Source organism: Dasypus novemcinctus, chromosome X (genome assembly GCF_030445035.2).
Source record: "Dasypus novemcinctus isolate mDasNov1 chromosome X, mDasNov1.1.hap2, whole genome shotgun sequence".
NCBI lineage: Eukaryota > Metazoa > Chordata > Mammalia > Cingulata > Dasypodidae > Dasypus > Dasypus novemcinctus.
In genome coordinates this window covers 175810121-175882209 of record NC_080704.1, presented here as the reverse complement: position 1 = coordinate 175882209, position 72089 = coordinate 175810121, and the positions used below count along the sequence as shown (strand labels likewise).

The 72089-nt window shown below is 43.5% G+C and overlaps 1 protein-coding gene and 1 long non-coding RNA gene across 2 annotated transcripts; one reads left to right on the top strand and one right to left on the bottom strand.

Moving 5' to 3' along the window:
- Positions 1-12477: 12477 nt before the first annotated feature.
- Positions 12478-13037, bottom strand: LOC101429862 (uncharacterized). The gene is made up of 2 exons (XR_009184380.1): positions 12960-13037; positions 12478-12778 (listed from the first exon to the last, which is right to left on the bottom strand). It is a non-coding gene; the product is annotated as an uncharacterized lncRNA (long non-coding RNA).
- Positions 13038-13413: 376 nt separating this feature from the next.
- Positions 13414-68414, top strand: LOC101425159 (lysine-rich coiled-coil protein 1-like). The gene is made up of 3 exons (XM_058291153.1): positions 13414-13632; positions 45325-45400; positions 67143-68414. The coding sequence occupies exons 1-3, from the start codon at positions 13414-13416 to the stop codon at positions 68186-68188; spliced, it is 1341 nt and encodes a 446-aa protein (XP_058147136.1). The 3' UTR covers positions 68189-68414.
- The last annotated feature ends 3675 nt before the right edge of the window (positions 68415-72089 follow it).

Genomic DNA, 72089 nt, shown 5'->3' with positions numbered 1-72089 from the left:
CTGGCCCCACAGGAGATGCTGAAGAATGTTCTATAGGTTCAAAGGAAAGGACAAGAGACAATAGATGAAAGCCACATGAAGCAATAAAGAAATCTCAAAAAGGAAATGACTTGGGGAAATATAAATGAAAATACCATTGTGTCTTGGGTTTGTAGATCCACTTTTTACTTCCTACAGGATCTAAAAGGCAAATGAATAAAATGTCAAGATAAATCAGAAAGTTTAGATTCATAATGTATAAACATGTGAATTATGACAAAAACTACATGAAGCTGGGGGACTGAGGGGAATAGGAATATAGTTTGTGTATACTGTTGAAGTTTAGTTGTCATCAGAGCAAATGAGAGTGTTATAACCCCACGGTAACCACAAAGAAAATGTCAGAGAATATGCAAACTCACTTGGCAGTTTGAAATTATTTTAGGAATCCCAAGAAGAGAAAGATGATGGTTTTGAACTAATTTATAAAAATAAATCCCTTTCATAAAAGCCAGCACATTTCTGTTACTTCACATCAGTAGCCCTTTAGCAAACTAAAACTTTCCTAGAGACAGAAAGTACAGAAAGTACAGTACAGATTGCCAGGGGCAGGGAATCGAGAATATAATGAAAAAATGGTTGTGGTCTCTCTGTTTGAGGAAATAGGAAATGCTTGGTAATGGAAGGTTTTATGAAAACATTGTGATTTGAATTAATATCACTGAATTGCATACCTCATACCAGTTGAGTTGGGAAAGTTTCTGTTTTATATATGTTGCCATGATTTTAAGAAAGGAACAACTAAAGAGAAAATGACAATTAAGGGTCATATGTGATCAGGGACAGGATCTAATCAAGGAGGATAAAAGGCTCAAATGTCATTACTGAGACATGAAAAATGGAATATGGATTGTAAGCATTAAATCAATGTTAAAGTGCTTGAACTTGAGAACTTCATTTAGGGTCGTTACGTAAGTGAATATCCTTCTTAGGAAATGCACATGACTATATTAAATGCTCAAGGATCACAGTGTAAACAACCTACACTCACCTGGTCAGAAGATCGATTGATAAACAGATTAAGATAGAAGGATTGATGGATGGATAAATAGATAGAATGAGGAAAATGTTCATCTTGGTAGGTCTGGGATTCTGGGGTAGGAAATGTTACGTTGCAGTTTTTTTATTTGGAGTCTGTCATGAAAGTCTGAATGTACTTCAAAATAAAATTTTAAGAAAAAATTCAGGATGTAGGCTGTTCCAGGGATGGTTTCATGTCTCAATAAAAAGCATTAACAATCCAGGGAGGAGAAAGTCAATAATGAAAAGAACTATTTTAATATGACCCATATACAGCCATGATTTGGACTGAATGTTTGCTCTTAACCATCCTCACGTGGCAACATCTGCCTACTGATTGCTCCCTACAGTTTTAGCAGATGAATTTGTGTAGGAAATAAAATAAAATAAAATTCCAAGTGCTTCTTCCTGCATAAGAAATTAGGAGAAAGAATGCGAAGAGAGCTCACTTACCACTTGCCATTTAGGGAGCCTAATTGAATTCATTCTTGCATTGGGATAATGTCCCTCCCCCAACTTCCCTCTGCTTCTTCAGCATTGTCTTTGCAGGTTCCCAGGAAGAGTTGGAGCCTGCATCTGTGCCACATGTCTGCAGGTATGTTGGGTTGTCCAAGAGCAGTGCGTGGCTCCACATGTCTATAATAGCAACACCCTGACTTTAGAATGCCCACTCCTGAGGGCACACACTCCTCTCCTTCAGATAGATGAGCTAAAATGGAATTAATCCTGAGAGTCTCAGAATAAAGTGATCCAGAAGTTCAAGTGACCATCCAGTACATTAACTTTTATTTCAGTAACCACCCTGAAGAACATCACGGTGATCTTGACCCCATACATTTTCTTTTAAATGTTACATTCAAAAAAGATTAGGTCTCCATATACAGCCCACCCCACCCCTCCCACATCAACAACCTCTTCTACCATCGCGGCACATCCACTGCAGCTGGCGAATACATTCTGGAGCACCGCAGCAGCACATGGACAGTGGTCCACATTGTAGTCCACGCTCTCCCCCAGTCCACCCAGTGGGCCACGGCAGGACACGCAACAGCCAGCATCCATCCCAGCAGCACCACCCAGGAAAGCTCCCAAACCTGAAAATGCCCCCACACCGTATCTCTTCTTCCATCTCCCTACTATCATCAGGCACCGCGGCCACCCTCTCCCTATCACTATAACAATTTCTTCCCTTACTATTCACAATTGTTCCCCTGCAGAACACCAGAAAGTCCACTCTAATCCAAACTCTGTTCCTCCATCCTGTGGACCCTGGGATGGTTATGTCCAGTCCCTCTTTACAATAAGCGCGGCCTTAGATTCCCCATGCATGATGGATGCAATTCTGCTTGCAGTTGTGGGCACTCTTGGCTCCCTGGTGTGGTGGTTGACCCTCTTCACCTGCCTGTTACCTAGCTGGGGTAAGTCCAAAAACCAGAGGGTAGGAGTTGCAAGTCTGCTGAGGCCCAGGGCCTGGCCATCACATGGCCCAAGACTGGTTTTTGATCAATATTTTTCTTAGTCATTTTGCTTCTTCCTATGTGAATTGCCTTTTAATGTTTGTTCATTTTGCTTTTATGTTTCAATGAGTAGGAATTTTTTCACCCACTTAGATAAAGTTTATGAATTGGAACCATAGTATTATTTTGTTTTTCAGATAGAAAATGTTCTTCCCAATTGAACTTTGCTTCATTTTTATCCAGAGAATCTATTAGATTTCCTTTGTGAGCTCTTGCCTTGCTTCAGGAGTTTCATTCTGCCTTGAAAAAGCTTTTTGGGGAAATGCCATATTGCTTTCCACAGTGGCCGCACCATTTTACATTCCCAGCAACAACATACCAGAGTTCTAATTCCTATGCATCCCCTCCAACACTTCTCATTTTTTTTTTAATGATAGCCATCTTTGTGGGTATGAAATGTTATCCCATTGTCATCTTTTTTCACATTCCCCTAATGGATAATGATGCTGAACATCTTTTCATATTGATCACTTGGTTAATATTTTCCTATTGACCCCTTTCGAAAAATGTTTATTCAAGTTCTTTGTTTTTTTTTTTTTTTTTTTTAACTTGAGTCAATAACCATGTATTACTTCTGGGCTAGGTTGGTATGATCACAGATTTGTTTGTTCACTACTCTCTTGTCAACTGGTGAATTGACGGGAGGCTGGTGTATCTAGGATGGATTCACTCACATTTCTGGTGACTGATTCTTTTTTTTTTTTAGATTTATTTCATTTCTTTCTCTCCCATTCCCCCACCCCCACCCCCCGCCCCAGTTGTCTTTTCTCTGTGTCCATTTGCTGTGTGTTCTTTTTCTCCGCTTCTGCTGTGGTCAGCGAGACGGGAATCTGTGTCTCTTTTTGTTGCGTCATCTTGTTGTGTCAGCTCTCCGTGTGTGCGGCGCCATTCCTGGGCAGGCTGCACTTTCCTTTGCGCTGGTCAGCTCTCCTTACGGGGCACATTCCTTGCGCGTGGGACTCCCTATGGGGGGACACCCGTGCTTGTTACGGCACTCCTTGCATGCATCAGCACTACGCACGGGCCAGCTCTGGTGACTGACTATTGTTTGCAGCAACGAAGGTGACTAGGACATATTATCTGGCAGCCTACCCTGTCTTGTTCACTTGGGTGTGCAGGGTTTGGTTTGTAAATTGCATTTTCTTGAGTCAGTACTTGTCCAGTTACTGCAACCTTTTCATTGTTTTCCAGAGCCCTGAGGAAGATGACTGCCAATGTTTTCTAGTCGTTCAAAGTTTCTGTGGGAGAATGAACCCTGGATCATCTAAAGTCACCATTTTTAATAGGGTTGTTTCTTTTTCTCTTTGCATTGTCAACCTTCTATATCTATTCTGGATATTAAGCCCTTATCTATAAATCGACTGTAAATTTTTCTCCCATTTACAGGTTATATTTTCTCTTTCATGATAATGTCCTTCAATGCACAAAAGTTTTGACTTTTGATGAAATTAATTTATCTATTATTTCTTTTGCTGTTTGTGCTTTTCTTGTAATATTGAATAATTCCTTGCCAAATCAGAAGCATGAAGATTTTTTCCTGTATTATCGTCTAAGCATTGAGGGGTTTAGCTCTTATATTTAGGCCCTTGGAAGTGATGGCCCAAGCATTACAGACCTTCAATGAGGAGGATCAGACCTGGGAAATTCCAGACAAAGGTTTTTTAAAAATAGTTAAGTATGCTGAAAGAGCTAAAGGAAAATAGGAAAAATAACTAGAGGAAATCAGGAAAGTGATAGATGAAGACAAAGAGAAAATCAATAGACAGAAATTATGAAAAGGAACCAAACATAATTGAAGACCATAGCAACAGAGATGAGAAAGTTCCCAGAGGGGTTCAACGGCACAGTGGAGCTGGCAAGTACACATGTGTTTATAAATGTTATATCTTCTTACGGTATTGGACATTTTTTCAATAATTAATATCTTGTAACAATTTCAACTGAAAGTCTATTTCATCTGCTAATATAGTCACCTCAGTTCTCTTTTGGTTCCTATTCAGTAGAATATTTTCCATCTTTCAATTTCAAACTACTTTTTCTTTGCCTCTAAAAGGAATCTCTTATAAACAGCATATAGTGGTATCTTACTTAATCCATTCTGCCAATCTCTGCTTTTTTCTGGGAATTTTCATCTCTTTATTTTAAGGTAATTGCCAATAAAGCAAGACATACTTCTGTCATTTTGTGAATTATTGAAAGTCTTAAATATTTTTGTTCCTCTTTTCCTTCCTGACTGTTTGCATTTTGTTCAGACAATCTTTTGTAAGGAGCCCTTTGAATAGCTTCTCATTTCCCCTTGTGTAGACTTTTAATTTCTTAGTGGTTACCATGGGTATCACTTTTAATATCCTAAATCTATAACCATTTAGTTTGCATTGATGCCAACTTAGGATTTTTCTTTCCATTATTTTCCAGTCCATTCTCTTACAAACACTCTGCCCTGGGATTAAATAGAATTTGTTCAAGCCTTGAATGTGCTTACTAGTGTTGTATGAAAGTTAATTTCCCAGATTCGATCACTAAATCATGATAACGCAAGATGTTAGAAATAGGTGAAAGTGGGTGAGGATTATATGGGCTCTCTCTTTCTATCTATCCTACTTAACTGTAAGTACAAATTCATTTTGAAACTTAAAAGTTAAACAGAAAATTTCCAGAAGAAGAGACACAGAAGGGCAGCGGCTGTGGCCGGTTGGGGAAGGTCAGTGGGCTTGGAGCACAAGGTCGCTGCAGGGAGGGCGGGGCGTGAGAAGTCAGCAGGCCTGGGGACAAGTTCCTGGGCCAGAGCAGAGGGGAGGAGAGCACAGAAGGGGCAGAGCTGGGGCAGAGGAGCGCCCCTCTGACAGGACTCACCTTGTAAAAATTTACTCCTTTCAAAGAACCAAATTTGGCTTAGTTTTCTTTATTATTCTATTCCCCTTCAAAAGCAAGAAATGACAGAACTTAAAGGACAATTAGATAAATTCCTAGTGGAGTTGTTAGCATACATCTCTTAGTAACTGAGAAAACAAGCATACAGAAACATCAGCAGGGATACAGAAGAGTTGACCAAATCAATAAAAATGCTTACCCAAACATATTCTGTACCCAACAACGTACAATATAGTCTTTTAAAATGCACATGGAGGGAAAAAGACTTTGGCCCAGTGGTTAGGGCGTCCGTCTACCATATGGGAGGTCCGCGGTTCAAACCCCGGGCCTCCTTGACCCGTGTGGAGCTGGCCCATGCGCAGCGCTGATGCACGCAAGGAGTGCCCTGCCACGCAAGGGTGTCCCCCGCGTGGGGGAGCCCCACGTGCAAGGAGTGCGCCCGTGAGGAGAGCCGCCCAGCGTGAAAAGAAAGAGCAGCCTGCCCAGGAATGGCGCCGCCCACACTTCCCGTGCCGCTGACGACAACAGAAGCGGACAAAGACACAGGACGCAGCAAATAGACACAGAGAACAGACAACCAGGGGAGGGGGGGAAATTAAATAAATAAATAAATCTTTAAAAAAAAATGCACATGGAAACTTAGAAAAATTAACCATGTGCTAAGACCTAAAGCAAATGGCAAAGTAATGAAATCTTACAGAATATGTTCTCTGACCAGTGTACAAAGAGGCCACAAAGAAAAGGAGTAAACAGAAAACTTCAAAATATCCAAAAATGAAGAATGTACTTCGAAATGACCCATAGGCAAAGAGGAAATCACAGTGGAAATTAGAATATACTTTGACCTAAATGATTATGAAAATGTTATATCTCAAAACTTGTAGTGGCTAATAGCAGCTAAAGCTGCACATAGAGGGCCATTTAGACTTACTTTTATATATTAGTAATGAAGGAAGGCTGCAGAGCAATGATCCCCTCATCTGAAGGAGGAAACATCACACATGAAAAATAGAACAGCGTATGACTCCCGCGGAAGGGCAAAAAGAGAGAAATAGACGGGAGGGAATAATAAAGACAAGTGTAGACTCCTTTGTTGGGAGCACTTCTTAGCAGCGGTAGCCTTCCCTGCCACACAATCCATTTGGCCAGAACCTAATCCCATGAACACATGAAGCTGCAGAAAATGTGCAGTTATGTATTCCTAACATGCAGGCATACTATTGTTCTGGAAAGGGAGAGCCAGTACTGGTGACGATTAAGTCTCTACCACAGATGTGTTAACTAGAGACACCTATTAGACACCCACGTGGAGAGGCTGAGAGTGAAGATAAAAGTCAGCAGCTTAGGGAGTGGTTTAGGCTGCAGGTGTGGATGTGGAAGTCAGGAAACCACGACACAAGGCAAGACCATGGGGGAGCACACGGAAAGACGGGAAAGGGGCCAACACTCAGAGGCTTCATGTAAATTCCCAGCATAATCATGAGGTTAATGGGAATTTGGGTTTTTAAATCCCTGTACAAAACTGCCCCTCAACGTGGTTGTTCCTATTGAAAACAGAGTATATGAAACTATTTCCCATCACCCTTTCAATAGCAGAAAATTTTTTGTTGTTAATGATTTATTTTACTTATTTCTTTCGCCTAATCCCCACTCGTTTTTACTCTCACTGTCTGCTGGTTGTGTGCTCATCTTCTTTTTCTTTGTTTTTTTCAATTGAAGTCTATCATTCATACCTGAACACACATAAAGAATAAGTGTATAGTAAAGATTGCGAATGTACAAAATAAACACACATAACATCACATAGGGGTCTCATTCATCACCCCCCACCAACTGTTTGCACTGGTGTGAAATATTTTTTGCAAACTAGGCGGAGCATTGTCAAACTATAACCACCAACTATATTCCTTATCTTACATTTGGTGTATTTTCCCCCCAATCCATAGTATTTTTATTAAATGTATGTTTGTAACATATTGTGAATTTGCAAAACAATCATGCAGATGTGTAGATTTCCCATACAACTCCACACCCTGGTTGAATATTTGTTACAGATTATGAGATAAAATCCTCAGACTATTACCACCAATCATGGTCCATAGCGTACATTTGGCAAAGGTTTTCAATATACCCCCATTATAAATACAGTATAGCTTGGCATTATTGCAAGAATATTATAGTATTGCTGCTAACCACAGTGTATATGTCACACCAGTTGTAGTTTTCCCATGTTTCTCCATATTCCCATCGCTATCGGGAGCACCAAAGGAAAACGGATGCAGTTGCTGGGGGAAATGCACTGGCCGAAGGGGCGGCTGGACAGGCAACCAAGGGGGTCCCCGAGCTGCAGCCCCACCACTGGTGCCTCACCTGTCCCTTTTTAAACAACGCATGGAAAGGCTGAACTGCACCCCGGGGAAGCAGGAGTGGGCAAGGAAGGGGAGGGACACCAGACCCCAGAAGGGGCTGGCTCCTCGCAGATGGCAGGGTGTGCATGCCAGAGGGGGCCGTGTACACCCAATACCATCAGCTCGCCCACCTGTGAAAAACTGCTGTAAGGCCCTGCTCAGAAAACATTGCTGCATTTGCCTGACGACCTCGCTCTGCACCACTGTTGGCAGCCAGGGCCAACCTGCGCTGAACGCGACCCCTCCCAGGACCCCCAGGCCCCGGCCGGCTTCCAACACGCAGGAGGTGCCCCTTTAAGAATTTAACAATGGACTCTGCCAAGGTGAAGCCAGGTCAAAGGCATAGGTGCTTGTTAGGAATAATGTGCACCTCCTCGGGCTGGGTCAAGGCCTTTCCCACCCACACTGAGAAACAAGGAAAGTACTAAAGCTTCGCTCTGACAGATAATTCCCCAGGCACGGGATGCCTTTATCCATAAGCAGCAGCAATGGCCCAGCTTTCCTGCCAGCCATTGTCCAAGAGCTAGCAAAATGTTAGGGATGAAGTAAGACCTCGACACAGCATACAGGCCCCAAAGCTCAGGGAAAGTAAAATGCAGAAATCAAACCGTCAAAGCAGCCCTAACCAAGGTCTGTAAAAATAAAAACCTGCCCTCCTCTGAGTAAATCTACTCCATTAGCCCTCCCTAAAGTCAGGTTGCACCCCAGGCACTTCACCTTTTGAAGTTGTGTTTAAAATGCACCCCCAATTATTCAACCTTCAAGGGAAGTCTCAGGTTCCTAGGAAAACCTGGCCAGGATTCTCTCCTCCAGCAGTTAAAACACCCTATAGCCCAAGTCCACAAAACTGTCCTGTCTCAGGATCCCATGCCATTAGGAAGCCTCATTTGGGTAAAAAAATAACCTGAAAAGAGCGCCTGGCCCTTGGATTCATCATACTAGAGATAAAAGGGCACACTCCAGTGAAAAACAAAACAACTGGACAACTCACCCTTTACCTGACTGCCTCTTGAAAATCTGAATTACCCAGAGCCACGGTGAATCACCATCACCTGACTAGATGAACTCCTCTTCTCTTTGGCTCCTACTCCTCTTCGGACTGCTCGGCTGGCAGTTTGGGACTGGACTGGCAGCTACAGCTCCCAGACAGCGGAGTGTAGCTGAAAGGACACTAATCTTACTAGTATAATTGTGCATTGTAGGATGTTTTACTACCTTAAGTTGTCTTTCCACTTAGCATGAGGGACACCTTATAAAAAGGACATAGAGGCATCAGAGGGGGGAAATGTTGAGAAATAAAAAGCAAAACCTAGCAAAAATATCTAACAAGTCATGCCTTCCCCCGCTTCTGTGGATCGGGCTGTGAGGGCTTGGCCCTGCAGGAGAATGTGCAGTGACTAACTCCTGCCCCCTGTTTCTGTAAATCACCCTGTAAAAACATGGCCTAGTAGAAAGATATCAAACGAGTGACTCCCCGCTTCCCACTTCTGTAAATCAGCCCGCAAAGTTGCAGCTGCATTCTGCCTCTGCAACCCTCCTGCTTCCAAAATTTCACCTAGCAACTCCTTGGTCAAATGAGGAAGAGTTATGCTGATCCCACTTGAAATCTGATATAAACCTAAGAAACTGAAAAACGGGGCTCAGAATTTGGCGATTGCCTCTTTCCTGGGCCCGCATGTAGTAAATTTGTTCCTCCATCACTCTGGAGTGCCGCGTTTGGGGCTTTCTCTGGTTCAGAACTCCTGGCTTTGCTGCAACAAAGGAAATCGCTCAGAAGTTCCAGTTCCTTGATCTGGCAAAGTAAAATGTCATGGTTACAAAAGGGATTCCGTCTTCCGTTTTGTTTCCTGGGGTAGAGAAGCATTTCAAATTATTATATTCTTCCTTTTAAAACCCCACACAAAGGCTCATGTGAAAATACTCTACTTTGAGTTTTCTTTTGGGTATTGATTTCTACCTTAATTGCACCACATTTAAATGCTTTATGATTCAAACTCTTTGAAGTGTTGAGACAGATTTTATGGCGACCACCCCTTGGGTCCCTTCCCTGAGGTGAACTGTCCTGGGCCCCCTGGACCAGCGGCCAGCTCTGCCTGGGCCCCCCTGCCCCTCTCCATTCTGCCCTGAGTGTTCCCAAGGCCCCCACCTGGGCCTGGACACCAAGCTGGAGACCTGGAGGCGTGGCCTGCGCACACCTAGCTGCCCGCTGTCCCTCCTCTGGGGCCATGTAGAAGGCTGAGCTCCCACAAGACCGCATGTGCCCCCCGGGTCGGGCACCCCTAGATGGAGCGCCAAGTGCCTTGACATGCTGCAGTGACCAGGAGGCACGAGGGCTTCTCTGGTCATGCCACTCCTGCTCCTCGCCAGGGAAGAGGCGTCCCCAGTCCCCAGGCTCTGAGGAAAGGAAGGTCCGGGTCTGCTGGTGGTGCAGGTGCAGGTGCAGGCCCTCCCAGAAGCGTGGCTCTGGTTCTTTCCTGACTCCTGCCCAGGCCCCCCAGTCCATAAGCCCCCTCCTGCAGGCTCCCAGGGCGGGGCTCCCATCCTCCTCAAGTGTACTCCAAATCCCACTGGCTTCCCATCAGTTACTGGCACGGGAAGTAGCCACTCTCCCTCCATCGGCCTCATCCATGTATGGTCACAGACAAAGTCAACTGTATCTTTAAAAACTCACCTGTCAGCTGTGGGCAGGTCAGACCAGTCTCCTGCACAGGCCAGGATTACTGAGCCCCTGATCCGTCTCCCCCCCCCCACACACATGGCTCTACAAACATGTTTTAGGTGTCTGTATGTGCATCTTCCACGTGGTGCACACGCATGCACACACACATGCTCATCAAGTGGAAAGTGTACAGAATTGGCATAGCACCCAGCTTTGCCTGCCCATCCTGGGTGCTTCTTGAGTTCTGATCCTTCCTGGCCCAGGTCAACTCCCACCCATAGACATCTCCTCCCACCTCCTCTGGATACACCTAGAAGTGTCCATGAGCTCTCTAGACAGGTGATGGGCCCTAGAAGATCTCAGTGACAGGACAGGAATTGCTCTGATGTCAGCGGGCAGAGGGGCGGGTCAGGGGGGACTGGAAATGAGGAATTGCAGACAGCGAGACCAGACCCCTCTCGGGGGAGGGTGCACCCTGGCTGAGAAGAAGAGAAGAAAGCTCTGGAGTTGGAGGGGCTCAGGGGTGAGAGATGAGAACCATCGGGATGCAGGGGAGCTGGGCGCTGTGTGTGTGGGAAAGGGCCATTTCCCAGGACTCTGGGGAGGTCCAAGGCCATGTCCAGTCCATCAGCACCTCCCGTTGGCTCGACCCTCTGGATTTCTTCACAATCTGCTCACTTCTCCACACCTCCACTCTCCCCACCCTGGTCCAGCCACTGTTTGCTCTTGCATGGGTAGCCGGTCTCCCCACGTCAACCCTGGCCCCCTCAGCCTGTGCTCAACGGGGAGGCAGAGGGATCCTGCAGAGCTGTGAGGCAGGTCATGTCCCCCTCTGCTCACCCCCCTCCAGGGCTTCAGTTGCTCCTTAAAGTCTGGCAGCTCCTTCCTGCCCCAGTTGCATCTCCCACCACGGGCACCTCCCTGCCTACCTCTGACACCTACACCTGTAAAAGGAGGGTGAAGGTGGGGGCTGGGACTGACCTGGATTGTTCTGGGTCGAGGAAATGGAACTTGGCGAGACGTGATGAATGAGTGAGTGTGTCCAGCTACTCTGTGCAGGAAGGCACTGCTCTAGGAGCTGGGGTACACTGGGGGGAGGGGAGGCAAGGCAGGTGGGGAGGTGGGTATCGTTGTCAATTGGGTGTCCAAGATGACCTCGCTGAGGGGGTGGTGTCTGAGCAGGACCTGGAGGTCTTAGAGTGAGCCAGGCATAAACCCGGGGGAAAGAGAGTGCCTGACTGCAAACAGCCAGTGCAAAGGCCCTGAGGTAGCAGTGGGCCTGCTGTGCTTCAGAAAAGGACTAGAAGCCCAGTGTGGCTGGGTCAGAGGGAGAAGGGTCAGAATGGGGGGAGAGACGACAGAGGGCCATCTCATATCAAGCTTCGTCAACCCCTAAAACCAGTCGCCTGGTGGGAGGTATATTTTCTGGACAAGAATTTTATATTGTATACAAAGAGCTCTGAAAATAAATAGAAAATTAATTTAACTCAATAATTCTACCTCTAGGAATCTGAAATAAATAGCCATTCTTGCAAAAATAATACAAGAATGCCATTTTATAATTTCCTATAATAGGGAAAAATTGGAAACGTAAATAATCAACAATTAGAATATAAAGTATTATTTATGCATCCATTCTATTGATTTTTAGAAGAGGTCACGTCATCTATTAAGTGAAAAAATCAGGAAAAATTAATGCTAAACTTTTATCAAGCATACAGTATTATTGTTGTATATTTAATATATAAATGTAATCATTGAACTGAGAAAACATTCCAAGGCACTGATGGTAGTTCAAGCTAAATGACAGAACAGAATGGCTTTTAAGAGAGTTTACGTTTTCTAAATCATCTTAAGTACTCTGTACTACTTGCATACCTGAATTCCAGAACATCCCGTCCAACCTGAAGACAAGGTAATAAAATCTGCATGCGCAAGAAATGAAAAGAAATTCAGACAAGGATAGCAACTCAGCTTTATTTGATGCAGTTAAGAGACATTTAAGCGCCACATGAAATAAGTGTGCCCGGAGCGCACATTCGGTGCCAACAATCAAGTGGCAGTCCCTCCAGGGACCCAAGCCCCAGGGAAGGAGGCGCTGCTGGGAAGGAATGCAAGATCAGGTCTCAGGTCCCTTCTCCCAGCCCAGGCTTCCTGGAGATGGGGCCCCAATACGCTGGATGATCCACATGATCAGGGAGAGCTCACTGAGGAAGGCGTTGATGGAAATTCGGAGGAGCGCAATGTTTTCAACAGTCCATCTCCTGCAAGTGAGGGGCAATGATCAAGTTGAAGGTGAGAGCTCTGTCCTAGGTCCGTGGCTCCACACCCCATCAGAGAACCCCACACTGGGGTGGCTCCCCGTCTCCATGACCTCATTACACGGGGTGAGATGGGCCCCAGCACCCGCCGCCCCCCTCCCAGCCGGCCCCGTCCAGAACTCACACAGCCAGGACGCTGCCATTCATGGTGATCTCCTTCTGAACCGCTTGCCCTTGGCGGTGGATATCAGTCATCAGCGACCTGCAGGCCATCTCCGCCTCCACAGCGGACCGGAAGGGCACGGTGAGGGTGCTGGGGGAGGCGGGGTTAAGGCACCATCGCCTGCTGCCTTCGCCTGGGCCCCGGGCCACCTGGCCCCTGGGAAGCTCTCCTGCAGTGGCCCACTCTCCCCCTCCTGTCAGCTCAGGCCGCTCGGGCCTGCCTCCTTCCCCCTTCCAGCCCTCAGGCATCCCCTTCCACCATCCGCCCTGGAAGCCCCCCAGACCGGCCCCCACGGCAGCCCCTCCACCTAGAGCCGGCCCTGGCCCCCCCATGGCCCCTGTAAAGGATACAAGGTCAGAAGTCGGCTTCCTGCCCCTCCAGCCCCCGGCACTGCGTCTCCCCCAGACCCCGGGGCATGTGGTGCCCGCGCGGCCTGGGGGGCACCCCAGGCGGCAGCGACCTCCGCTCCCGCGCCGCAGGGGTCACAGGGGCTGCCAGGGCCGCTGGCGACCCCCGAGCCTTCGGAGTCGGCAGGGATGCTCTGGCAGATGGGGCGGCCGGGGCCGCCCTGGTCGTCAGGACTCACAGGCTCCTCGTGGCGGTCGGCGTCACCCATGGCACCCTGGCCTTCAGGGTAGGCCGCCTCACCCACAGCGCCTGCGCCTCCGCCTTCCCTCTCCCTCACAGCTGCGGGAACCAGGCTTCCCTCCACCTGCCACCCAGGGAGCCTTCCTCACGGAAGCCGCCCCTTAGCCTTTGGGCCGCGTGGGCTCTCAGTGCGCCTGCGCAAACACGCTCCCAGGGGGGCGGCAGGGCACGTGACCCGTTCTTGTCCCCAAGCAGAAACCCTGTCCCCTTTAGGCAGTGAGCAGGTCCTCCCCATCCACACAGCAGCCCCGCCCTCCCGGGACCTGGCAGCCACCAATCCGCTTTTTTTCTCCAGGGATTTACCTATTCTGGATATATCACCTAAATGGAACCGCACAATTGGCCACTTCTTCCATTTAGCATGTTTTGGAGCTTCAGCCACCCTCTAGCATTTATTCCTTTATATGCCTGAGTAATACTCTATCCTATGTGTACATACCACAGTATGTAGTTGGCTATGAATCCGCTGATGGCCGATTGGTTACAGCAGGTAGCGCTGCTCTGAACATGCGTGTACGTGTATTTGTTTGCATAGCTGTTTTCCATTATTTTAGATATAATTCGAGGAGTGTTCTTGCTGAATCCTATGGTAATTGTTCATGTAACTTTTTGAGGAACCTCCAAACTGTTTTTATAGTAAGTGAACTATTTCACATTCCCACCAGCAAAGAAGTTTTTGATAACTGATTCAATCTCTATCTGTTATAGGTCTGATCAGACTTTCTTTTCTCAGTCAACATTGGTAGTTTGTGTGTTTCTAGGGATTTGTTCTTTTTTATATAGGTTATCTAATTTGTTTGTGTACTGTTACTCACAGTATTTTCTTACAGGTTTTTGATTTCTCTTAAGTTTGCTAGTGATGCACACACTTTCATTTCTGATTTAGTTATTAGTTTCTTTGTTCTTTTGTTTTATTCCCATGGCATCCATTGCGTTTATTATGAAAATAATACATGCTTTACATAGAAAATAGAGATCCTTATAGAAATTAATACAAAAAAGTACTCATATATCATCATCTGGATGTAATATCAAGTGGGAAATTTTTGTATGACTTTATTTTCTTATTTATTTACTAAGTTTACTTTTTATTAAGCTATATATTTGAAAAAGAATTTAAGAGGTTTGCACATGCCCACCCCTAAATCCTCCCACATCAAGAACCTCTTTTTCCTTAGTTGGACAAAAATTGCCAATTTTTCTTGAAATTTGCAAATAATCAACTTCTAGTTTTATTGATTTTCTCTATTGCCTCGGTGGTAGGTGGATTCTGTGGGGGCCCATATGTTCTGGGGGGAGTGTCTCAGACATCCTCCATGTACTCCTATTTATTTCTAACAGGTCATGGAGCCCCACCCTTCTGCTGCTCTGAGGATGGTGCCTGAGGCCACAGCCTTCATCTCCATGCCACATCCAAACTAGGAGTGAGGGAGGAGGAGCCTCTGACTGACAATTCTGCCTGTGACCTCCCAAGGCCGACAGCAGGGGCAGCCTACAGTGGTGCCCGCTCTTTGTAGGGGTGGGACGCTCCCTTAGTTTTCTCTCTGAGTCTTCACCTTGACGCCTGGCAGAGCCTCGGACCCCTCCCTCGGCTGACCTCAGTCCACCCCCTCAGACGGAAGTCAGGTAACACCATACCCAGGAACTCGACCTGGGAACTCTTCTGTGGTTGTAGATCCTGTCAGTCTTTCCTGACGGTCTTTACCTCAAATCCTGGCAGGGCCTGGAACCTGTCCCTGTGTTTTTCTGAATCGTTGCTCAGAGGAAGCCTTACTTCCCTCAGAAGCCCATGTTGGAAGTCAGGAAACAACATTCGGGGACCCTGCCTGGGCCTCTCAGGGCAAAAGAAGTGACAGGGTGGGCTGTGCTCACTTCTGCCTGGAGTAGGAGGACCTTCAGTCCTCCCTCATCTTTATCTCTTTCACACTTGGCAGAAACTGGGTCCCCTCCCTCGTCTGACCTGAAGACTGGCTCCTCGGACCAGGGCTCTCCCCTCTTGGACCATCTGGACAGAAGTCATATACTCCACATCCAGCCACGAGGCCCTGCAGCTCCCAGGGCTGATAGCAGGTAGGGAACTGCCTTCTAGGTGGTCGTGTCTATCTGGGGTGGGAGGACCCCTCCTTCAGGGTCCTCGCCTTGATGTCTGGCAGAGCCTGGACCCTCTCCCACTTCCTACTTGAGTTTGTCCTTCACCGACGATAGCCCTCACCTCCATGAGACACCTGAACACGAAATGACAGGGCTGAGAGGGGAAGGGGACTCCGCTTAAGAGACCTTCATGGGTTTATGGGGACTGACATCAGGTGCAGGCCAATTATATTGCATGTGGCTAAACTGTTGTCCCAGACCTTTCTTTGAAAAGACTGTTCTTTCCTCATTGAATGTTCATGACATCCCCGTGGAAAATCAACTGAACATAGACATGTGGGTTTATTTCTGGACGTGCCATTTTTTTCATTTTCAGGCCTAATTTCCCTGTTGGACTCTTCAGTAAAGTGTTGTATAAAAGTGGTGGGACTGGACATCTCTTTGTTGTTGTTTTTTTTTTGTTGTAGGGAGAATACATCCTGTCTTTCACCATTAGGTATAAGTTTAGCTGTGGCTTTTGTGTAGATGGTTTAATCAGGTTGAGGAAGATCCTCTATATTCTAGTTTGTTCATTGTCTCTGTAAAGAAAGGAGTTGGGTTTTGTCAACGGTATTTGTGTCTGTTGAGGTAATCCTGTGTACTTTCCTTTTATTCCATGAATATGACCTGTTACATTGATTAACCTTTGTGTGTTCGGCCAACCTTTCATTCCCGGGATAAGCCCCACTTGCTCATATTGTATACTACTTCTCATATATCCCCTGATTTTTTGTTTGCTAGAAAATTGTTAAGGATTTTGTGCCTATGTTCATAAGGGATAATTTTTGATGTTTTTATTTCCTGTGATGTCTTCATCTGTTTTTGGAGTCTGGGAAATGCTGGACTAATAGCATGAGTTGGAAAGTATTCTCTCTTCTTCTATTTTTTGAAGAATTTGTGAAGGATTGGCATTGATTCTTCTTCTGTATGGTAAAATTACCAATGTGTGGTTAAGGGCTTTTATGTATGAGAGATTTTTCAATTACTAATTTATTTATTTTTCATTATTAGATGTTAATCGTCAAAAATATGAGGTCCCCATATACCCCCCATCCCTCTCAACCCACTCCTGCCTCATCAACAACCTCTTTCATCGTCATGGCACATTCATTGCATCTGGTGAGTACATTTTGGAGCACTGCTGCACCACATGGATGATGGCTTTCATTGTAGTTTACACTTTTCCCCAGTCCACACAGTGGGCCATGGCAGGACATAAAATGTCCAGCATCTGTCCCTGCAGTACCACCCAGGACAACTCCAAGTCCTGAAAATGCCGCCACATCACATCTCTTCTTCCCTCTCCCTACTCTCTGCAGCTACGGTGGCCACTTTCTCCACACCAATGCTTCAATTCCTTCCAATACTGTTCACAACAGTTCCATAGTAGATTATCAGTCAGTCCACTCTAACCCGTACTCTATTCCTCCAGCCTATGGCCCCTGGGGTGGTACTTGAATCAGTTGTGGTGTTTTATGTCTTTCTCTAAATCTTTCTATTACCTGCAATTTATCTAATTTTTAGCATACAAATATTCAAAATATGTCAATATAATTATTTTTATTGAAGTTGGTAATAGTGTTCCCTCCTTTATGCCTAATTTTACCGAATTGAGTCTTTGCACACTTCTTGTTCTGGTTAAAGTATTCTGTTCTTTGATATTTTCAAATAATCCACCTTGGAATTGTTGATTTTTCTCTATTTTTTAAAAAAGATTTATTTTATTTATTTCTCTCCCCTTCCCCCCATCCCGTTTGTCTGTTCTCTGTGTCTATTTGCTGCATCGTCTTTGTCTGCTTCTGTTGTTGTCAGCTTCACGGAAATCTATGTTTCTTTTTGTTGCGTCATCTTGCTGTGTCAGCTGTGTGGGTGGCGCCATTCCTGGGCAGGCTGCACTTTCTTTTGCGCTGGGCAGCTCTCCTTATGGGGCGCACTCCTTGTGCGATGGGCTCCCCTACATGGGGGCACCCCTGCGTGGCAAGGCCCTCCTTGCGTGCATCAACACTGCGCACGGGCCAGCTTCACATGGGTATAGGAAGCCTGGGGTTTGAACCACAGACCTCCCATGTGGTAGATGGGTGCCCTATCCACTGGGCCATTTCCGCTTCCCTCTCTATTTTTTAAATACTCACTATTAAATGTTTTCTCCTTTCATTTCTACTATTTCCTTCCTTCTGCTTACTCAGGGTTTAGGTTGCTCCTCTTTTTATTGTCCAAATTTGGAAAGTTAACTTATTGAGTTGAGATTTTTCCACTCTTGTTTAGTTTTCAATTTTTATTTATTTTTTGTTTATTTATTTATCCCCCCTTCCCTCAGATGCTTTACCCCTCTCTCCAGTCATTCTTTCCTTGCTTGCCTTCTCCAGGAGGCACTGGGAACCAACCCGGACCTCCCACATGAGAGGTGAGAGCCCAATGGCCTGAGCCTCATCTGCTCCCCACGGGCTACTGCATCTTCTAGCTCTGTTTGGTCAAGAGATGGCATCTAGCTCTGTTGCATCCAATGGTGGCATCTGCTTGTCTTCTTTTAGGGGACACTGGGGCCTGAACCCAGGAACTCCCACGTGGGAGACCGGCACCCAGGTGTTTGAAACACATCTGATTCCCTTTCCTCTTTCTTAATAGATATATTTAGAGCTATAAAATTCTATATCAATTGCTTTAGCTAAATCCCATAACTCTGTGCAAGCTGTGTTTTTCTTTTCACTCGCCACTTTCTTTGTGAATTCCTGTTTTTCACATTTTATATTATAATTCTTTCCTTGAGCTGCTGTAGTACATTATCACAAACTGGGTGGCTTATAAAAATGCAAGTTTATATTCTTTCATAGTTCTGGAGGCTAGAAGTACAAAATCAAGGCTATACTTGCCCCTTTCTTGCTTCTTCTAGCTTCTGGTCGTTGCCTGTAATTCTTGGCTTTCCTTGGCTTGCAGATGCATCACTCCAATTTCTGCCTCTGTTCTCAGATCATGTCTTCCCAGTGTGCCCAAGTATCCCTCCTCTTATAAAGACACCAGTCATTGGAATAAGGCTCACCCTGATCCAGTAAGTCCCTCATCCTAAGATAATTACATCCTTCAAGATCCTACATCCAAATAAATTCACATTCACAAGTACTTGAAGTGACGACTTGAACATATCATTTTGGGAAACACTATGCAACTCACAGCAGGTATTTAGGAGTATTCTTAAAATTTCCAAATATTTGTGAATTTTCATTTTCCTTACATTATAGAATTCTAATTTCATTCCATTGTGGCTGGAGTACATACTTGGTATTAATTTAATCTGTTTAAATTTATTGAGGCATTTTTTATATCCTGCCATATTGTCTATACTGCTAATTTTCCATGCATTCTTGAGAAGAATATATATTCTTCCTTCGGTAGATCGGGTGATCTATAGATGTTTGATATCTCTAGTTACATTATAGTGTTCAGTTCTTCTGTTTGCTTGTTGATCTTCTTTCTCCTTGTTCTATGCATTACTAGAATTGGTTTTCAACAAATGTCCTTGGGGATAGACTTTTTCTCCTGAATAAGCACAAGTCTGGTCAAATAAAGACAGTCTAAGGAAACCTTCTTCCAGGAAACCACCAGAGGGTTCAAATAATGAAAATGCCCTAGGACTGTGGCTTTGGATGAACTCCAACCCTACTCTGCTCCATCCTCACGGTTTCCAGGATGCTGGCTTTCATGGTGATTGTAGGCTGTTGCCTGGCTACTGTGGAGCTAAAGAATGGGATAATAGGAATAAGGCAAGTTACGATGCCATTAAACTCAAGATTGATCCATTTTTTGTTAATGAACACTGCCTGGAATGTTGCAAGCATTTTTTATCTTCCAGCAGTCTGACAAAATGATTCTGACCTTCTTTGCCTGAATATCATTGCTTTTAGGGAACAAAGGATTTTCCCAGGCCCTTAGTCCTTGCTTTTCACTCACCTGACTCTATTTTAATTTTTAAAAGTGGAGCATGACATGCTTCCTTTGGAATCCGACACTGAAACCATTTTCCCTTAGTCTTATGCACAGGGTTTACATTTGGCCAAGATATTGATTTGTACTCTGTAAAACTGAAGTGCCTTAAAACAAAGCCTCTCCTGCAGTCACTAGACTCATTCTTCTGTGAGGGTAGAGTAGAAAAAAGACCCAAATTTCTCTTTTTTCTTGTCTGCCTTCACCTTCTTTTTCTTCTTCCCTACTCCATATAAAAAAATACACGACTGGGGGTAGGTGTAGCTCGCGGTTGAACACCTGCTTCCCATGGACTAAGTCCAGGTTCATACCCCAGAGCCTCCTAAAAATTACATTACTATTGTAATCAAATGGTAAAGTTTTTGTAAGTGCAACAACTAATATTAAGATCTCAATCCCATGATGTATCTTTTACTCTATGTACTTCCATTTTATTTTTTAACATTTATCTCTTACCTCTTACCCCTTTTAGGGTTCAAAAACAGGAACCATTTTTTATATTTAAAATTAAAAGCAGTTGACCTTTTAACTGCTGATCCTTCTGATACTACCTCATAGTAGCTGGTTCTATAGGCAAGGTGTCAATGGCCTATTGCATGGTTCATTGAGAACCTTGCACAGTTCCTCAGAAGTCTCCCAGGTAATTACAACACTTGTTTAAAATCTCCCATGTCAACCCCAGTGGTTGAATTTGGAACCAGGACCACCTGGATTTGAAATAACCAAATTAGAATTCCTGGCATTGAGCCTCAATCTCTACTTCAACTTTCCCTACTTTTATATTGGGTTTCCATTAAGGGGACGTTTTCATCATAATTTGAGATTTTGAAAGATACCATTTCAACTCAACTGATTTTGAGGCATCAAAAGCAATTTGAAACAAAGTCTCCAGACTCAGAGCAGGCACACAGATATTAAAGCTGGAGTCTGACTGTTGAGGAGGAAGGACAATAGGGCTGGCCCAGAACTCAGAGGTCAACACTCCACTACTGGAGGCTCTCCTTGCCTGTAAATGTCTATGGAAGTTTTATCAGCATTTGGGCCGACCCGGGAGAAGGTAAACTGATGATCACAGAAAAACAGAGTACACACGCTTTCTCTCAACGTTTGTACTTGGAAGACAAGCTACGCTCACAGAAAGAACCTGGGACCCTCTACACCCTTTGAAAGAAGTGGTTACAATTGCTCTCATGTATTATGCACCTATTGTGCGCCCCATATTTTCCATGCACGGTGCCAGAGATGTGGAGCATTATGGACCTTTTGCGTCCCGGTTTGGCTTGCTGTGTGACCCTGGACAAATCACTAACCCTCTCTGGGCCTCATTTCTTCCCCGGAACCAATCAGGAACGGGCTAGCTCATCTCTAGGGGGTCCATGCAGCTCTCACCTTCATGATTCTATAGTTCTATACTTCTTTTTGAAGGAAGTCACATCTAGAGGTGGGAGGAGAGTGGGAAGTAGCAAAATCAACCATGGATGTGACTGACATTTCGAGGCCTCCCAGCCCTGACTGTGTTTCTTTAATGATGAAGAGTGGATGGCAGAGCATTTGGAAAAGTATTTCAAATTCCTATAAATATCTGTTGGACAATGTTACGTAATACACCTTAAATTACCAGTAACCTCCAGGAACATTGTAATCCAGTCTTGTAGCAAATGTCACCAGAAAGGGAAAACGTTTCTGCTTTCAACTCGGGAATAAGCTCTGCAATAGGCAGTTTGAAGAGTCCCCTCTTTGCACAGGTGTGCCTTCCCACCAGCAACGTGTGAGGTACCTGTTTCCCCACAGGCTGCCCAAAAGAATGTGTTGTAATACTTTTAAATTCTCACTACTGTGTAAGTGGGAAATGGCATCGTAGTGTTATTTGAAGTTGCATTTCTCAAACTGAGTGAACTTGATCTTTTTTTATAAATGATTAAGGGACAGTTTTAGATCTTTTTTTGCATGTGTGAGTTGTCTATTTATGTCTAATTCCAATTTCCCATCAGGTTGCTAGTCACTTAGAACCTTCAATTCAAGAGTTCCTTCTAATTAGGGATATTAGCCTTTTGTGATATGTTGCAAATATTCTCTTCCAGTTTGTTGTTTGTCTTCTGACTCTGTCAATCATGTTTTATGATGTAATCACTTGTAGTTTCGTGTAGTCCAAGTAACCAGTCTTTTCTTCATTCATTTATTTTTGTCTCCAGATCTTGAGTCATAGGTAGAATGCCTATCCCCACACCAAAATTTAAGAGGCATTGGCCCATGTTTCCTTCTAGCATTTACATGGTTTAATTTTTGTACGTTTGTCTCCTTGTTCCATTTGGCATTTATTCTTGTGTATGGTATGAGATATAAACCTATGTATAAATAACTATAGTAATGGAGCATACTCAGTAGAATAAAATAAATATCCCTGAGTACGTACTGATATACATAGGTGAATGAATAAACAAGGAGAGAAGAAGGACAGATCTCCTTTACGGTAGAATTCAAATTAGTAAATGTAGAAGGAATGATGGAAAGAGAACATCACCGTCGGGCAACCACTACAACAATAATGGCGGCAGGCAAGAAACATTGTTGGGTGCTAAAATTAGTGAGCAAACTTATGATGAGGAAAACAGATATTTATATGTTCATAGTATTTCCTCACAGGATACTTATTAATTGAAAGAGAGCAGTTTACAGTGGCGTGACCTGCTGATTCCTCATTAACCAGCAAGATCAACATCCACGGCTGGTAATAGGACACAGCAACATCGCGTGCCTACATTCCTGTGTTTCTGCTGCCAAAAAGACATAGCATGAATGTAATTTAGGCAACTTCTGGCAAACCCCTAATACGGGAAATTCTGCAAAACACCTCAATAGTCCTCCTCAAAAGTGCCACGGTCATGAAATACAAGGAAAGCCTGAGCAACTGTCAGAGTCTATCAGGAGATATGACATCTCTTACTGTTCTGCTGGGGAACTATTGTGATTAGTAATGGAGCAAATTGTAGTACTGATGGGGAGAACGTGGCCATGGGAGCTGCTGATGGTAGGGAGAGGAAGAAGAGATATGATGTGGGGGCATTTTCAGGATTTGGAGTTGTCCTGGGTGGTCCTGCAGGGACTTATGCTGGACATCATGTGTCCTGCCATGGCTCACGTGGTTTGGAATCCTATCAAGGCCTCTAGTAGCCTCCATGGCACTAATGTGTGAATTGGAAAAGCCGCCGCTTTGAAAAAGGCACCACCCTGGAGTCAGGGTGGAATGGGGGACAGTGTAGACTACAATGTGGACTCCTGTCCATGTGGTGCAGCAGTGCTCCAAAATGTATCCACCAGGTGCAGTGGATGTGCCACCATAATGGGAGAGGTTGTCGATGTGGGAGGGTGGGGTGGGTGGGGTGGGGGTTATATGGGGACCTCATATTTTTTGGATGTAACATTAAAAAAATAAAGACAAAAAAAGCAATTTGAGTCAGAAAATTCAACAAATATCTAAAAGTATATGTAAATTATATTTTAAGACATCTATAAAACAGAAAATCATTGAAAACAACAGTTAAGGTGTTTAAAGACAGAAAGTAAGAAGAGGAGAAAATAAGGAAGGAGTGGGAATGATTGTGACTTTTGGACTTCTGAGAGTCCAGAAAAGGGAACAGAGGAACAGCAAGCAAAGCAGTCTGTTAAACCCTGCCTGGCCTTCACAGATTTTGCGTCGTATCCTTTGAAATGTTTATTAGATTATCAAACTTCCCAGCTTCTCTGTCGTGTCCTTTGAAATGTTTATTAGATTATCAAACTTTCCACCGGCCTGCAGATGCCGCGGAGAGACAACTCAGCAAGGTGCCACAACCAAAAGAAGGGAGACAAATGAGAACACAGAAGAGCCCACAGCGAATGGACAGAGAGAACTGATCGCAAGGCCCAAGGGGGGTAGGGGAAATAAATAAATACAGGCAGAGATGATCAGACAGTGAATGGACACAGAGAGCAGACACCACACACACAAAAAGCTGTAAGGAGGGGGGGGAATTAAAATTGAAAAAAACTAAATAAGGAAGGTTCCTGATTCTCCTGACCATGCCAGATAACAGAGCTTATCCAATAGGGACCTTGGGAGAATATCAAATCTAATAAAAGACTTGCAGTGACATGAAATTTAAGAGTTCTTGGGGCTTTACATGTTATTTGGAATAAGGTTTAATTGGCTCAACTGTCTATCAAACATCAAATCTTGAAAGTTATTTCAAAACTCATGAAATTAATGTACAGTACATATTTCTTATTTTTGATAAATTAAGATTTTTGTTAACTGTGAGGTTAGCACATGCATATTTAACTCAACTTTTTGGGTTGATCGTGTTTTTCCGATAGTGCTGAAAAAAGTTTCTGTTTTTCCGATAGTGCTGAAAAAAGTTTAATTGCATAAAGCTAGACAAAGCTATATGAAGACCCATTAATATGAAAGAAGGATGGACCTGGTGTATTGCAGAGGGATGTTTTCTGCCCCCATGAGCTCAAAGTAAACCAGGACATGAGTAACATCATAAGGACTCCTTAGGTTCAGTTGGCTGGAGAAGGCCCTGCTAATGAGGGAAGTGCGTGGTGACCTTGAGGCTGAGACTGGAGAGTGAAGAGGGGCAGCCGTGAGGAGCAGGGGCTCCCCGATCCCAGTTACTCCTTCCTGCAAGGAGAATCTGACATTTCCCTGCAGTCGGTGTCTGCCTCTCGCTGATCTGGAGGGAGCTCCCGGAGCTTGGAGAAGAGGCATTTAACTCCAGTGGCATTCTGAGTCTTATGGAAAGCCTAGGGAGGTTATTACAACTAAGACCCTGATAGCATCTGTATTAGAAACGAGAATCCGACCAGACTGCTCATGAAAATATTAACTTTAGATATGTCAGGAGAATGATTGGCTTATACCCACTCTAACCAGCTTTATCTGCCTGCTCCTGCCAGCCAGCCACCCGCTACCCCATGAAGAAGGGCGTGTGAGCCCTCCTGGAATGAGTCTGCCCTTTCCAAATCAGTCAAACTAAATAGTCTTTCATGAGCATTGATTCTTCCCAGAGCTCTTGGGGGACAGGAGTGAGATCACAGCCTCTACTTTGAAAGACACACAGCTCTTAAGAGAGTGAGATTCTTACATATCCATTTATTCAACAGAAGAAACCAGAGCATAGCACTATATGCCAGGCACTGTGATAGGCACTGGGGATGGGAAAAGCCCCACTCACATGGGCTCCAGTCAGATGTGTCGGATGTGTCAGACTTGAGAGTGATCACGGTACAGAGTGAGCAGCGAGCAGGTGCCGAAAGGCATTTACCAAGACCACGAGTCCAGGAAGGCTTCCTGAAGAGGCGATTCCTGAATTGAGAATTGAGCATGAGGAGTTAGCAAGGAAAGAACCAGGCAGAGTAGGGAAGGCATAGGCATCAGCATGAACCAAAGCACAGAAAACCAGGCACAATTAATGATAATAAAAGAAGCGCTGTGTTCCTGCCTTTATGTGGATTATATCACCTAAACTCCAACAGCCTTCTGAAGTAGACTGTGATATTTTATCTCATTTTCAAATGAGGAAATTTGGGTATGAGGTTATTATATACAACTGGTAAATTGAAGACCTGGGTTCCAACCCAGGCCGTCTGACAATTGAACTCATATTTCTAAACCACTGCGCATACACTACATCTATTTGAAAATTTATATTTCTGTGTAATTGGATAATTGAGTTATAATGGTGTGTGGGGTAGGCAGGGGAATGGTGCCAGGATTGGAGAGTTTCAAACACAATCATTAGATGAGTCAGATCTTCAACGAGGGAATGGAAGTAGGGGAATAACCTGATTATATTTGAAATTTAGAAAAATGTCCATGGAAGGAGGATCTTTTGGATGGAGGTATTGGAGGCAGGGCAACCAGTGTGGAGGCTGTTGCAGTCTTCCAGGCAGGATGTGATGGTGGCTTGACCAATGGGCGTGACACAGTGGCAAGGGAAGAAGTGGTATATTTGAGAAAATGAGCAATACTTAGCGATTGCCTGCATATAGAGGGGAAGAATGGGAGCTTCCAGATTTCTGGCTTGATAAAGCACTACCACAATAGCTGAGCTGAGAAGAAAATTATTGTTTTCTCTGCAACAGAGCGAAGAAAAGAGGTTTGGGTTAGGATTTCAGCTAGAACTTGAGGATCAACTGGTTTGGCACCCAGTGAAGTAGGCTAATAACTATTGATATCTCCCTTCATCCCTGGTAATACAGGAAGGAATTGGGGGACAGATTCCCTATGCCGATAATAAAGACACTCAAAATAGAGCTTTGCTTTGGAGGGCAATCTGAGGAGCAGGTAGAGGTGAGGAATACAAGGGGTCACAGCTGCAAGATGCACTTAGCTCTCGCTAGTCGTTCTTCTTTTCTCAGCTGGAAAAGCCTACTGGGAAAGAGGGAGCACTCAGACCCAAGGGGATCAGGAAGCAGCACAACCTGCAGGCAAAGAAATGAAAAAGCAGGAGAGAGCAGTGCAGATTAAGAGGTCGGAGGGCAAGGAAGAGACTTCACATGAAGGGATGCCCTGAGGTCTTATGACAGACATATGAGCTCCTAAGGGCACAATGCCTTTTGGTGAGTATACAACACAGGCAGTGTTCAAGCGTTTGGAAACTTGTGGCTGTTGTCCATTGTCCTGAAATATCGTTGCGCTCCAGCGTGCTGCTTCTAATCCTGAATTCTGATCACATCTGTCACATCTCTCCCAGTGCTCATAATTGTCCTTAATTTCTTGGTGAAAAGATTGTGATTTTTGTGCTAATGAGGAAAGTAAAAAAGACTGAGCCTTGGCTTACATGTGTAGGTATCTAATTTTATGGATGTTTGGTTATGTTTCCAACAATGATGTAATGATTTCCACTCTGGGAACTTGGGTGGAGAACTTATCCCCCCTTATCCTGATTTGACATGTTTTTGGGTAGGAACTCATCCCTCAACCCCAATATCCTGATTTGACATGCTTTTGAATATGAAACTCATCCATATCCCCAACACAGTATTCTGATTTGATATGCTTAAAGTTCTTAGGGAACAAATGGGGGAATGAAATGCAGACAGTTTCAAGGTAAATGCCAGTTTGGATCCTATATCTGTTCCATTCTTCAAACAAACAATTATTGAGCACTTACTTTACTACAAACAATTGGGAGGCAGGGGGTATGGACGTGAGTCATTGTTTCTGCCCTCATGGAACTTACATAATCCAAAGTCTGAACAGACACTGAAGAAGTAATTACAAGTGAAATGAGTGTTCCACAGAGGAGGCAAGTAGTGTGTGCCTTCTAAATCTAAGGTACAGGTGCTATAAGCACACAAAGTTCGCCCAGACATGGTCTCGACTTTCAAGCTGTATATTTCGGAAGGTAGAGTAGGCACAGATGAAACAAGGATAAAATAACATAAAGAGTGGCTCAGAGAAAAAGAATGTAGGGATTAGAGACATCCATCTGGACTGGGGTGTTTGGAGATGGGTTTGAAGAGGAGGTGGGATTGATCAAAGAGGAGTAGATGGGGCCACAGAGAAAACATCTGGTGAATGTTTCAGGGATGCAGAAGAAGAGAGGAGCCCAGATGAATTAAGAATCAGAAGGAAATAAGGTTGGAGAGGTTTGTTCAGTACAGTCCGGGAGGGTCTTGCAAACCAAGTCAGACCATTTGAGTTTTATCTTCTTTCAAGAATGGGCACTAGAGTTGTATTAGGATGAACAGTAATTCTTGGAATAGCGATCTGTTGACCAGAGGCAGACTGGGGTATTAAGACAGGAGAATCCTCACCTTCTGTGTGAGGGGAGGGCATGTATGGTAGGGGAGAAACCCAGGTGCACACCTCAGGTCAATCTACAGAAATATCTGGGGGAAGGAGGAGAAAGAAATTAATCTAGACCTGGTAAGGAACCAGGATGCAATCTATAAACGCATTCATTCATTTATTCATTTAAATATTCATTTACTACCTCTCTGTGCCCAACTCAGAGTTGCTGGTAAATGCTTGGTAAGAACAGGGGTAGTTCCCACCCTTAGGCTTCCTTCCTAGTGGCAATGGTAAGTGTTGAGCAGGTAATATTTAGAATCACAGGTAGCTCACGAAGCACTAGGGGATTCTCCTATTCTAGAAACCTGTGGAGGTGAGATGCAAGCAGAGGGCCTGCAATCTGAGCAAGAACGGGCAGGCAATGGAGACAAGAAGGACCAGCAAGTGAACAGGTTGATGGGGGGCTGCCAAAAGTTATGAAGCACAAGTGAGTTCTCATGAGAGAGCTCAGAGTACAAAGATGGCCAGCGTGAGGTCACTAGAATCTAAAAACAAATCAAAAAGAAGAGGGAATGTTTTGAGCACAAGACTGAGAGCTTCGATTCCCTTCAATCCACAATGACTAATCTCATAGTTTAGAACTGCTACATCCATCTTCCTGTCTTCCCCTCTTTTGTTCTTTGTCTTTCAAATAAGTGTTATGTTTTTTTCTTTCTCTTTTTAAAACTGTAGAAACATATATCCAACATAAACTTTCCCATCTCAACCACTTCCAAGCATACCATTCAGTGGAATTAAGCACGTTCACAGTACCTCTCCAACAACCATTTCCAGAAACTTCCTCTCACCCCAAATGGAAACCCTATACCCAGTATATATTAACTCCCATTCCCCCTCACCCCCTCCCCCTGCCCCTAGTAACATATATTCTACTTTCTATCTCTGTGAATTTGCATATTCTTACTATTTCATATAAGTGGAATCGTACAATAGCTATTCTTTTTTATCTGATTTACTTCACGCAACATGCTGTCTTCAAGTTTCATCCTTTTAGCAGCATGTAACAGAACTTCCCTTTTTTGGCAGATTTATTTATTTATTTCTCTCTCCCCACTGACCGATTGACCCATTGTCTGCTCTCTGTTTCCATTCGCTGTGTGTTCTTCTTCTATTCTCTTCAGGCGGCACTGGGGATCTGTGTCTCTCTTTGCTGCGTCATTTAGCTGTGTCAGCTCTCCATGTGTGTGGCACCACTCCTGCATGGGCTGCGGTTTTACGTGTGGTGGCTTTCCTTTCGCAGTTGCCACTCCTTGAGCGGGCGGCATCCTTACACTGTGGCATTCCTTCGTGGGCCGGCACTACTTTTGCGCAGCGGCACAGTGCATGAGCCAGCGTAACACACGAGCCAGGAGGCCCTGGGTATCGAACCCTTGGACCTCCTATATGGTTGGCAGATGCTCTATCTGTAGAGCAACATCTGCTTCCCAACCTCATTTATTTTTTACAATTGAAAAATATTCCGCTCTATATGTATAATACATTTTATTTATGCATTCCTCTGCTTCTACCTTTTGGCTTTTGTGAATCATGCTGCTATGAACATTGGTGTGAAAATATCAGTCCGAGCCTTCTCATGGTCTTGCCAGGCTAGGCTGACTACCATCCCATCCCAGGTATAGTGCCACAACGTCCAAGGAACTCCTGTCGAAAGGGCTGTTGGTACTACTCAGTTTTGAGTGCCAGATACCACATTAGCCCTCCCATTGATCTCATACATACAACCATTCAGGAGGCAGAAGATCTTCCCCCAATGCCCATCATGGTAGGGACAATCTAGCATAGAGGCCGAGCACTTGGAGAGCTGAGGACGCGCAGGCCAGTATTCCACTGTATAAGCCACGACAGATGTATTCACTTCTCTGAGCCTCCTCTATACAACAAGGCTCACAGTGGGAGCCCTCTCAGGATGGGTGTGATGGCCCATGGAGACATGCCTGTCAATCACATAGCACGTTTCCTGGCTCACAGTGTCTGCTCTTTCCATCTCCCCATCACCAGAAGAGGACCTGGGACTCAGAGAGGTGAAATAACATATACAAGGTCATAGGATGAAGAAGTGGCAGTCCCTGGATTTGACTCAGGACTCTCTTATTCCAGAACCAAAGTTTTTCCTTCACAGCACAATGGTTTTGTTGATATGCTTTCATGTTTTTGCACCATGCTTTTTGAAAACGCAGACTATCTCCTCAGCATTGCACAAATGCAATCTCATTTAATCCTCTCATAGACCATCTGAGATAGACAGTTTTCCCTTTAGGCAGTGACCTGCATGACCGATCCAATCTTCCTCCCAAAACTGGTCCAAGCTCAGCATTTCCCATCTCAGAAAAGTCATCACTCTCTACATGGCTGATCAACCAGAAACCTGGGTGTCATCCTTGACACCTTCTGCTCCTTCAACCACTCCCTCAAACCATATCTGATCCAATTCCAAGGCCTCTTGACTCTAAACAGATCTCTGCTGAATTTTGCTCACTTTTCAGTCTCCACTGCTAGCCAACCTTCCTCATCTCTCACCTGGACTGGTCTTTTGCTTCCACGTTCTGAAAGGTCCATCCAGAAAGCAGAGTGACCTTTGCTATCTGGTTAGGTCACCTTCACATCCTTGCTTAAAACTCCTCAGTGATACCCCATAGCTCTTAGGAAAATGTCTACTCTTCATCGTGGGCTGCCTAGATGACCTTTGGTCATCTCTCAGGTCAAGGATTCCAATCACAAATTTCAGTGCTAGAAAAACAATGAGTAAGCTCAGGATCATTGCAATTTTGGATCCTTGGCAGACACTGAAGGTGCATATTCTAGGGCAAGCACTGCCGGGGAGGATGTTACTACTTGATGACTTTGAGGGCACAGGTGTTGACAGTAGAGCACAGCATTTGGAAGGGCTTGCTGAGAGGAAGCATGGGGAGCAGAAAGAGCCATTACCTTCGAGTTTTGCCCTGAGCTTGATGCCTTCCAACTGTGTAACCTCAGCCCAGTTGCTTAACATCTCTGAGCCTTAATCATGTTCACTATGCAAATAAAAAAAGATAGATGAAATCAGCTGTACCAAATATAGTGTTTAACACCAAAATGGGGCATTAGATTGAATTGTGTGAAACTACAGATATTTGACTCTTTTTCATCTACTAAAATGTTAATGTCACATGTTTATACTTTCAAACAGGGGTAAGAAAACTTTTCCTCTAAAGGGCCAAAGAGTAAATATTTTAGAGTTTGCAGGCCAAACAATCTCTGTTTTGCAGCTACTCACCTCAGCTGTTGTAAGGCAAAAGCAGCTAGGGATAAGGCATGAAGGAGTGGATGTAACACAAGTGGTGGAGCACCTGCTTCCCATGTGCAATGTCCTGGTTTCAATTTCCAGTACCTCCTTAAAAAGAAAGAAAGAAAGAACATGACTGTGCTCCAATAAAACTTTATTTAAAAAAATAGGTGGTGGCAGAAACGGATGTACTCGGGTGATAGGGCTTCTGCCTACCATATGGGAGGACACGGGTTCGATCCCTGGGGCTTCCATATCAAAAAGAAAGAGAGAAAATAACGTGTGCAGTAAGCCAGTGCCCGTGAGGTAAGCCCAGTGCCCACACAGGGAACCAGTGCCCACACAAGTGAGCCACGCAGCAAGATGATGATGCAACAAAAAAGAGACAAAGGGGAAAGTCAAGGAGAAGTACAGCAGAGACCTGGAACTGAGGTTGCTCAGGTGAGAGGGAACCTCTCTCCACATCAGAGGCCCCTGGGATTGAATCCCAGTGAATCCTAAAGGACAATAAACGAAAAGAGAAGACAAAAATAAAGAGAAACAGACACATAAGATCATATACAAATGGACTCAGCAAAAAAAAAAAACAGCAGGGCGGGGGAGGTGGAGGGGAAGGGGCAAGAGAAAAAATAAAATAAAACTTAAAAAAAAGGTGGCGGGCAAGATTTGGCTCATAGACTCTAGTCTGCCAACTCTTGATTTAGAACCTATGGAATTTCCCTCATCAAAATGTAGGGGTGGAGAGCAAATGTGGCTCAAGTGATTGCATACCTACTTCCCATGTGGGAAAGTCCCAGGTTCAGTTCCCAGTGCCTCCTAAAAACAAACATGCAAAAGGAAAGTGAAGCAGATGTGACTCAAGCAATTGGGCTCCCATCTACCATATAGGAGGTCCAGGGTTCAATGCCCAGGGCCTTCTGATGAAAGGCAAGCTGGCCCGTGTGGTGAGCTGGCCCACGCACACTGCTGGTCTGTGTGGAGTACACACAGAAATGTTGACCCATATGGAGTGCAGCCCCGCACAGGAGTGCTGGCCCATACAGGAGTGCTGCCCCACACAGGAGTGCTGGCCCATGCAGGAGTGCTGCCCCCACAGCAGTGCTGGCCCACACGGGAGTGCAGGCCCATGCAGGAGTGCTGGCGCACATGGAGAGTAGGCACACAAGATGATGCAACAAAAAGTGATACAGAGGAGAGATAATAAGAGATGAAGCAGACCAGTGAGGTGAGGAGGCACAAGAGAATGATCTCCTCTCCCCCACTCTGGAAGGTCCCAGGATCAGTTCCTGGAGCCTCCTGAATAGAATACAAGCAGACACAGGAGAACACACAGCCAATGGACACAGAGAGCAGACAACGGAGGGAGGCATGAAAAATAAATAAATAAATCTTTAAAAAGAAATAAACAGCAACAAGCAAACAAATGAAAAAACCAACTCAGAGGAGCCAATTTCCACAGACAAGGTCACAGATTTGATCCCACTTTCGTACCTTAAAAAAAAAAAAAGGAGAAATGACTCTGCTGTGGAATATTCATAAAGGAGCTGCAAATGCCTGGGATGTTGCCTGCTTATCACAAGTACATGTTCATTTCCTTGCTTCTTCTTTTCTTCTCTTCCAAGAAAGGCAACTAGAGAGAACCAATGTGTGGATGTCCCGTCAGCCTTCGGTATTTAAACTGTACCGTATGCATTTTAGGAATGGAGAAATGTACAGGCAGGACCATCCATCACTGACCCCCCCATCTTAGCCTCGCTCTTAATGACATCATGGACAGTGTGTACAGGACCCCGAAATCCCAATGCCTAAAAGCTCCTCCAAGTGGCTGGACCTCCCAGAAATTGACCCTGGAATGAAGCGAGGATGGTAGAACTGGGCAAGTTTCCTTAGCACAACAGATATACCTTGCTGGCTGACCTGAGTCACCTTCCTTAGGCTCCTTCCCCTTCTGGTAGACAACGAGGGTCCTCTGATCCTGATAGGAATTCCAGAGTTCTTTGTGCAAACAGAACCTCGTGCATGCAAGTTCTGAGCTGGGAAGGAAATGAATGTTTCCACCAAATTAGGCCAAGTAATACCCATGTTCTCCAGGGGGAAATTATTTAAATAGCATCAAAATAATTTTCTGTGCCGTTAAATGTTCTGGTCTGTGTTTTAATTGAGATTATTACATATTTCACAAAATGAGAAGGGCTGTTTGAAGAATCGTGCCTTTTCTCTCTCCTTCTTGCTGGAACTGACTAGGAAAGCACCTCAGAGTGCAGTACTCCACCATTTAGGCTGCCTCCATTCTTATTTATCTTCTTTAGTGCTAACATGCTGTATTATTTTTCTTTAAGAAATAAAAATGGAACTTGGAGAGGCTCCCACGGCACTGGGAACTCTGAGTTCTTCAAATAAAATCAACCAGGACAGTCTCTTCTTCTCTTTAAGGGCTTGGGTATGCAGTTGGTGGCAAGTGGTGGTGGCTGCCCTTGACCTCTCAGGAGCTGGCTGGTATATGTCTGTTTAAACAGACCAGAGGGTCAGGGGTCATTCCCAACCGGTACTGTTCCCAGGCCCTTCTCCTAATTAACAAATGTTTTATGTGCATCTTTTAGGCTCCTGGTATCATGCTGACTCCCTGAAGGGACTTCCAGTCTGGCTGGGGAGATGTGTCTGAAATCAAGTCATTAAAATGCAGCATACTCAGAACGAGACTAGAAACCAGGGCCCCCAGTAAGGGTTCCCATAGCTCTCATCCTTGTTGCGGTTAATTAGCTGTGACTTTGTTTCTCATCTCTCCTCTTCTAGTCTGCCAGCAGCAGGAGGGTGGAAAGCAAGACAGTCCTATTTCCACTATGTTCCCAGTGAAGGCACGGAGAAGGGGCTCGAGAAAGATTGTATGAATAAAGGAAGGAGGAATAAACCCATGAATGGATGAAGACAAAATACTGCACGAGCACAGGGAAAGGAGTGCCTATCTCTTCCAAAGGGAGGTGAGAAAGACTCAACTGACAGATGATATCAGGGCTGAGATGGGTGGGATGAGCAGAGTTTCCCAGATGGCCAAAGAAAGGGAAGGCATTGACAATAGAGAAAATAGTGTGTGCAAAGTCATACTCATGTAATTAAATCAAGATCTAACATTGATTGTGTGTTCACTATGTGCTAGGCCCTTTACATGCATCTGCTCATTTAATTGTCAACAACCCTAGGCAGGGGTGCTCTTATGCCCATTCCACAGATGAGCAGACTGAGGCCATGGAGGTGAATTCCCAAGCTTACATCACTAAGAAGTGGCAAAATTGTGACTGACTCCAGGCTCAGTTGAAGCCACTGGGATTTATTGCCTGGCCTGCCAAAGCATAGGGTTTGGAAAGTGCCAGGAGTTTGAGATGTCTCTAGGGGAGTGTTGGAAGGTAGAACTTTCCCTAGCGAGCCTTGAATACCAGAAAAATATTTTGTATTTCCATTGATACGTCAGTGTTTCCCAAGCTGAAGTTCTGTGAATCCCTGTTGACTAGATGTAAATGATTGAGAATTGGGGAAAGGGGAAAAGGGAAGTGAACCCATGTGCAAATGACTTGGGCAACATGGTTTAAACCAAGTTGAACACATTTTCTTTATTTTTTTAAACAAATCTATTTTATTGATATGTATTAATTAAACATCCAATTCATCCAAAGTGTACAATCAATGGTATTTGGTACAATCACATAATTGTGCATTTATCTCTTGAGTCATTATTAGAGTATTTTCATTGCTTCCATAATAATATTAATAATAAAATAAACAGGCAAACAAAGAAAGTTCCTTACCTCTCAATCTTACTGTATCCCCTGCTGTTCATAGCTCTATTTCTGGCTATTCCTGCATAATTATTTATTTGTTTATTAAGCAGTGTTATTGCTTCTTTACTGAGATATATTCATATACCATGTGATCAAATTGGGGTGTGTGTGAGGGGAACATTTGAACACAGGAGATTGTCAGGTATGTGGTTGAAATTATAATGTAGAGAAAACACTTTAGAAAACATAATAAGGAAGTTTGCCTGTTTAAGTTGCTTAAGCGGGTCATCTGACATAGGGCAAGCTTCTAGGGAGTGTATGAGTGCTCATTTTGTCATATTGGGTTATATATTGAGTGGAGACCCATAAAATGAAAGTGAAGTTACACTCACATCCTGGGGAGAACTGATGTTCTCAAACAGAGAGAATATATCCCTGGAGAGAATTGGTGTCTCTCAATAGATTAGGACGGTCGAATATGTCAAGCCCTCAACATTGTTGCAGTATCTCTGGACATGGTCCTTCAAATAATGAAGACTGCTTGTCACTGTGGGCCATGAGAGCAGGGGGAAAGTGGTGTTGAATACATGGAATCAGTGTAACTCTGGAGCAATGGAAGTGTTCCACAAGATCATGCATGGATATAGGGCATTTTAAATTACACCAAAAATGTTTAAAGTCTATCGGCTAAAATGTAGACTATAATGTAAAACATAAGATAACTAAAAATTTAGAAAATTGTATAGTCTAAAACATAAATTGTAATACAAACCCAAATTGAACCATGTTTCAATGTTTCAAAGCTATTGTTTCAATATGTGTACATCAGCTGCAGCAAAAAAAAAATATATGAACATGTAAAAAATCATTGCTGGGGAAGGGACAAAGGGTTTGACTGTATATGTGAATTACTGAGATCTAAAACTTTTGTGAAGACAAATATAATAAGGAGAAAAGAAAAAAAACAAAGGATGTAGACACTGGGGATTAAATGGAAGAAATTGTCTTCCCACTATACATATAGGCAACACCCACAGCAGTGATGAAAGGCAAAATATCAAAAACAAAGCTTTTCATTTTTTCACTTTTTGAAACCCCAATTTATTTTTACTTTATTTAATTTTTTTAAATTAGTGTATATTTGATATCTTACCTTTCAACCCATCACTGTATTCCATTTTACTATTAATGGAACCTGGCAACATATTAGGCTTCATTTTTAGAGAAGTTTTGGACCACAGAGAAGTTCAACTATGGCAGTGGAGGAACACTGGTATGGGGTGTTGATAAAGGGCACATGGTGGGAATGAGTTTTCCAGTGCATGTATACAGGGGACATAAAGATATTTGGATATATTCATAGTGTTTTAGTTAAAAACAACAACTGAGGGAGTGCTGAGCTCCTAGCCAGAGGAGCTCTATCACATTCCCCAATGGAACAGCAACAATCCCCCAAGTGCAATGGCAAAGACCAATAAAGACGGAGGGTTCAACGATGAGCCCTTGACACTGATAACTATGGTTATGAGCCTGTGCACCTGAAATAAGAACTAAGCCTAGAGCTGCAGGGTACCCAAGAGTTACCTGTTGGAGATTTGGGCCCAAAGGGTATCGGAAATGAGAGAAAGAGAAAAAGAAGAGTTAGAGAAAGAGAAAAAGAAGATTTAAAGAAAGAGAAGGAAGGAAGGAAGGGAGGGAGGGAGGGAGGGAGGGAGGGAGGAAGAATGAGAGAAGTGGGATCAGGGGTTCTGTGAGTAGAGACTCATCAGACAACTTTATCTTTCACAAGTTACTTAGCCTTGAAATTTCACTATCTTTATGTTCAAGTTGTACCTCGTTAAAATCTCTGAAAGACTAAAAAGGAGATTTAATTTTTTAAAAAGTCAGATTGTATCCTCCTCTGCTACAAATTCTACAATATTTCCACATTTTATTCAGCATAAAATCCAAATTCTTACTAAAACCCCCAGCGCTTATGTGATCTGGCCGCCATTCGTCTCCTCCGTCACTTCTTTTCACTCTCTCCACTTGGCACACAGGCCTCTTGTTATACCACAGACACACCTCAGGGCCTTTGCACTGGCTGTCTCTCCTCTCCCTTGAATGCTCTGCTCCAAATCCTGCATAGATCACTACGCCCTTGCTTCCTTTGGGTCTCAGCTCATGTAGCATGCCTCCTCTGACCCCCTGATAATAGATGAGCTTGCATGATAAGCATGTGCAGTGGGTTCCATCCTTACCTTCATTTTCAGATGAGTACATTAGGGCTGTGAGAGGTAAAAGAGGGCTATGATCACATGGCTAGGAAATGGCAAATCTGGGAATTGAGCCCTCCTTACTTTGTCTCAAGGGCCTGGGATCCTCCCAAAGCATTTGGAAGAGTATCTTGTCCTCGGTGATGTGGGACAGGATGGCTGCTTTAGAGAGCATGGGCTTGCCCACATGGGACAGTAAGAAAAAAGGGGTTAAGCTTTTTGTTGTTGTGTTAAAATTTATTTATTTATTTATTTCTCCCCGCTCCCTCCATCATCTGCAATCTGTGTTCATTCGCTGTGTGTCTTCCTGTGTCTGCTTGTCTTCTCATTGGGGGTCTCCAGGAACCCATCCTGGGACCTTCCAGAGTGGGAGAGAGGTGCTCATTCTCTTCCACCTCAGCTCCCTGGTCTGCTGTATCCCCCACCATGTCTCCTCTGTGTCTCTTTTTGTTGCGTTACCTTGCTGCGTCAGCTCTCCACACAGACCAGCTCTCGTCAAGGGCCACCTCGCCTTCACCAGGAGGCCCCAGGCATCAAACCCTGGACCTCCTGTATGGTAGATGGGAGCCTAATTGCTTGAGCCACATCAGCTTCCCAGGGTGTTGAGCTTTAACAGGGATTAAAGCTTTGCAGAAAGGAGCTGAGCCTTCACCCACCAGCCTCAGGCTCTCTCCAGCACACTCTGGCACTCGCGGGGCAGAATGGCATCTGGGTCTGGCACCTACTCCCTCCCCCAAAGGACGAGAAAGTAGCATCTCACCAGCCAACCTGTTCAGTGCTGAGTAAATTCCAGGATCTAAAATTAAGTGCCTTGTCCAGAGGTACTTCAGTCCTTCAAGCAGAGATATAGCTGCTTGCAACTGCCTGAGTTCAGCCTGAGTTCCTGCCAGGGGAGAGGAGAGTGTCGACTGTTTAGGACAGCATTAGTCCCAGAAGAATGTATTTCCAGATACCAGCAGAAATCAAGGGTGAATGGGGACAATAAAAATAAAATTGACTGCACCCAGAACTTCCAGCCCACTTGCAGGAGAAAGATCTGTCTGGAGTCAAAATTCTAAGGGATCCTAGAAGGAACAGCAAACTTCATGGAGCTCTAATTCTATCATGCTACAGAAGGGGAAAGTGAGGCATATGGAAGGGAAGAGACTGCCACAAGATCACTTTATCAGTCAGCTATTGCTGCATAACAAATTACCCCCAGCCCAGTGCCATCAAACAGTTCGCACATATCAGCAAAGCAGTTCTTCAGTTCTGGCCTGGATTCACTTGTGTATCTATAGGCTGTTACAGGTTGACTAGGAGGCTCTGCTGGTCTTGGCTGGCCTCTCTCACAGGATGGCTCATCTCTGCTCCATGTTCCTCTAAACCTCCAACAGGTACCTCAGGCTTCTCATCATGGCAGCTGCTCAGGGTTCCAGGAGAGAGAGCAGAAGCACACAAGGTGCCTTGAGCCTAAGATTGCAATGGGCACAGCAGCATGTCTGCCACATTCTGCGGCAAGTCACAAAGCAAGTCGCAGGACCTAGATTCAAGGGGTGGGGAAGCAGTTTCCACCTCTTGACAAGACACCCTTCAAAGCCTCTTTGCAAAGGGTGTGGGCAGAGATTACCGGACGCTTAGGGCCATGTTTGAACTCCAACTATCCTAGTCAAAGAGGAATAGGGATTAGAACTCAGCTCTGCAGGTTTCGGTCCAAACTTCCCATGACATCATTCTGTGAGGTGGGGATCATCATGCCCCTTTTATAAGTGGGGAAACTGAGGCTCAGAAAGGTAAATAGTTTGCCTAAGTTCCCACAAATAGTGAGGTTAGGAGACAGGATTTGCTCCTAGAGCTTCCTGAGGTTTAGTGCTTGGCGTATAGAAAGCCCAGAAAATGTTCATTTCCCTAAACTTGTTGCTGTCATTTGAGGTTTGGGCACGACCGGCGGGAACGAGGAAGGTCATGCACAGGTATCCCACCTGGCGAGTTACCTCCGCCTGCCCAGCTCACATGGGATTGCCATGGCACCTTGAATACGAGCCTGGAATAGGTCCTGCCAGGTTCTTCCCAGCCTCAGTGAGGGGAAGAGCAGCCATGGGTGGGATCTGCTCCCCTGGCTCGGGCTGGGACGCCGCTTTGCCCTGCTTTGCCGGCGCATCCCTGCAAGCCCCAGGCGTTCCCATGCAATGACACCCGACACCTCAGGGACCCACAGCAGCTTGAGTTGTGAGCCCCTGCCAGGGGCCAGGCTCGTGCGTTCACTGTTCCACGGGTCTTTATTGAGGCCCGCTGTGGCTAATCCTGCACTAGATGACCAGCGCTCTAGAAATAACTCCCGGGGTGGAGCCTTCCTGTCTGCTCAGCGCTCTAGTCCTGAACACGCCACCATTGGGTATGTACTATTATTTCCCCCACGTTGCAGAGGAGGAAACCGGGGCCCAGAGGGGTGAGTCACAGGGCTCGCCAGGTGCACTTAGGGTGCCAGCCCCCCATCGCCTCTCCACCCTGCCTCACACAGCAGAACCAAACTTAACCTGAGAGTAGTTGGCTCTCCCGAGAGCTGCCAGCAGGTGAGCCTTATGGGCAGGTCTGGGGTTCAGACGGTGCCCTCTGGCAAGAAGGGAAAGGAAGGGAAGCAGCGGGCAGGCGACAGGGCAGGGCCTGGGGAAGCCTCGGGTTTGAAAGGGTCCTGTCTTTCCAGGAGGAGAGTTCCCACCCGGGTCCCATTAGGGTGGCCTCCTGGGTGGGGTTTGCTGACCAGGCCTTGCGAGGGGACGCCTTCAAGAACATAGGGTGCTGGGGGTTTGAAATGGCAGGAAATGTGTATCCACTGGTGTCAACTCCCGCTGGGAAAAGCTCTAGAGCAGGGCTTCTTATCCTTTTCTGTTCCACAGGCCCCTTTGCCAGTCAGGTAAAAGCCACGGACTCCTATGTTCTGTGTTAATTAATAAATCTATCACACACGCACCAACATGTCCCACAGGAATCATGTTTTTTGAATTTCAATTCAAGCCCACAGACCCCTTTTGAAGAACCCAGGCTCTAGACCCTCCTCCAGCAAAGCAGCCCCCCGCCCCACCTCCCGCCGTGCATGCGCACCCGCGTGCACGCACTGTACACCTCGCACAACCGTGCACACAGCCCACAGCCCAGACGTGCGCACACAACAGAGGCACACAAATCCAGCCTCTCCCTCTGATTATGCTTCTGTCAAGGTCAGCTCTTGCACCCTGACTTAGAATGTAGAAGGCCTGGGGCCCCACCCACTAATTTTACAAATCGCCCAGAAGGAGAAAGTGCTGTGGGCATGGCCACGTGAGACTTTCCTGGAAGGGCCACAGGAATAAAGAAAAGCACGGTGGCTTGCTAATCATTTCTTTTCGTGCCTTCTGTGAATATTAAGTCCATCTCAGTAATTACAAAACTTCACCCACCACCAGACACATGCAGGCTCCTGATTGGTTGGAGTAAGGGGGGGGGGGGTGCGAGCCTGCTGCAGGGGTTAGAGTCTATGCCGTGCTTGTGCCTGCACTGCCCTCCACTGGCGAGGAGAAGAATTACTTCACCAGGGAAAGGCTTCCTAATTGGTGCCAATTGGTGCCAGTCTCCCCACCCTTAATCCTCTGCATTTCCACCCTGATTGTGCAGGACAGCCCAGCTCCCGGGAGACCCTGGATGCCCTTGGCATGTCAGATGCAGCTGGATGAGCGAGCAAAAATGCAGGCTTGTCTTCGGATTACAGGAGGGGAAAAAAGCCAGATCACTAACATTTGTGCAGGTGCCCGAAACAGATCCATCAAAAACGGTGGTGGATCCAGGAGGGAGCGGAAGTGGCCCCAGCAACTGAGCTCCCGCCACCCATATGGGAGGCCATGGGTTCAGTTCTTGCTGTCTCCTAAAGAAAAAAAAAATGAGCACACAGAAAACAAAAAAACAACAACAAGCAGACAATGATCGAAAACAAGCCAACAGATGAGCAAGCCATCTCGGGGGGAAGTGAAAATAATAATATAAATAACCAAATAAACGGTGGTGGATTCAGAAGGAGGCAGCGGAGCGAACCTGTTTTCCTTTCTCCCATTGCTCCTTCACACTCATTCTCTGTTACTTTGCTTCTCAGGGTGAAGTCTTCGTTTCATAGGTGTTCTGGTCACAAGAAGTCCAGTTCGGTCTAACAACTGCATAACTCTCAATCTTAGTCGTGTTGAAACTTCACACCTCCCTCTGCAGGGGCTTCTCAGCCTGGGAAATTAGCAGGGGAAAGGGGCTGCTGTTTTCTGAGGAAAGACGCAGGAAGGCTGAACTCGACAGCGCTTGTGCTTTGGAAGTTATGAAAATGCGGGTTTCTAGGGTTCTGCTTTGGTGTGCATGAGGGCCGAAGCCTCTGGAAGCAGGCCTTTTGACTTTCCACTGCCTGGGGCCCTGCCACCCTGTCAGGCACCGCTGTGGGGTGCATAGCTGATCCCCGGGAAGCAGCCCTGCCCTCTTCCGTGACAGGAAGCCCCCTCCCAACACCCCTGTATTGTCTGCTCTGCCCCTGGGCGGGTGGGCAGCTCCAATAAGATTGTACCCTCTTCCTGCCTTGGCGAGCATCACATGCAGCCACTGATCCCCAAACTCCACGGACGCCTGCCGAGCCACTCTCACGGAGTTAAGGTGACAGTGATGCTCTGACCCCCCTCCTGTGATACTCCGCCCACAGTGACAGCTCCCCCCAAGGCAGCCTCTTCAACGACAGAGGAAAATTTCAGTCTTGTTTTTTTTCCTTTTTTTTTTACTACTACATATAATCGATGTCTTACATTAGTTTTTCTTTTATTATCTCTTATTAAAAGAAAAATCATGCAAAATGTTACATTAAAACATATGAGAGTCCCATAAACCCCACTCCCCACCCCCCACTCCTCCCACACTAGCAACTTCTTTCTAGTTAGAGCTGGGGGAGCCCTCAACCTGGAAGAGCTGCCTCGAGGGCAGAGCAGGTGCCGTTGGGGCCCTAGCCATGCCCTGCGGCACTTGCCACTGTACCAAGACAGGAGCCCCCGCGGGCCTCCACCCAAGCCTGTGCCGTGGGGCGGGCCAGAGGGGATGGCGACTGGGCACACCCAGCCTGGGAGGCGTGGCAGCTGCAGGCTAAGCACCCCAGCTCCCCCTCCTCTCAGTTGTCCTCTGCCTGATCCCTCAGAGTTCCCGCAGGGCTGAGTCCAGCGCCCGCCGTGGCACCTGCTCACAGATGGCCCCTGCGTCGGCTCCTCCTCTTGCCTTCCTTGTTCGCATTTCCCCACCAGTGCCTGCTGGGGTGGCCTTCCAGGGAAGACACTTGCACCCCAGGCCTGCTCGGACTCTGCTCACTGTGGTCCAGTATCTCCCTTTAGGAAGAGGGATGCTCAGCTCAGGGGGCCCCGATGGCACTCCAGGACGACAGGAGCTGCAGTGCCTCGTGTGTGACATACCCTTTACAGAGCGCAATCACGGAAGCCAGGGTTTCTCAGCTATAGCACGACGGGCGTTTTGGATCCAAGAATTATTTTTTGGGATGGGAGGGGCAGGACTGTCCTGTACAATTTAGGACGTTTAGTGGCACGCCTGACCTCTACCATTAGATTATCAGTAGCACACCTCCCACCCCCAGTTGTAACCACCAAAACCATCTCCAGCCCTTGCCAGGTGTCTCTTGGCAGGTGGGGGTGGCCATACTGCACCCAGTGGAGAACCTGATTGAACTCATCTGATGTCATGCTGTTATCTGGCATAGAAAGGAATCCAGGGAGGGATGATGGGGGCGGTGGTGGCGCCCCTTCCTCAGGTAAGGAAACTGGAGTATGTGCTCAAAGCACGAGACTGAGGCTGCTCAGATGGACCTGGGATTTGCTCCCAGATCTTTTATTCACAGAGCCATGAGAAAAATAGGAAATTTTAAGCATGGTTCACAACCAAGGAACTTCAGGAAACCCACATGTTCTCCCTAAAAGTGGCAAGGCTGAGAACAAACCCAGTCCTCCAGATTTCCAAGCCACGGTGCTCCTTCCCGTGCCCTGCTCCTTCCTGTGCGACCCACAACAAAGAGTTTTAAAACGGAAGCTATCTGCACCTTTGAAGATCCTTCTACTGCAGTTATGTTATGGAGATGACTGATAAATGAAGTCCAGGGGGTCGCTGTCTGGAGCGCGCTGTTAGCAGTGGGTGGCTGTGAGGTCGGCGTGAGGAGTAAATCCCTGCCCCCTCCCACGCCTCACACGAGTCGAATTCACCCCGTTCATGAGCTATTGGTATTTTCACGGTACTCAGAGTTCAAGAGGCTCTTCCTTCCCATAGGTCAGGAGCAGGCCTCGGCCCCCCTCTTGCATATGATAGCATTTATGGAGCACCGTCTATGTACAAGGGAAAGGGGTGGCTCCACAATTTCAATATAGTAGGGGTGTAGGGGCTGCGGTCTAGCTGGAAACTGGCGGGGGCGGGAAGTCTAGGAGCTCTGTCCTGAAACCACCTGTGCAAACCAAGCAGACAGCTTTGATGTAGAGGGAAGGGGATGGTTTGGGGGACACTGATGGAGATTGTGGGGGCCATTGGAATCTCCCCACACGAGCCCTGGGGAAGCTTTATGCAAAGCCCTGTGTGAGTTGCGATAGAAGCTACGTCGATGGATACACTTCAGTCCTGCCTTCCAGAGGCAACCCTTCATCGATGTGCTCTGCATCTCTGTTCTACTTCCTTCTGATTCGTACCATTTGAGGCATCCACATGGAGAGTTTCCATTCCCCTTTCAGGACTGGCAGCAAAGACGGCTGCTGGGTGTGGGCAGGAGAAGGAGCACTGCTGAGGCACCTGTCAAGGACGTCCATCAAGGACATTGGCAGAGGCTGTGGGTGGGAAGGCCGTGGACAGTCTGCATCAGGTCCTGGAATTCCTGTCCTCTGGCAGTGAGTTGCTCAGTCATGCCACACGCCTGCTCAAAACCCTTCAGGAGCTCCCCATCCCCAGCAAGCTGGTATCCAAATATCTCAGCTGGGCTCTCTAAGCCCTGCAGCTCCTGTGGAACTGTCCAGCTTTCTAGTACTCTCCATGACTGGCAAGTTACTGAAGGAGCCATGATCTCTCTCCCAGCTTATCTCTTGGGCTTTGCCTTTTCGCCAACCCCTGCTAAACTGCATCATGGTCTCCTACTCTTGAGGAGTCAGAGCCAGCATCACCTTCCCCAGGGAGCCCTCCATGATGCCTCAATCTGAGTTAGAGGCCCTCCTCTGAACTACCTCGACAGATAGCTCTTACCACAGTGCAATCTCTGGTTCACGGTCTAAATAGTTCACTGCCATGTGACTCCTCGTGTCTTATTTGCCCTCTGAGCACAACAGAGTGCCTGACTCGAAATAGGTGCTCAAAATAGGGGAGCTGATGTGGCTCAGTGGTCGAGCACCGGCTTCTTCCCACATAAGAGGTCCCAGGTTCAATCCCCCACTCCGGTATCTCAAAAACAAAAAAAAGAAAATTAGGGGGAAGGAGACAAGAAACAGGGGAAGACCTTAGAAAGGAAGGGAAGGAAGGAGAAAGGGAAGAAAAGGGCCAAGTTAGTATCTGTTCATGACTGATGCAGCCAGAGCTGAATTCAACAGAGATCATTTAAAAAACCCAGCAGGCCTGACACCCCACGACTTTCTGTGGGGCCTTGAAGGGCTTTCTGGACTATAACACCCATTGCCGTCTAGATATAAGGTGTCAGGGTATCGCATTCTGAGCCTTTGAAACTGTGTCACCGTGAGTAGCGCTGGCAGGTTCTGAGCGAGTGTGTGGAACTAGGGACCTGCACCCCACTGCTCCCGCCCCACCCCCTGGACAGAGTGGATGAGCCAGGTGGTTCTGAGGGATTTGCCGTGTGATAAATGGGAAGGTCGGTTCACCTCCCGTGAAAAGGCAAGTCATCACCGCCAGCCGCCGGCAAGTCACGCATCCAAGAAGGAGGCGCCCGTTCGTTCCCAGCAGGGAGCCCCGGGCCTGCCGCATCCTTGTCGCTCATTACACGGTTGTGGAAGGGGAGGAAGGGACTGTCGCAGGCCATTCTTCCATGCAGCTTTCAATTCAGCCCCCAGGGCAGCTGGCAGGCAAGACCACTTCCTAAGCGCCTCTTTGGAAACCCTACTCTCCCGCATGTCTGCAAGTGCCACGCTGGCAGGAGGGCTGCCTCCCGCTTCTGGTCTCTGCCTGCCTCGCCCCCGGTTCCCAGCCCAGGGCACGACCTGAAATTCTTTGGAGAACATGGGTAGCCTGAAAAAATAAACAAAAGCCTCTTTGAATGCCCGTCGCTCTGCAGAACCCTCCCGCCTCTTTTCTCTGCCCCCCAAGCCTGACCCTCCTTAGCAGCGACATCCTGACTGTTTACGATGGTGACGAGGCCGGGTCACACATCCCGGGGTAGTACCTGGGGAACAGCGGCCCCCAGAAGCTCTCCTCCTCCACGCCCCAGGTGAACATCCCGTTCCACTCGGACACTGCCAGCCTCATCTTTGGGAAAGGTCAGGGATTTATCATGAACTACATAGGTAGGTGGCACCTTCAGTCCCCTTTTTTCTCTGTGTTTAAATGCGGGTCAGGATGGTTTCCTCGGATTTGTCAATTTTGGGGTTGTGTGCTACCCAGGCCCTTTATCATATTGGCACAGTCAATATGTGTTGTTTTTAGGAGCTTGGGCTCTCTAATCAGAAGGACAGGTATTCGAGCTCTAAGGTCCTATCGCCAATAGCTGTGTGACCTTGGGCAAGGTGATCAACCTCTCTGAGCCTGCTTTCTGTTACCTGTAAAATGGAAATAATGATCCCTACTTCACAAGGTTGATATCAGGATTTAGAGACATAAGGCCTCATCGTAATTCCAATGAGACTTTATTTCATTAACACCCTGCGCTATGTTTGTTACTTTTTCTCAAATCATGGTCTTCACCGTCTCCCCTGAGGATCCTCCGCAGCCCTGTTCATTAGAGGGAAGCAGCTCTTTCTCTCCCACCCCATGGACTTTAAGACTTCTAGATGCAAGAGAGGGCTTTGTCAGTCCTCACTGTGGCTTCCAAACCCTCTCTCCCCGTCCTACCTTATGAAAAGTGCAAGTTCAGTTTGCACTTGGCCGCCAACCTCCCCTCCTGTTGCTTTCATCCACTGTGCCCTGCCCTCCTCACTGTCCACCCTGACTCCCCCTCACTTGTTACGGGCTCCACCATCCTCCTCTGCCCAACCTCTAAACACTGTAAGATCTCAGGCTCCGTGCTGGACCCTGTCCTCGTCAGATGTGTGTGAACTTCATTGGTTTGGGAAATCTGTATTTTTTCCTCTCTCAAAATTTCTGCTTTGCCTTCATCAGTCTGAGTGGTATGAGGTAGAGGGGTCTGAGTTGTTCCATTTTAATATTATAGGATGAATGACGCCTGTGGGCACAGGTTGGCTTGGACACATATATTGGGTTCCTCAGCTATCTCTGCATGTGCCTAGTAAAGGATTGGAGATTCTCCAAGCCCCTCCAGGACGTGTACTGGTTTTCTACTGCTGCGTAACACATCACCGTGAACTCACAGGCTTAAAGCAACACCCAATTATCATCTCACAGTCTCCATGAGAGAGGAATCCAGGCAAAGCTTAGCTGGGTTCTCTGCTTAGGGTTCCTCAAGACTACAAGCAGGGTGGTGCACAAGGTGGGGTATTATCTGAGACCTGGGGTCCTCTTTGCAGCTCACATTGTGGTGGGAAGAGTTCAATTCCTTGCTATTGTGGGACTCATGGCGCACAAGGCCAGCAGGAGAGTCTCTGAACACAGAGATGTCTAATTAGGTCAGGCCCACCCAGGATGAACGACCTAAATAAGCCAAAGTCAAACAGCTTAGGGACCTTTACCTTCTATGTCACACAGCTAAGGGACCTTCACCTTCTACATCACACAGCTAAGGGGCCTTGACCTTCACCATTACCCAGCTTAGGGAGCTCCACCTTCTACACCACACAGCTAAGGGACCTTCACCTTCTACATCACACAGCTAAGGGGCCTTGACCTTCACCATTACCCAGCTTAGGGAGCTCCACCTTCTACACCAGACAGCTAAGGGACCATCCCCTTCTACATCACACAGCTAAGGGGCCTTGATCTTCACCATTACCCAGCTTAGGGACCTCCACCTTCTACACCACACAGCTAAGGGGCCATCACCTTCTACATGACACAGCTTAAGCACCATCCCTTTCTACACCACACATCTTTGGGAACTCCACCCTCTCCATCTTCATGTCTCCAAAATCCCTTCCCCTTTCCCACATAACACAGCCTAAGCATGTGTGTGCCGTCCATCACGGTCACATAGCAGGGGAGGTCATCGTACAGGACGGGCACTCCAGAGAGTAGGAATCTTAGAATTCTGCTCCCCAGCACCAGTAGGACTGGGGAAAGGAAACATCAGAATTACCATTTCTCCCTTATCTACTTTTGTATCACTGTTTTGTGCAGTTTGAGGCCTTGCTGGTTTTCCCATGACAACCAAGTCCAGATGAGTGCTGTGTGCCCATACACATACCTGGGAGGTAGGTGGCCGTGAAGGAGCCAGCGAGGGGTACTGGGCAGCAGATTGGGACACTTAGGCTCCATCCTGTGCTACACTCTTTACCACCCTCCCCACTTTTTTCCCTTTCAGCCTCTCACGCCCTGACTCATTGCTCCTCTAGGCACAGCTGCTAGAGCCCTGGGCGCTCTCGATTTTTGACTGTTCTGTTCAGCTGGTGTCAGGCATATGGGACAGCAAGAGGAAACTGTTTGGAGCAGTTGATTTAGAGTATTCTAGCCCCAGTGCTCAAAATCATAGGGTGAATGTCTTGTTCACCCTTCTAAGTGAGTATGGGTTTTTCTACTCCAATTGCTCCTAATCCTTCTTTAAATCTGTTCTCATTGCTGTCCTGAGATGTGTGGCCACTTGTCAGAAGTTCATGTTGGGTAGTTGTGCTAAGTCATGTCAAAGGTGTTCCCAAGTGCCCACAACCGTGTAAACCAGAGCCTCAGGGAGGCACTGACTACAACCTCCATTTTGAGGGTGTCAATGAGTTGTACTGGTGGAGTTTTATACTCTTCTCCCTCAGGCCCCAAAGGCACTCCACCTAAACAGAAATTGTAACCCAGGACACGTCTTTGCTGCTCATGGCTTCCTGGCCTCCATGTGACTCTGGTCCACCCAGTGTAACTCAGGGTGCTGCAAGAAGACAGAGGGGAGGCCACACAGCGGAGAGACTAAGAGCATGGACTGCAGAGCTGGTGCGGGCATGTGGTGGTAGTATCTTCCCTTGAGATCTGTGTGGCCTTCGGCCGATAATTTAACATCTCTGGACCCAGGCTTCATCGTCTGTGGACTAGGAAGGGTAAGAATATTTACCCAGCAGGGTTGTCGTGAGCAGTGATTGAGTAGGGTGACAAATTTGAAGCTCGGAAGGAAAAAAAACCCAGTCAAATAAGAAGACCCACCCTGGGTCATGCATTTTAATCCAAGGCCCTTAACTGAAGTATTATTTTTATCCCCGCCCCCCTTCCGGGTTTTCCCTGCTGTCTGCTCTCTGTGTCGATTCGCTGTGCATTCTTCTGTGACTGTATTTATTTTTATTTCTCCCCCCCCATTGTGTCTTGTTTGCTGTCTGCTCCCTGTATCCGTTCGCTGCACGCTCTTCTGCATTTTTGCTTGCCTCCCTTTTTTGTTCCATCACCTTGTTGACTCGGATCTCCACGGAGCTTGCTGGCCAGCGGCACTCCTCAGGGCCTGGGCTGGCGACACTGAAGCTTGTGGGTGAGCCTGCCTTCACTAGAAGGTCCCAGGACGTGAACCAAGGACCTCCTATGTGGTAGACAGGTGGCCAGTTGATTGAGCCACAGCTGCTTCCCTCTTAACTGAAGTAATTTAATCAAGAACTCTGTAACTAGGAAAACTATCCTTCAACATGAAGAAGAAATGAAGTCATTCCCAGATATTTAGAAGGTGAGAGAGCTTGTCACTAGGACACCTAAATGAAGTCATTCCCCGATATTTAAAAGGTGAGAGAGCCTGTCACTAGGAAGTCTGCCCTAAAAAAATGCTAAATATTCAAACGTTTTTATGTACCTTGGATATATGCCCTATAGAACCCCTGCCAACCATGTATACCCTGTCAAAAACTTCCCACACCAGTATCCCTCCCCTGCCATTGTTGAACCTCTCTGTGATCCAAAACTTCTTCAAAAGTGAAGCCCAATATAATGCCAGGTTCCATTAATAGTAAAATGGAATATAGTGATGAGTTTAAAGGTTAAAGAATACATATTAATTTAGAAAAATTATGGTAAAAATAAATTGGAGAATCAAAAAATTTAAAAATGCAAAGGCTTTGTTTTTGATATTTTGCCTTCCATCATTGCAATAAGTGTTGCCCTGTATGCAAATTGGCAAGGCAACTACTTCCGTCTTTTCCTCAGTGTCTAAGTCCTATTTTGTTCTTTTTTTTCCCTAATTATTAAGCTTAACTTCACAAAAGTTTTAGATCACAGTAATTCATATATACAATATACAGTACTCCCACATATCCAACATAAAATCCTTTTCCCTTCCAGAGCAATAATCTTTTTACATATTCATACTCTATTTACTGAAACTGATGTACAGATACTGAGACAATAGTTTTGAAACAACATAACATTTGGGTTTACATTGAGGTTTATATTTTAGACTCTATATTTTTCTAAATTTTTAGTTATCTTATGTTTAACATTATGATTTACATTTTTGCCTATCAGCCCCTATATATTTTTGGTGTAATTTATTATATCTTATATCCATCCTTGTGCAATCTTGTGGAACACTTCTATTGTCCACACAGTTACATTGGTTCCATCTATTCAATACCTCTTTCCCCCTCCCCTTAGGGCCCACAGTTACAGTCAATTTTCAGAGTGGTTACAATTAAAAACAACAAATGAGGGAGTGCTGAGTTCCTAGCCAGGGGAGCTCTATCATAATCCCTAAAGGAACAGCAACAATCCCCCAAGTGCAACGGCAAAGACCAAAAAAGAAAGAAGGTCCAACAATGAGCCCCTGATACTAATGACTATGCTTGTGAGTCTGTGCATCTGAAATAAGAACAAGGCCTAGGGCTGCAGGGTGCCTAAGAGTTACCTCCTGAGAGCCTCCGTGTTGCTTAAAAGTGGCCAGTCACCAAGCCAAACTCAGCATGTAAATGTGATGCCTTCCCCCCAGGGTGGGACATGACTCCCGGGGATGAGTCTCCCTGGTGCAGAGGGATTACTACCAAGTACCAGTTGATGATGTAACTAGAAAATGACCTTGAATAAAAGAGTCAACTCAGACCAGCAGAATATATCAGTCTACATATAATACCAGGAGTTAAAAATGCTTTTTGACCTGAATCAAAAGGGAAAATGGAAAGGACAAATGAGTTTATATGGCTATGGGTCTCCAAAAAGAGCCAGGAGGTGATCAGAGAGGTTGCCTTTATGCACACCTGAACAGAGTCCCAGAGACAGATAAAGTAGATACAACCCCAGGTATTTGTTCTTCTCTACAGAGAACCAAAGGTTCTGTGGTCATGGCAGATGGAGTTCAGTGCCATCTCAGTTGGCCCTTCCTTAGAGTTTGTGCTTCTGTGTGATGGAGCTGGACTTAGATGTGATCTTTGTCCACAAGTCTCTCCTTTTACTTTTACCACAACTGTAGTTGGTCCTGGGGTTTAATGTACACCCAGGGGACCTGAATCTCTGGACTGACCATGTGATAACCAGGCCCTGAGTCACAACAGACTTGCAACTCCTACACTCTAGTTTATTGGACTTGTCCCACTCAGCTAACATGGAGGTGAAGAAGGTCAACCACCACTTCAGGGAGCCATGAGTGCCTACAACTGAAAGCAGGAGAATTGCATCCAGGATCCATGTGGAATCTAACCCCCTCTTGATATAGATGTGGAGTGGACACAACCATTCTAAGGTACACAGGATGGAAGAACAGAGTATGGATTAGAGTGAACTTACTTATATTCTACTCATGAACTATTGTGATTAGTAATCGAAGTAAATGTGGCATTGGTGTGGAGAAAGTGGCCATGGTGGCTGCTCTGGGTAGGGAAGAGATATGATGTGGGGCTTGTTCGGGACTTGGAGTTGTCCTGGGTGATGTTGCAGGAACAGTTACCAGACATTTTATGTCCTCCCATGCCCCACTGGGTGGGCTGTGGAAGAGTATGGGCTATGGTGTGGACCATTGACCATGAGGTGCAGCGGTGTTCAGAGATGTATTCACCAAATGCAGTGAATGTCTCATGATGATGGAGGAGGTTGTTGTTATGGGGGGAGGAGTGGGGGGAGGGAGGTGGGGGGTGTATGGGGACCTCATATTTTTTAATGTAACATTAAAAAAATAAAGACAAAAAGAAAGAAAGAAAGAAAGAAAGAAAGAAAGAAAGAAAGAAAGAAAGAAAGAAAGAAAGAAAGAAAGAAAGAAAGAAAGAAAGAAAGAAAGAAAGAAAGAAAGAGAAAGAAAGAAAGAGAAAGAAAGAAAGAAAAATAAAAAATGCGTAAAGGAGAAAAAAATGCTAAATGGATCCCTTCAGGATGAAATGAATGGACACTAATAATTCCTTAACCCACTGAATGGAATAGGAGGGACTATGAACTATGTAATCTCTAATCCATGCAGTGTAGCAGTGCTCCAAAATGTATTCCCCAAATGCAGTGAATGTTCCACAATGATGAATGAGGTTGTTGATGTGGGAGGAGTGTCGTGAGGGAGGTGTGTGGGGGATATATGGAAAACTGTTATATTTATTTAAAAGAATAAAAAGATCATAAAAATTTAAAAAAAAACACATAAATCACATAAAGTGTTACTTTAATGACCTTACAGAAACTTTCTTTCTACATTCTCCTCCAAACCTCTCTTTCCTGTTTTTTCTTTCAGTCTGTAGAGTATCCCTTTCTTCTTGTGTTGTACTATAAGCTATAAGGAGACGCCAGGACACACTTTGTATGTTACTTTGGAAATGTCCTCAGCTAAATATCCAAGCTCATCCCCTTCAAATTTGAACCTTCTATCCAACAATCAGACTCAATTTTACCAAATTCTCTGCCATTTTAAAACAAGGGTCACCTTTCTTGCAGTTTACAATGACGCCTTCATCATTTCTGTCTAACGTCTCATCAGAAGTAACTTTAGCGTCTATATTTCTACCAACAGGCTCTTCAAAGCAGTCTGGACCTATTCTATCGATTCTACTTTAATACCATTCTTTGCAGCTAGGGTTGCTGGGTTGTGCCTGGATCGTGGAACATTAAGTGACCATGTGATCTAAGTGGTATAATGATCTGGGTATTTATCTTATCCACCAGGTCTCTGGTCAGTCCTTAACATCCACATTCATCCTCAGTTGAAGTGGTATAAAAGATAACAGGTGCAACCAGGTTCCAAAGGCACCAATAAGTTGCATGAACAGGTTGCTCATCCTTCCTATTCCAATTAAGATGCCATTTCTTCCTCATCCTACACTTATGGCCTCCTGGTGAGTTCTCTATAGTTCGTAGATAAAAGAGAAAATCATTTTAATCTGGTTTACAGATGGATTGGCATGGTGTCCTGATACTTGTTTGGAGTGCTCTGCTGTAGTGTCACATCCCATGCATAAATGAAACTGGAAGACTGTGGCGAGGGGAATTCTCCTTATGGACACCACTTCAATCAATGGATGTTATTGTTCCATTTGTCTGGAAGGAGATGGCTAGAAGTGGAGATCTACTCTGGTTAATGGAAAGTGGACAATAGTTTGGTCAGCTGGTCAGGACTTGGAAGGGACAAGCCTGGAAGTTTGATAACAAGGTGGTCTGGGGAAGAGGCAGATGCATGGACTTCGAGAATGGCCCCAGAGTGTGAGGAAATGTGCATGCCTTGTGAATGTTCCCCCAGGCATGTCCACCACAGAGGAGGCTTTTGATAATGAGGTGCAGAAGATTCTTGCTTAGTGGCTTTGTGATCAAAGTGACCATGGTGACAGTCATGGATATTGGTCATGGGCATCCTTGTGTTTATCTTATCTCAGAGGGAAGTATTTTAGGATTTCACCATTGGAAATGTTGTTGGATGTGGGTTTTTCATATATACTCTTTATCATTTCAGAATATTTCCTTGTATTACAATCTTTTGCAGTGTTTCTATCAGGAAAGTGTGCTGTATTTTGTCAAATGCTTTTTCTGCATCTATAGATATAATCATGTGATTTTTTTCCTTCAATCTGTTTATATGGTGCATCACATTGATTGATTTTCCTATGTTGAACCATCCTTGCATACCCGGAATGAATGCCACTTGGTCATAGTGTATAATTCATTAAATGTGTTGTTGAATACGGTTAGCAAGTATTTTGTTGAGGATTTTTGCGTCTAGGCTCATTAGACACATTGGTCTGTAATTTTCCTTTCTTGTGGTATCTTTGTTTGGCTTTGGTACTAGGGTAATGTTGACATCATAGAATGAGTTAGGTAATGTTCCTTCTGTTTCGATTTTTTGGGAAGAGTTTCAGCAGGATTGGTGTTAGTTCTTTCCGGAATGTTTTGTACAATTTACCTGTGAAACCGTCTGGCCCTGGGCTCTTCTTAGTTGGGAGGGTTTTAATGACTGATTCTATCTCTTTACTTGTGACTGGTTTGTTGAGATTGTCAATTTCTTCTTTCATCAATATAGGCTGCTTATGTGTTTCTAGGAATTTGTCCATTTCCTCTGATTTATCATTTTTGTTGGAATATAGTTTTTCAAAGAATCCTCTTCTGATAGTCTATATTTCTGTGGGGTCAGTGGTGATACCTCCTTTCTCATTTCTTATTTTGTGTATTTGCATCTTCTTTCTTTTTTTCTTTGTTAGTCTAGCTAAGGGTTTGTCAATTTGATTGATCTTCTCAAAGAACCACCTCTTGGTTTTGTTTGTCTTTTCAAGTGCTTTCTTATTTTCTATTTCATTTAGTTCTGCTCTGATCTTTGTTCTATCTTTCTTTCTTCTTCCTGTGGGTTTACTTTGTTGTTGTTTTTAATAATTCCTCCAAATGTGCACTCAGTCTTCACTTTTTGCTCTTTCTTCTTTTTTGATGTATGAATTTATGGCTATAAATTTCCCTCTCAATTCTGCTTTTGCTGCGTCCCATTAGTTTTGGTATGTTGTGTTATCATTTTCATTAGTTTCAAGGTAGTTATTAATTTCTTTTGAGATTTTCTCTTTGATCCACTGTTTTTCTAAGAGTGTCCTATTTAATTTCGATCTCTTGGTATGAAATTGGGGCATCTGGCCCTTGCAGATTTCCAGCTTGCCTCCACTGTGGTCAGAGATATCATTTGGTATGTCTTCGAGCTTTCTGAATTCATTGAGCCTTTCTTTGTGGACTAGCATATGGCCTATCTTGGATAATGATGCATGTGCCCTTGAGAAAAATGTATATCCTGCTCTATTTGGGTGTAATGATCTGTATGTGTCTATTAGGTAGATCTCCTCTAATATACTGGTCAAAGTTTTTGTTTCTTTCTTGATTCTCTTTTGAGATGTTCTGTCCAAAGTTGATAGTCATGTATTAAAGTCTCCCACTGTAATTGTAATGGCATCTTTTCTTTCACTTAGTTTTTCCACTGTTTGCCTCACATATTTGGAGGCACCCTTATTAGGAGCATAAATATTTATGATTGTTCGTTCTTCTTGAAAGATTATCCCTTTCACTAATATGTAGTATCCATCTTTGTCTCTCACCATTGTTTCACATTTAAAGTCTATTTTTTCTGATATTAATATAGCTACTCATGCCATTTTTTGGTTGTTGTTGGCTTGTAAGATTGCTTTCCAGCCATTCACTTTCAACCTCCTTGAATACCTGGGACTAAGATGTATTTCTTGTAGACAGCATGTAGATGGGTCATATTTCCTTATATGATCGTCCAGTCTGAATCTTTTGACATGTGAGTTTAATCCATTGACATTCAGTATTATTACTTTGCAGGAATTATTGATGTTAGCCATATTTTGTTTGGACTTGTGTTTGTCATTTTTTGGTTGTTGTTTTTTCCTTCTCTTTTTGTCTTTTTTGTTCCTCTTACACTCTCCTCCATCTCTGACTCTCCTGGTTTTTTTCCTTCCTGCAGAACTCCCTTTCGTATTTCTTGAAGGGCAGAGTTCTTGTTGGAATACTCTTTTAATTTCTGTTTATCTGTGAATACTTTGAACTCTCCATCATTTTTGAATGCTAGCTTAGCTGGGTAGAGAACTCTTTGTTGGAAATTTTTTTCTTTTCGTACCTTGACTTTATCATACTACTGCCTTCTTGCCTCCATGGTTTCAAATGAGAAATGAACACTTAATCTTATGGAACCTCCCTTGTATGTGATGGCTCTCTTTTCTCCTGCTGCTTTTAGAATTTTCTATGTCTTGAGCATTGGATAATTTGACAAGTGTATGTCTTGGGGTAGGCCTGTTTGGATTTATGGTGTTTGGGGTGCGTTGGGCTTCCTGGACATGTACATCCATCCCATCTGTAGATTTGGAAATTTTCAGCCATTATTTCCTCCAACACCCCTTCTGTCCCCTTTTCCTTCTCTTCGCCTTCTGTGATGCCTATAATACATATGTTTGTGCATTTTTCATTGTCATTCAGGTTCCTAAGTCCCTGCTGGATTTTTTTCTATCTTTTTATTGATCAACTCTACTACCTGTTTGATTTCAGATGTACTGTCTTCCATGTTGCTAATTCTCTCCTCTGCCTCTTCTAATCTGCTGCTATTTGTGGAGAGTGTATTTTTGATTTCTTGAACTGTGGTGTTCATCACCATCATATCAGTTATCTTTTTGCATATGTCTGCAATTTTTCTGTATTCTCTCCAAGTGTTTTCTTCATATTGTTAAAATCTTCCTTTACTTCATTACGTTGTTCTCTAATATGTATTCTGAGATCTTTAATTACTTGTCCAATGTTCTGCTCCTCTTCCTGGTTTTTAGTTTGTTCATTGGATTCAGCCATATTTTCCTGTTTATTGGTTTGGTTTGTAGTTTTTTTGTTGTCTGGTCATCATTTTATCTTGATGGGTTTAATCAGTTCCTTAGCTTCTTTGTCTAGTCTTGGGGATTAATTAGTTTTTGTTCGTGCATAAGTGTTATGTCATCTCTTTGTTACTTTGTTCTTCTTACTGTATTTTCTTGTTGCTGGCTAAGTGCTATTTGAAGGAAAATATTAGGGTCAGGGAAAGGAAAATGAGTAAGAAAAGAATATGTATAAAGTAATATTGGTAATAAATGTTAACAGAGCAACAATGTGACATCTAAGAGAATGGATATTAGAGTCATGTAAGTTGTGTAGACTTATAGCAGGAAGCAGAGTACCTATAATGAGACAGTTCACTGAATATGGGGAGGAATATAGTATGAATTAAAAGGCCAGTGTTTTCATGAAAGAGGGAAAGATAAAAGAAAAAGACAATAATCTCAAGACTGATTTAAAGACAGAAAACAGAACAAAGGTATTAGATATAAAAAGTCAGACAATTTGGTGACCAAAGAAAAGGAGGTGTAATGTAAGAGAAACAGTAGTTGATGGAGGATAGAATCATGTAGGGGAAAGGGGATAGTGTAGGAGGCCAAAATCAATACACACAGAAAAAAGGAAATGGAAGGTGAGGAAACAGTAAATGTGAAGCGATCCCTGCCGCAACTATTATATAAAGAAAAGAAAAGGAAAAAAGAGAACAGAGAAAGGGAGTAAAGAAAAGGGGGGAGGGCACAAGCAAGAAAAAGAAAAAGAGAAAAAAACCTAAATAAATAAAAAGGAACCTTGGGGGATAAAATGGGAGAAAAGACCAGGAGACAATGCAATATTAGCAACCACAACAAAATATATATATATATATATATATATATATCCAACGTTTCAAGCTATGAATCCTCTTTGCAGTTAAATAATATGCTTAGGGATCTGACCTTTCCCCATTTCCCCTTCCTCACTTGTCTCTCTCCCAGGGCAGCAGGAAAGCTGCCTGAGAGGTCCGGTAGGAGATTCAAGTAGGTCCTTGTTGAACCAACTCAACACAGAAGACTATGACTCTTTATTTCCAGAGTGAGAACACCTACACCTCACCAGAAACCCCAAATATGCTATTGGAAGCTTGGATAGCACCTCCTATAATCCCTCCCCCTTAGGTGTGCTAGGGGAGGGCTAATTGATTTTTTGACTCCACCTTCTCCCAGACCAAGTCTCCTATTCCAGGACATTTAGGTAAATTGGGCTTCCTCAGCAGATTCACATCTCCTTCCTTCCCAGCCTCTCCCCAAGTCAGCTGGTACACTCCTCCAAGCTCAAGGAGAAAAAAATAATCAAAAAACAAGAAACACAGTGGGCTAGGGTAATCAAGGACCTCAGAACGAGTTCAGGGCACGTTGGTTTCGGGAATTGGAAGTCTGTGATATTGCAGACTCAAGGTTTGTGTGTCTCTGGAGTGTGGGCTACCAGGGTTTAGGGGACACAGACCTGGGAACCACACATCCAGTTAACACAGGGCCTGGGAACACCACAGCACAAAGAAGATATCAGGTATTTCTGCAGCTGGATTGCCAGCCCTAGGGGGGAAGGATTCTGCCTACAACTTCTGGCCTCTGTGTCAGAAACCCAAATTCCACCTCTCACAAGAATCTCTTCTGTCACTGTCTCACCAACTCGACATCCAGACATCCCCTGCCCTGCAAGCCCCCAAAACAGGCAGCTCTTATTTGGAAACACCTCAGCACAGCAAAGTTTTCAGGAACCGCTGGAGCCAGACCGCCAGCCCTAGGGGGAAGGGTCCCACCCGCAACTTCCGACTTCCGCGTAAGAGACCCAAAATTCTAGATCTTGCAGAATCTCTTCTGTCATTGTCTCACCAAATCGACGTCCAGACTCCTCCTGCCCTGCAAGCACCCGAAGCAGCCCAGTTGAGCAGGTCTCTGAACTTACTCAGCTGCTTCTTTGCAGGAGCGATTATGAGGTGCACTCACGCAGACCCCATCTTGCCCCATCTCTCAGGAGCTTCTTCTAACGCACCTATATTTCCAGGGCTGAAGGTAGAAAATGGCATAGATTAGACCTGCCTCAACAGAGATTACTTCAATATATGAATCAGGGAACTATTTTTTAAAGATTTATTTTATTTTATTTCTTCCCCCCTTTCCCCACCCCAGTTGTTTGTTCTCTGTGTCTATTTGCTGTGTGTTCTTTTTGTCCACTTCTGTTGTTGTCAGTGGCACTAAAATGTGTGTTTCTTTTTGTTGCATCATCCTGTTGTGTCAGCTCTCCGTGTGCACAGTGCCATTCTTGGGCAGGCTGAAATTTCTTTTGTGCTGGGCGGCTCTCCTTATAGGGTGAACTCCTTGCACGTGGGGCTTCCATACGCGGGGCCACCCCTGCATGGCATGGCTTTCTCTGCACGCATCAGCACTGCACATGGGCCACTCCACACTGGTCAAGGAGACTCGGGGTTTGACCTGCGGAGCTCCCAGTGGTAGATGGATGCACAAACCACTATTAATCTTTATTTATTGAACACTTACTCTGTTTGTACTATTTTTGTTTCCTACTTACTGTGATTCAACATATCCCAAAAAGTTACATAGAGATTGTTAGTTTTATCTAAAATTTTCAGGGATTTTGATTTAGATAAGTATAGAAATAGAAGTAGTAGAGCTTCTGGAAGTAGGAATAGATGTTTGGGGAAACGAAAACTTCTTCATTAGGGTATTTTTGCTATTGCTGTGCTGAAAGTATCTTAAATGAGAAGATTCTAATTTATTGGCACTAGGTAAATTTGAACTGAGTCAACTATGAGAAGTGTGTGCATTCCGGTCACTTCTGAAGGATTTTAGCATTCTTATCTGAAGTTTCAAGGCTATTAGAATAACAGAGAAGGATTTTGGTGAAATTCTTATCTTGGTGTGTGTGAGTGGGAGAGGTTAGGTAGGGCTAATCATGAACATAATCTAATCCTGTCACTGGGATCATTTTATACTTGCCTCTGACAAAAAAAAGTCTAGTTATAAAAGTCATTTGAGAATTTTAATAGTGTTAAATTAGCTAATGAGAATTTCAAAGAACAGTAGTAACTTCAGAAGCCCACATTACAGTCAGGTGAGCACGTAATAAGAAATAAAAATTTAGCATATAACTCTTTTACTTCACTCTTCATCCATTTACTCCTATCTTTCTGTCTTTGCCTTTCTATCTGCTGTGGTTGGCATACATTTCTCCCAATAGCTCATTTCTTTCTCTTTATCATTCTCACTGCTTTACTCATGTTCCTCAACCAGCCCCAGATCGTATTAGCACAGGAATGGCTACCATAAGCATATGGAACCTAAGTAGGTATATATTTTTATTTCCTGTATTTGTTTTATTTATCTTATTAATTTCTAGCCTCTTATTGCACTTTGATGTCTCAACTTCATCTGTATTCAATACATTAAACATAATAAGCTTCCCTAAAACCAGCTTGAATTTCTCAATGTTTTGTCTTTGCCAGTAGAACGTTATCTATTCAGTCACCCACACTGGAATGTTTGAGGGCATCTTTGACTATTTAACTCCATATATCTTCTCCATCAGCAAGTCTTCTTAAGATTTTAAAAAGACAGTTTGATCCTTTCTGTTCCCTTTCATTCTATTTCTGCTACCATCAACTCACACCTTAACTCTGTAACAACCTTCTGGAAGGCTTTACTTGTACCTTATTATTCTTTCACTCCCTAGTAGCAAGATTTTATTCTAGGTCATTACCACAGTTTGCCTTTTATACTTCTCTATCCAGGTTAATGAGTGCTACTATCGAGAATTTTGTAGGATACCTGTACAGAGTCTTGGAATCCAACCTCATTAGCTTCTTTGGCTCTACCTAATCCTTTTCTTCACTTTCCCTTCAACAATGACTTTAAACCTATGCCACTCTTCACACTTTTCCCCTGCCCTACATTCTGCCTCCTCACACTCATCAAAAAAGCTTCTTTCTTATTTCATCAAGAAATATTTAGCTGTCAAATGTGGATTACAATGTACCTTGCCTTCACTAAATACTTTCTTAATCTTGACTTCCACTTTAACTACTATAGTCTCCTCTTTTCTTCTCAGTCAAGATTTTTTCAAGCATGGTCTCTATTTATTGTCTTACATTTTATTCACTCATCCTCAACTCACTGCTATTTGTTGGCATACATAATCCAGCCCTCCATACCCCCACTGTACCACTCCACTGAAACTGCTCCTCACAGGATCATAGTGACCTCTTAATTTCCAAATTCAATGAACACCATTCATTCCTTGTACTATTGATCTCTCTTGCATTTACCTACTTTCCCCAATCATTCTTCTATAAAACGCTCCATTTCCTTAGCTCCTTTTACAGTACATGCTCCTGTTCATCCTTATAACACTATTTCCTTTGTTAACGTCACAGTCTTTTTATGGGCTCTTCCTCCTCCATCATCTTAGTTTAAAGGGTGGCACTCTCCATTGTTTTATCATTATATTGCTATTCCTGTGCCCCTCCATACATTGCACTCAGGAAATCTCATCTGCCCTGATTGTTTTAACTACACCCATGAATTTATATCTCCAGAATATCTCGGACTTCTCTTCTACCTTACAAATGCCCATATGTAACTGCCTGCTGGATATCTTTACATGGAAGTCCCACAGATACTCAGACTGTGTCCAAAATAAAACTGACTGTTGTTTACTCCCCTACCTCTTAAAGCAACACTTTTCTGAAGTTTCAATTTCAGTTAATGGGACCAGCACCTCACCAGTTTCCAAATTAGGTTTCTTGGACTTTGTATTTTAGACTCCTTTGCATTCCTTCCTCTCTCTTATCTCCCACTTTCAATCAGTCACGATGTTTTTCCATTTTTAAAGCTAATTATTTCTTCAATCTCTCTACTTCTATCTCTCTGTGTTATGACTTTTCTAGTACAGGCCCTTCATTATCTCTTGCCTTGTCAATTATAGTGGCCTCATAACTGTGGTCTCCTTGTTTCCAGGCTTGTTCCTCTTAAACTCGTCCTCCTTATTGCAGCTAGAAGAGAGATGTATCTAAAACACACAATTGACTATGTCACTTACTGCTTAAACCATCTCAAGGTTTCCCAAAACATTGAATAAAGTCTAGGGCCCTTAGAATAAAACAAAAGCCTCTCTTTTAATCTTACTCCTTTTGCCTTTCCCATCCCTCCCCTACTAGTCTACTCTCCAACAATTCAAAATTGTAAGAAGTTGCATAAACACTTCTGTGCAGACATCTCCAGGTTCCCATATTGACCTAAGTTCCTGTGCTTGTTTTTGATGCATACTTCTCTTTCTTTTAACCAAATGAGACTGAAATCTTCTTTTCATATATCGTTTTCCAACTCTGGACTTATGAGAAACCTAACTGTTTTATTCACTTTGTAACCGTAGCATCTAGAATGATGTTTGGTGCCACATAGGTGTGCAGTGTTCATTGCACAGATTATTTGAACTCAACAATTCGTGTTCATTTCTGTACCTGCCGTACCTGATATTGCGTTCATCTCCTAGAATATTCTAATCTGCTTTCTGTACAGCTCAAATCCTTCCTGTTCTCAAAGATCCATCACAACACCCCCCACACTACTCTAGCTCTCAATATTCTTCTCTTTCTCTAATTTCCTATAGGTTTTACTATGCATTGACAATTGCATCAATTATAGCCGCTCAACCTAAATAGCTTCTTTGTGATAAGATATTTTATTTTATTCTGGAATATTCTTCACAGTGTTTTATATGAATATGAGTACCTAGTTTATCTCAATTTGTATTTGCTAATTGTTTTTGAGAGACAATATAGTATAAAGCGATATGCATAGATTTAAAGATATGTTGGAAGTCATGCTCAGTTGAATCTCAGGTATAAACTGAAAATCATGGTATTTCTCAAGATTGAATTAGGATGAAATGAAATAATACAATACCTATCATCAATAAATATTATTTTTAAAGAAATATTTTGTTCTCTCATAATTTACAAACAGGTAAATTGGATATTTTCTGTTTTTCTTCATAAGATAGCTTCTGCATTACATTGTATTTTTGCATTTTTTCATACATGTATCTCTCAATTGATTTTTTTATTTAAGATATTAAATCATTGGTTTTCAACCTTGACTACACATTAGAATAATGCAGGGAGCTTTTAGAAATCCCAATGCTCAGGCCATCCTTAAAATCAGTTAAATTAAAATCCCTGAGACCTAGGTATTAGTATTTTGTTTTTCCGTTTTTAACTACCCAAGTGATTCTGATGTGGAGTCAAGATTGAAAAAACAGTGTTAGACTAGAAAAACATGCATTTCTCCAAACATGCTTTGAAAATAAGACCATAATCTGGGGAGTTAAGAGATAAGGCTATGATTAGGATATGAGCGGAACCACAAGTGTTACGTTATGAAAAATTCTGAAAGGTACAAGGTACAAAGAAGCCTGAATATGTAGGAGAACTCAGGAAAAAAAGGAATTAACAAGAGTTGAGGGCAGTGAAGCTGGCTAGGGCCAAGGAGTAGTCCCTGAGATGGGAGAATGGAGAAATGAGAAAAATAGTAGAGGCAGTTTCCAGGAGGATTATACCAGAGATTCTGACCGTGGGGCCAATTTATATTATTTTCGGAGACATCTACAGCCTGTACAAAGATCAAGAACACCACTGTGTGCAAAGTATAAGAGCTAAGATAATAAAAACCAGACCACAATTTTGGAACTGCCCCTGACTCTTCCATACATGATCTGCAGCTCCCCCAAACCCTTACTGTCAATGTAGGAATCTTGGTTCTGATGTCACTGTGGAGAAAGAAAGGAGGAACTGGGGAGAACACTATGTACAGTATACTTTATAACTATACACATGAAACTAATTTCATTATGTGAAACCTCTGCACTGTAATCTGAGTTTATAGTCATAATGAAGGTTACTGGCTCTATAATCTAGGACTGTGCTCTATAATCTCTGGCAGCACAGTAAAATGATCTGGAAAGTTTTCAGGAAGTGCCAAAGCCTGGCTCCATCCCTAGAACATCTGATTTAATTGGTAAATAAAATTAATTAGTCCAGCCTATCTCACCCTGGCCACGTGGAGCAGCTTGTGACAGTTTCAGTTTTTGCAGAACATCCAGGTGTTAATAGGGAAGTAAAAGACAAAAAGACCAAAAAAGATGGCCCTTCTTTGGAGCTGGTGTTTATGCGTGATGAATCTGGACTCAGATGGGATCTCTCTTCATAAGACGTTCATGCTACTGTGCTGGAGTTGTAGTTGGTGTTGGGGTTTAAGATATATTTAGGGGATCTGAATCTGTGAACTGACGATGTGGTAGCCAGGCCCTGAGCCTCAACAGACTCCAGCACCTACACTCTGATTTATTGGACTCATCTCACTCAGCTAAGATGGAGTTGAAGAAGGACAACCACCACACCATGGAGCCTAGAGTGCCTACAACTGAAAGCAGGAGGATTGCATCCAGTATCCATCTGGAATCTGAGCCTCCTCTTGACTTAGAGGTGCAATGGACACAACCAATCCAATGTCCACAGAGACAAGGTGGCATTGGAGTGGGAAAAGTGGACATGGTGGCTAATGGGTATGGGGAATGGCAGGAAGAGACGAGATGTGGAGGCGTCTTTGGGACTTGGAGCTGCCCTGGATGGTGCTTCAGGGGCAATCACTGGACATTGTAAATCCTCCCAGGGCCCACTGGATGGAATGGAGGAGAGTATGGGCCATGATGTGGACCATTGACCATGAGGTGCAGAGGTGCCCAGAGATGTACTTACCAGGTGCAATGGATGTGTCATGATGATGGGAATGAGTGTTGCTGGGGGAGGAGTGGTGGGGTGGGGGTGGTGGGGTTGAATGGGACCTCATATATTTTTTTAATGTAATAGTTTTACAGAATCAATAATTAAAAATTTAAAAAAATAAAAAAAAGAATATACCAGATGGAAAAAAAAAGACCAAAAGAGAGAGAGAGAGAGAAAAAGTGTGATTTTGAAATTTAAGAGAACACTGAAAGTTTATATTTTATAGTAACATTACTCAGATGGTATTTAACCTTCAAAAATATTTAAGATAAGTGTAACCTGTAAAGTGGATGAGCTATTAAAACAAGACAAACACTTCTGACTTAAAGAAATGGATATATTTAAAGTCCCCCAATGATTCATTTCTGTAACCAATATTGAGACCGTTAATCTAGAGAAAACCGGGACTCACGTTTCTCTTCTGTAATTTGGGTGCCCTTAAATTGTATGGTATTTGACAAGTTCATCTGAGCCTTAGTTTCCAAACCTGTAAAATAAGGTGAGTGATCATTTCCTTGAAAAGGGTTGTTGTGAAGATGCACAGTCTTGGGTTTTGTACATAGTTTTGCTGGACTTCCATAAACTTCAGTTGATCACCCTCAAATCTGAGATTCACTAACCACAAACAAACTTGGAAGAGGCTGATAAATAATCCAGGAACTGGAAAGGTATGTCCCTTATCATATTTCCTGAAAATTCACTGATAATAATTATCTGGGGTATTAAACTATAACTCCCCTGGCCCTATCCCATACACACAGAGTCATGTTCTCCAGGGAGGGGGATGTAATCTATAATTTCAGCTAATACCCTGGGTGAGTCTTATCAGAGAAGTCTGGAAGACATTGTAGTTTAAATGAATACATTGTCATTCTGGTATTGATTTATCATAGGAGGAAATACATAATTTCAGTTCCCAGGTTTTGTTTTTTTTTATATAATCCTGGGAGTTCTCTTCTTGGTATCAAAGAATGTGGGAAGCAAAATTATAATTAGAAGGTGACTTGGTAAGCATAAAATTAGAAGACAGGGAGAGAGGATAGTTTTGAGAGATGATTCATTCAGATTTTTGCAAAATGTGATGAGCTCTCCTGAGCCAACAAGAGAGTATTTCTCACTAGTGAGCAGAATCCTAGTTGTCCTTCAAAATCAGTATCTCTCTTTACCCCTGACAGAAGTCTCCTTTTTCGATAAATAGTCTTTGCTTTACCAAGATCAGTAAACCTGGTAAAGAGTCATTTAACATCTTTTAAATGATTAGGTTTCTGTCTGATTTGAAAGAAGATGACCTTGGTTGTCCCTCCAGTCTCCTCATCATTTTATTGCTTTTTCCTTAAGGAGGGATCATTTTTATATTATGAAATTTATGAACTTGTTTCTTCTGAAAGTGGAAGAATGGTGAGGTTAGGAAAGTAAAAATTAATTTATCCTTTTTCAAATTCTCTCTCAGGAACAGAATATGAGGCAACTGATATATATGTTCTATTTTGTAGTTCTGGACTCTCTTAAAGTGGTAACTACTAGTTTTGTTTTAGAATTTTACTTTCAGCTTTCATCCTGAGAGTGGGGCTCATTTAACCTCTCTCCTTTCTAAAACCACATCTTTCTGTGGAAATTAGTTTTCTTAAACTAATGCAACGACACTGATTTCAGGTAAGACAGTAAACATTTGCTTTTATTTGTCTTCAATATTCAAATAAAATTCAATATTCGTTGGGTGAAAGGAGAATTATGTACAAAGAAGGAAGTGGTTGGTTGAGGAAATAAGAGGCAACAGTTGGTTAGGTGTGTTAAATTTGAGGTGCTTGCTGGACATCCATGTAGCAGCATGAAGCAGGCAGAGAGTTTCTTAGGAAAGAGTTCATGGCTAGAGAGGCAAAGTGGTATAGTGGAAAGAATGCTAAGCTTTAAATTTAAGCGATACAGGCTCTGGAAGTGGAACTACTGCCAATTTGCTCTACAATTTTACCAAATCATTGAACTCTTCAGGCCATTTCTGTAAATTGGGAAAGTTTGAGTAGATGATGTCTAATATATTCCCGTACAATTGTAACATTATGTAATTCTAAGTGTATCCATACTGAACTTCTGAACTTGAACTCTCATTTTTTCAGCATTTAGGATGAAAACCTACATTTGTCATATTTGTAGTATCACCTTTATGTCTTCAGAAATGTTCCAATCCCATAAGCAAGGAAATGAACATCAAATTAAGTAAGTATTTTTCCAGATGCTTCAGTTACACCGAAGACCAGGGACTCTGTCAATGCTTTTACATGTATTTTACAAACTTTAGGCACTCATTTTCCTATGAGTTGATCCTGGATATGGTTATTGACAAAATGTAACAGAATACATTTTTGCATCCCCTAGAGAGCTCTCTAGCCGAAATAGTATACTGAAAAGAGCTGGCCAACTGGTACTCATCCTGACCAGACAACATTGTCTTTTCTTTGCAATGACTTTAAAGGGGTGCTCTAAGACTTACCATACAAATTCAGAGAATGCCTGGAAGGTTGGTTTTGTTCTAGGGATTCAGTAGTCAGTTCACCATTTTTCTAAGCAAGTATAGTGGTTACGAACAAAGATGTGGGTTGGAAGAGCAGATCCATCTTGCTACCAAGGGTGTAAAGTTAGACAATTCTGTCGTAAGGTTGATACATGAAATATGTGTAAGGTGACTGGTCCAGCACATAGAAGGAGCGCTATAAATGTTTGGTCCATTCTATTTTGTTATTTTAAGGAGGGAAAGATTGAGTGGACAATTGGGAACAGGTAAGTCAGGTAGTAAGGCAGAGGAGGATTTCACAATTAAAGATTTGCTATGTTACATTTTAAATTAAAGCACAGTCTTTGTGTTATGTTATTTCATTCCAGTAAAAAGTATTTATATAATTTGAGTTTGAATGATTAGGAACTAAATTGTCTGACTCAAAAATTTAAACTTTATTTAGACTTTTATGAAGTACCTCCAGGTTCTCAAACAAATAGTTATGTTACCAAGGAGCTGACTAATCAAAACTTTAGAAATAATAATGTGACATTTTGATCAGACCATCCATCAGGGCATTAAATATTATTGCTTATTTCCCACACCTTAAAATATGCCTTAATTTTAATACTATTATTTTAATACCCATCCTTATTTTAATCTCAGTGCTAAAATTTTTTTGGTAAAAATTGTGAAGTGCCTGAGAGATATTTGAGTATCCCTGATGATTCTTTTGGCATAAAAAATAATATAGTGTTTTATGTAGTGGTAAGCTTTTAAAAAATGGTCTTTTTTGAGGTTATTTTTTAAAAGCAAGGAAAATATTCCAAATAAAATAATCTAGTATCAAGATCTTTCTACTGTCTTCTTTGCAGAGAATCCCTTGTTATTAATCTAGTAAAACATTCAGAGAAGACACAAGACTCTTTCCAAGATGAGTTGGAAGATTACAACAAAGTAGAGAAAGCCAGAGGCCTAGAGCCAAAGACTTGTTTCAGAACGAAACGTCTCCATGGAGAAAACTCCATGGAAACCCATGGGTATAGAGAAGTGGTTGATTCCGGATCTAGAGATAGAATGTTGGAGCAAAGATTCTCATTTGAGACTCCCCATACTTACCAAGCACCATATAACATTTCTCCAATGGAAAGCCAATTACCTCATTGGTTACCAGTCCATTCAAAGAGAACATATGACTCTTTCCAAGTTGAACTAGAAGATTACATCAAAGTGCAGAGAGCTAGAGGACTACAGCCAAAGACTTGTTTCAGAAAGTTGGGTAATAGCTCTATGGAAACCCATGGTTACAGAGAAATGGAGGATTTTAGGGCCAGCTATAAATTGTTTGAGCAAAGACTCCCATTTGTGACTTTCCAGACCTATCCAGGATCATACAGTATTTCACAGGCAATGGAAAGCCAATTACCTCATTTCTTACTATCTCATGACAGCAAACAGAGAATACACTCTGTGAGCTCCTGTCAATTCACCAGAGACTATTTCTCAGAAAAACCAGTACCCCTGAGCCTTAGTCAGCAAGAAAATAACTCTGACCTCTACAGTGTAGAATCTGAAGTACACAAACATCTTTCCTCAGAAAACAATACCAGTTGTCATCAAGCAGGTCATAAACAGAGACACCAGAAGAGAAGAAGACATCTGAAGGAAGGTGAAGAAACGCCAGAGAAGGAGCATTCCAAGCATAAAAGGAAAAAGAGGTATGAGGGTAAGGATTTAGACAAAGACAAAAGCATCCAACAAAGGAAAAGAGAGATGGATCAAGTCAAGATTGGTTCACGAAAGCTGAAACATCGAAAGAAGAAAAAAAGCCAGGATCTAGTCTCTGAGAAAGAAGAGCATAAGCACAGAAAAGAGAAAAAGAAACCAGCAGTAGAAAAGACGGAAGAAGAAATGCTTTGGGATGAGTCCATTCTCGGATTTTGAAATTTTTAGTTCTGTTTACCTAAGGATGAATTGAAGCAATCAATTAATTATATGATTTTAGACAAAGTCAAGAGTATGCAGCAAAGTAAAGGAGAGGTGTTACAGTCAATGTCAGTTCAGGAAAACTGAAGCACTGAAAGAAGAAACAGAAAAGCCTAAATATACCCTCTGAGAAAGAACTTAAGCACAGAAATGAGAGACAGAAACCTGCTGATGAAAAGACGGAAGAGGCAATGATTAAGGATGAAACTATTCTTCAGTTTTGAGCTGTTTAGCTTTGTTCCTTCAAGGTTGAATTGAAGAAATAGGTTGAGGAATTTGGTTTCAGGGAATTGATTTTATTTGAATTTCTTAGGTGGTCAGATACTTTTAACTTCTAACAAAAGCCAAGTAGAGTAAAAGTACTCATTATGCCTTTCCCCTAACTTGGAAATTACTTTTCCTCATTTTCCAAAAGAAAAAGAAAAATTATACATTTCTTACATATAATGCCATTTCCCTTAATAAAAGTGTCTATATTGTATTCATCGAATTTCTGTGATAGCAAATTGTTTATACTTGGTAGATCATTTATTTTAAATGAGAGAATTCTCAGCAATTGCAGAATCCATTCTTTCTTTGGATTTGTATTAACCTTGGTGTTTTATTTTTGTTGTAGTATTTTTCTTTATTTTTCTTTATTTACTCCAAGGAAAATGTGTGGAACAATTTAGACTGACTTTTTCCTTTGTTAAACCTAATTTTCACTGCATTCTTGTATTTTATAGTTGTGAAAATGGAAAATGAAACTATAATAATAAGATATATCGTTTTCAAAAAGCTCTCAAAAAGTGCTGATAGAAAATCAGTCTATGTTCTGAAATGTTTATATTAAAGTGTTTTAATTTCTACATATTGTTTTATGTAAATTATCATTTCCCATTCAACTGATTTTATTTGGAGAGTTAGAGGAGAATTAATTAAGCAGTACATACATACTTAGGACCACTGGGGAGACAATAGTATAAAATTGTCATTCATATCTTTCACATCTTGCTTAGTAGAAGCTGATGTTCAGACTTGAGCCTAGTTTTATGTTAGGAAAAAATGACCTACTAATTACTTGAAACTGAAGAAGGAATAATAATGGTAGAGGTCCATGAGGATGTATTCTTTTAAGATGTTTTATCCTGACCATTTTTTTTTTTAATCTGGGATTCCCCTTTTATGGTAAGCACCGCTTATAGGCATTTGAGTATCACTATAGTATAGTAGGAAGAGTAAATGGCCTGGAGATTCAAATCTCTCGGTTCTCTTCTCAGCCTTGCAATCAAGTTGCTGGGTGACCTTGTGGAAATAACCATTAGAATCTAATACAGAGTGAGCAAAATAGGAAAAATAAACTATCATATTCCCTTGATCTATAATTTTTACTTTAAAAATAAACAAAAATGGCCACATAAATGTGTTTAGGCAAGGCATTTAATAGTTGTTTTTTTTCCCTGAAATTTAGATTAAATGGTAAATAAGTTCTAAAGCATAATGATACATTGCATTTATACATGGTTAAATAACTAGTTCCAAAGAGAGTTAGATGGTCCCCAAATCAATTTTTCTTCCATAAGAATGTTGTTATGAGGTTATTTTGTGTTATAATACCACTTACCCTCTTTTTAACACATCTGCTTTACTGATGGAAGACTGGGAAAAAGAACCAGCATTGAGAAATTTAGGTTGTCAGTTATCAACAACAAAAATGGCAAATTATGTCTCTACTGACTGCTCCCCCAAAATGCACTTTTTTTTTCCCCACAGAAAGTGCATGCTAAAGTCAAATGAAATTTTAGCATTTTAAGAACAGATAAACTGTGTTACAGAAGTTCATTTTATGTTTAAGCTTGGGAAACAATGCAAACATCCTATGTATTATAAGAATATTCACTAAGATATCAAATTATTGTGATCTTTCCAAAATAATTTAAATAAATACAGAGATTCATTAAAATTAGCAGCACACAACTGCAATATATACTGAGTAACTCAAGCGAATTTTCAAAATTAAAATATTTAAACTGGGTGATGCAGGTAGGGGGTGCAAAGGCATAATTAAGCAAAAGGGGGTGGTATTGATTCCAGCCTTGGGGAACTCGCTAGGGATCTGCTCTAGGACAGCAGTTTTCAAAAGTTTGACGACAGATAAATATCTTTTTTAAAATGTTATGTTAACCGGAGAGCAAAATTATTTGGTTGAAGCTAAGCATGAGGGACTGGAGTTCTACATTGGCACACATGCTTTGCTCCCAACTTCTACCCCTGAGAATCCTTCAAGGAGCACTTGGAGGTAAGATATCAGGATATTTAAACATATTACAGGGGCTGAGCCATAAAAGATCACTTCCAGATTTAAGTGTTGAATATAGTAGTTGAAATACTGTAATATAAATATTAAATCCAGCATTTGGGTAGAGAAAACAATATACATATTTGAGGAGACATGGGTGAAGGTATATGTGAAAACAATATTGGGGTTTTTATTACATGCTTGGCTTGAAAGAATAAGATGCTCATCCAGACATAAAGATCATATGCGATATTAAGGCAAATATATAGAAGACATTATTCAAAATAAGTTAATAACACCTTGCTTCCATGATGTATCCTAATATGATGATGAGTTCTATGTAGTAAGTAAAGAAAGAACAGGAAGTGTGATCCCAGCAGAGGGACTGCAATAGACAAAAATACAGAAGCAGGAAACTAGTTGCTTGTTTGGGAAACTAATTTCCTTTGGGTGCCAGGATGAGTCGTCACAAAAGCAAAGGCTGGTAAGAAAGGAAATTTCCTCTTAGCCATTTTAAGGAATTGAATACGACCTTAAGGCTTCAAGAAGCCTGTAAAGAAAATCGCTGATTTTTCTTTTTTTTTTCTTTTTTTTTTCCTTAAGATTTATTTATTTATTTAATTTCCCCCCCTCCCCTGGTTGTCTGTTCTTGGTGTCTATTTGCTGCGTCTTGTTTCTTTGTCTGCTTTTGTTTCTTTGTCCGCTTCTGTTGTCGTCAGTGGCACGGGAAGTGTGGGCGGCGCCATTCCTGGGCAGGCTGCACTTTCTTTTCACGCTGGGCGGCTTTCCTCACGGGCGCACTCCTTGCGCGTGGGGCTCCCGCACACAGGGGACACCCTTGCGTGACACGGCACTCCTTGCGCGCATCAGCACTGCGCATGGCCAGCTCCACACGGGTCAAGGAGGCCCGGGGTTTGAACCGCGGACCTCCCATATGGTAGATGGACGCCCTAACCACTGGGCCAAAGTCCGTTTCCCTGATTTTTCTTTTAAACCACTTTCAAAAGGATCTAAACCCATGCCACCAAATATCACAACACTCAGTGTCATTTAGAATATTAACACATATGTTATTTTAAATTTCCTAATAGCCATATTTTTTTATCCAAACTTTATTTCAAGTTGAAAAATTAACAGACAAAAGGCAGGTCAAAAATTTTTGTAAGCATTACTCCAAAAAAGTTCTGTCCAGGCACTTTTTGTTTCTCTATTTTTAAAAAATGTTACATTCAAAGAATATTAGAGGTCCCCATATACTCCCCACCACCCTCGCTCCATTCCTCCCACATCAACCACCTATTTCATCATGGGGCATTCATTGCATTTAGTGACTACATTTTGGAGCACTGCTGCACCACATGGATAATGGTTTACATTGTTGTTTACACTCTCCCCCAGTCGACCCAGTGGGCCATGGCAGGACACACAATGTCCAGCATCTGTCCCTGCAGTACCACCCAGGACAACTCCAAGTCCTGAAAATGCCCCCACATCACATCTCTTCTTCCCTCTCCCTAGCCTCAGCAGCTACCGGGGCCACTTACTCCACATCAATGCTACAATTTCTTCTAAAACTAATCA

Excerpts from the sequence above, each read along its gene's own strand:
- LOC101425159 (XM_058291153.1), top strand. The coding sequence starts at position 13,414 with ATGTGGTGCCCGCGCGGCCTGGGGGGCACCCCAGGCGGCAGCGACCTC. Across the intron at positions 13,633-45,324 it reads ATGGCACCCTGGCCTTCAGG|GTGAACATCCCGTTCCACTC; the intron begins GTAGGCCGCCTC and ends TCCACGCCCCAG. Across the intron at positions 45,401-67,142 it reads ATTTATCATGAACTACATAG|TAAAACATTCAGAGAAGACA; the intron begins GTAGGTGGCACC and ends TTATTAATCTAG.